The sequence below is a fragment of the Lolium rigidum genome, chromosome 4 (genome assembly GCF_022539505.1).
Source record: "Lolium rigidum isolate FL_2022 chromosome 4, APGP_CSIRO_Lrig_0.1, whole genome shotgun sequence".
NCBI classification, from domain to species: Eukaryota; Viridiplantae; Streptophyta; class Magnoliopsida; order Poales; family Poaceae; genus Lolium; species Lolium rigidum.
The window spans coordinates 7,969,990-8,042,078 of NC_061511.1; the positions used below are offsets into that span (position 1 = coordinate 7,969,990).

Genomic DNA, 72,089 nt, shown 5'->3' on the forward strand with positions numbered 1-72,089 from the left:
TCAAGATTGCCTATAATCCGGTGCAACATTCAAGAACGAAGCACATTGAGATCCGGAATCATTTCATTAGGGATCATGTTGCTCATGGTGATATTGAGCTTATCTATGTTCCTACCAAAGATCAACTTGCCGATATATTCACGAAGCCTCTTGATGAAGCAAGGTTCACTTATTTGAGGAATGAGTTAAATATCATTGATTCAAGGAGTATAGCTTGACCATCTTGCAAACACACCTTTGTCTCAAAACTTTATTTGGTTTAGGTGTGGGCATGGAAATAGGGGAGTGCGGTTTAAATTATTGAGCTATCCCTCCCCCCATAATGCCAACATTAAGAAATCATTCTCTTTATATCATATGTTGATATGTGAGCTTCAATGATGAGTAGTGGCTTGGACCCAAGATATATATCTTCGCGGTGCCATGCCACAACACTCATATATGGTGGCCTAGGCCACCACACTCTTCTTTGTGAAGAGTTGGAGTTATTTGGATCTTATCGCCTTTTATTTGACAACTCCTTGTTCTTATGGGAAATCACTCATGTTTGGTCTTTATTTGCAATATTTTGCAAATATGAGTGATATCGTACCATCTACAGTGTGCTCTCTCCATACTAAGCCATTCTCTCATCTCTAAAAACTTTCTATCTCTAGCACAAGCTCGTCTAAAAAATTGCATACCAAAACTCATGTTTATCCTTGACCAATTTGTGTTTAAAAAAAAGGGGGGTGTTTTTTTTTAAAAAAAAAAAGGGGAGGCTGGCCGACCCGGGCCTGACCAGGCCGGTAGTACCGCCGGCCTCGGGACGGTACCTCCAAGAGGGGTCGAGCCCCAGGCTCCCCTCCTCTCTCTTCCCTTACGCATCCTCTCCTCCAAACCGTCCAGGCGCCCAGCCGCCGCCCTGCCCGCGCTCCTCCCCCGCTCCCCCGGCCATCCTCCGGCCAGCTCTGGCCGGATCAACTCCGTGGGAGCCTTCCCCCACCTCTCCTCCTCCATGGCTCCCGGTATTAGCTCCTCTCTCCACGTATTTTGGTCGTATTTTTGGCTCACATACGTGTTGGTGTTCGGTTCTACATGCTTAGATTTTTGGCTAAATCTTACACTAAGAGGTTGTATCTTTTGCTGATCTAAGTCCTCTAGTATGTAGTACCGTTCATCTCCACTATGTAGCATTTTTACCTATAGTGTGTGGCCAAGTTTATTTTATCATGCATGTGTATTTTTGGGTCAAATTTTTGTTCTTTAGAGATGAGCTTGTGCCCTTATCCCATATATCCCTCGGCTCTGTTCGTCTATTTCACAGGTGCTAGTCGGAAGAGGCGAGGGGATCCGACCCTTGAGGATGAGATTGTTGAACAAGATGAAGTGTTACCCCGTGCCACTACTGCTCGTGGTGCTTCTTTGGCAAATAAAAAGAAAGGGAAACCGGCTATTGAGTCCTATGGCAGCGTCCGCCTTCATGCATACATGGCCATTCGCACCGCTAACCCCTATTTGGGGCCTCGGTCTTCTCGCACCCACAACCGCCATTTCTACACCGAGGTTCAAGAGCGCATATTCAACGAAGTCTATCCTCCCAAGGTGAAGGTTGTTGATCAACGGTATATCAACATTGACCATTTGAAGAAGAATGCCTACTTTCATGAAGCTTTTGGAATTTGTGAGGAGTTTGGTTTGCTTCCCATTATGACTTTCCAATGCAACTATGATCCGTACCTTGTGACTCAGTTCTTTGCCACAGTCTATTTTCATGAGGATAAAGCTCGCTCCATTACTTGGATGACTCGTGATGTGGTACTCACTACCACTTGGAGCACCTTTGGACAGATTCTTGGCTATCCTATTCCGGAAAATTGTGAAGACGACCGTTCTAGTGGTTGGAGGTTTCACGAGGAGTCTAATGCAAGCACCAAAGATGTTCTTGAGCCGCTCTATATGCCCGGTCGATGCAAGCTTGGATTCACTTCCGGTCTCCAACCCGTATATGATATTATGCTTCGCATCTACCGTGAGACCGTTGCCGTCAGAGTTGGTAATGTTGATGAGATCCATTCGTTTGTCATTGACTTGATGCTTCAAACTCATCTCCGGAAGGGCAAAGGTAAGAAGATGGATGTCATGGATTGCCTGTGGAACCAGATCTTCGGGCGTATGGTGGAGAAGAGGTCTCCTTCCTTTGCTCCCTTCATCATGAAGCTTATTTCTGAGGTGTGGTGTCAGAAATTTGAGGGAGCTATTCTGGAACCATACTCACCCCTCACTGAGCATCGTCGCAAGAACATTCTTATCAAAGATCGTGGGCTCCCAGCTTCTACCTCAGCCTCTGCAGCTCCTTCTGCCTCAGCAGCTCCTTCTGCCTCAGCGGCTCCTTCGAGCGAGTCCCGCAGATCCTTCCACTGCTCCTGCTCGCCGGTTTGATGGTTTTATTGCTCATATGGCCCTTGGGGGGCCTCCGGCTGACTCCGCATATGATCCCATGCTCGAGCCCTCTTGGTACACCAAGCTCAAGATCAAGGTAAAGAAGACTTTCTGCCTCCAGCTGGATATTCAGGAGCGTATGTATGACGCCTATGTGGCAGAGAAGAAAGTCTGACGCCGTCAGAAGAGCATCATGACAAAGCTTGGTGTGGAAGTGTCTCCTCCGGGATCTGAAGAGAATATCTTTCCGAAGCCTCAGTGGATTTCTGCTTATAGCCAGTGGTCTGATGGCGAGGATGGACCCTCCTATGATGTCGACTCCGATGTTGCCGGGGACTTCCTTGATGCCTAGGGACGATAGCATCGATCTTCAACCTTTTTGGCATCTTGATGTCAAAGGGGGAGAAGAGATCTATTAGGTTCGGGATTTGCATGGGAAGTCACAAGTTTGCGTTTTCTTTGACTCTTTTTGCTTGTGACTTATGGTTATCTATGCTTTATGAACCCTATATTTGTGTGTGAGACATAGGGGCTATCTATTTATGTATGAGACATTATCTATCTACCTATCTATGGTAAAGACTAAGTGAACTACATGTGGTATGATCTCTAAACTCAACACTTGTCTTTACTCACATATGCTTGTCTCTTCTCAAATGCAAGTGATGAATTTATTTGCTTACTATGTATCTTTGCATTTGTTGGTGAATCTTATTTGCTTGAGTATATTGTTCCTAGATTATGTGCTTCTTATTCAAATATTAATTCTACTGGGAGCACATGTCTAGGGGGAGCTTATTACATCATCTTATAATTTTATTGCTCATATACTCATTTCATATGCAAATCTTATGTTGTCATCAAGAAACCAAAAAGGGGGAGATTGAAAGGACATATATCTTTTATTTGTGATTTTGGTGTTGATGACAATAATTTTATATGATCATTTTGTTATATAAGATTTGTATGTTGTAGCGTTGATCGGTATGCCCAAAAGTTGAAGAGATTTTGAAGATATGCTATGCTATCCTTTTGAGAATCCTTTTTGAAGAAAGAATAGAAGAGCAAAGAAGAAAAGAGAAGAAATGAAGAAAGAAAAGAAAAGAAGAAGAAAGGAGAGGAGGGGTGGTCGCCGGCGGTGGTGCGGGCGGTACCACCGGCCACGCAGCGGCCGGAGCCTCCGGGCTAGGTACCACCCGGGGTACCGGTTATAGCCCGAGTGGCTCAGTACATGTCCATGGTGGTTGGAGCCCCGGCGGTACCTTGGCCGGTACCCCGGCCGGTGGCTCCGGCCTCCCCTCCCGGCCCGCGCGCTCCAGGCCCCTCTCGGCCACGTGGCTCGCTCCGGTTGGCCGTGCCGCTCGCCTAGGAGCGGTAGTACCGGCCCAGCCGGTACTACCGGCCACCTCTCCCCAACGGCAGGATCGGCAGGATCTCCACCATCTCCACCGACTACTTATAGTCTTCTTCTCCAAATGGCTCAGCTGCTCACTCCTTCCCCAAAAAGCAAAACACCATTGTTGAGCCACCAAGAACACCAAATCCATCGGATCTCCTCCCTCGACCACCCAAATTCCTTGTGCTTTGGAGAATCGAAGGAGAAGACCCCGATCTACATCTTCACCCAAGCAATTTTCATTTCCCCCTCATTTTGTTGAGGGCCCCCTTGCTAGTGTTCCTCTTTGGATCCCTAGTTGATTTGTGTTGATGAGTTGTTGTTGATTGTTGTGTTGTAACAGATTTGGGAGCCTCCAATTCGGTTGTGGATGTGTGCCCCAAGAACCTTGTAAAGGCCCGGTTACCGCCTCGAGGAAATCCCTTAGTTGAAGTGGGCTAGGCCTTCGTGGCGTTGCTCACAGGAGATCTGAGTGAAGCCTTCATGGCTGTTGGTTTGGCTTTCGTAGCAACCACACTCCTCCAAACGTAGACGTACCTTCTTGCAAAGGAAGGAAACTACGGGAATCATCTCCGTGTCATCGCGTGCTCCACTCTCGGTTACCTCTATCCTATTCTATCTCTTATATTGTGTAGCTATATCTTGTGTAGTTGTTTACCTTGTCATATAGGTAAATTCACTTAGTTACATATCTATAGAATTTACCTTTGTATCAAGCCTAAATTGAAAAAGAACTAAAAATTGGGTAGCACCTATTCACCCCCCCCCCCCTCTAGGTGCGGCATACGATCCTTTCAGAAACCCTAGGCAAGATCTGAATACTCCGAACCTAGATCTAAACATCACCGCGGTACGGGGATAAGGGATGGCTTACAGTCATGGCCGGAGGTGAAGATGTGCTGGATCAGGAAGTAGCCCAGATGTACTCACCGCCACCGCCGCTACAACCGTCGCCGACCGGAGATGCGTGCGCCTCTTATCTGCTTGCCGACGGGAGGAGGACCTCGAAATTTGGGGGGACAGTGGAGGAGGGGGTAGAAACAGGCCATGGCGAGCGGCGGGAGGTGACGGAATCCTTCCTGCCCCCCTTTTCGCTTTTCGCTGATGCGCGTCGCAGCTCCCGCCATCTCCATTCTCATCTCCGCCCGTGCGCCGAAGATTCCACTTTGCATCAGCGGGTGTGGAGGTTTGCCTGCACCGCTGGAAACTGCCGAACCAGGCGTTCCTCCGGGACCTGGCCCGACACTTCTTTAAGAAGCGGTTCCTGCAACAACACGGCTCGGCCCAAGCAACTAAACGGGCCAAAAATTACTGGGCCGATGCGAGCCAAGGGAGCTAGAAGTCTTCGTCTGTCTAACGATCTCCTAGCTACTCCTCTAAAGGCCACAACACATGAAACATCACCACCCGTAATCCAACGAATCCATGGCCCAGCCCGTCACGCGCCACTAGCCTCATTGTAGGTCGAGCCGATGGAATCGGATTAAGGACGTGTTTGGTAGCCTGCATCCTTTTTTGCATGAGCGGAGAAGAAAAATGGATTGTTTGATTACCTGCGCGTTCTTGCATGACATGGGTTTTAAATCAGTGCTGGGACAAGCCCCGGAGGAACGCCCAGTTTAAAAGTTTCTCCAGGGCCAGACCTGGCGAGACGAATCCTTGAGTTCACTGATGCAAACTTTAGCCCCGCGATGCAAAAGCTGAGAACGTGTGTTTCTAGGAGCCTCTTTAATCTCTCTCCTTAATCCTCTTCATGGCTCAGCGGGGAGAGCTCCTCGACGATGGCCACGGACTCCCCGACGGCCACACCACGGAGGAGCTTCGCCACGGCTAGGCCAGCTCTGCCATGGACGCGAACTCGGCCACAGAGGAGCTCCGCCACGGCGCCGCGCCGCCGTTGCCGCCCCGCCCCCGGCTGTACGGGAAGATCTCCTCGACGACGGTCATGGACTCCGCGATGACCACGAGCTCCGCCACGCCACGGAGGAGCTTCGCCATGGACACAGTCTCGACCACGGAGGAGCTCCGCCACGGCCCCCTCGCCGTCCCGCGCCCTTGCCGGCCTCACCGCGTGCATCGCTTGGGCATGCACGGCTGCACCCGCCCTGCGCTGCCCCGTGCCTCGCCTGGGCATGCACGGCCGCGCCCGTCCCGCGCTCGGTTGCTTCCGCCCCGCCACGCCCCGCGCTTGGCCGCAACGTCCGCTCCCGTGCCGCCACCGGCCGCTCCCGCCCCAAACCATCGCGCCCCGCCTCTCGCCTGGCCGCGCCCAGCCGCTCCCCCCCACGCCCGCGCACGGCCGCTCCCGCACTGCGCCCGGCAGCGCCGGCCTCGCCCTGGCCGCTCCCGTCCCGCACCTGGCCGCGCCCGGCCGCCCCCCGCCTTGCCCCGGCCACGCCCACCTTGCGCCTGGCTGCTCGCACCCCGCCTCGGGCCTGGCCTCACCACCCCGCGCCGCACTCGGCCATGGCCGCGCGCTCGGCCTCGCCGCACCGCAGGATCGCCCGCGCTCGTGCACTGTCGGCCTCGCCGCGCCCTCGCTGGCCGCGCTCGGCTGGCCCATGGCGGCCGCGCTCAGCCTCACCCTCGCCGGCCTCGTCGCGTGCCCAGCCTCACCTTTGTTGGGTTTGTGGAGTTGATGAGAAATTTATTTAATTTTGACTTTAATAGGCTGGTAAGTACATGATTAATAGATACAAGACAATACTACGCACACTAATACTGATGAACCAAACATGTGTAAATTATATCCGCTCATATTTACAGGCTAATACAGAGCAACCAAACGAAATGTCAGTGCCATGCATGCTAATAAACGAAGCATATTTTTTGCACCACAGTTCGGCTGTAACGAGATGAAGATTTCTTACCACTAGCGCAGGCCTACCAAACGTGTCCCACACCGACCGGTGTCATCCACATGCGGGAGTCAGTCGCGTATGCATACATGATGTCGCATAACAGCATATCTAGTCGCGGCGAATCACGTCAGATTTGCTGTCCAGTCGCGTCCCTAAACAGAAATTTAGATATTTTAAATTTAATCAAAACAGTTAAATTTATTCAAACTTGCTATATACTGTATTACTTGAATTTGAACGAAATTAGATGAAATTTAAACCTAAACCCTAATCTAGTAGTACTTACGGCGCCCAGAGGGCGGGGTTGTAGTAATGGTGGAAGTTGTACATGTTATCGCCGACAGCGTCCTTCTTGCCGCGCTCGTCGGGCTTGTCGGCGGGCTTGTCCTTCACCGCGCCGCTGGGCCCAACTCAACTTCGCCATTGTTGGTGAGGTCGATGAGTGGCAGCGTGGCAGATGAACATGGCGATCGTTGCATCGATGTCGCTCCTCCAGGCGTCCTTGTCGTTCAATGACTCCATGAACGCTGCGTGCAACCCTGGGCAGTCCTCGGGGTCGTCGCTGTTGATGATGAGGCGTTGCCGCTGCTCGTACTCCGCCATCTCGCGGCCTTCACGGCCTCCTCATCGTCCTGCTCCTCCTTTACCTCCGGTTTCGGAACGAGGAGGGCGCCGCCGCGCCTCTGCTCCTGCCACGCTGGTTCGTGGATGGTGATTCCGCCGCCGCCACTGCCGCTGCCGCGCCTCCGAATCGCGGGAGGCGTCGCATATTCGGGTTCCTCCTTCACCTCGCGCTCTGGCACGTTGTACGGTGTGGCGCGGTGCGAGGAAGGCGCCGACTGCGCCGGCCCCGAAGAAGAAGAGTGCGAGGAGGATGAGTTCGTCCTCCTCGGCTGCCAGCGAGCCCGAGGAGATGGTGGCGGAGAAGGTGGCATCTCTAACCTTGGGGCACTGTTGTGGATGCCGTCGACGACGTCCGGGAGGGTGCGCCCGAAAACGCCCCAGAAACGGAGGCGGCCCTCCTTGTTCCACGTGTTCCTCCTGCCGATGAGGCCATCGGTGCTGGCCATGTGGGCGTCGTACTGCGCCTGGAAGAAGTCTGCCCACCAGTCATCGTTGCCGGTGGGGGGCCAGGTGGGATCGGCGCGCGTGCTGTGCTCTGATCGCGTCCCTCGAACGCTCCGTGCCTGGCGGCGGCAGGACGCCGATCCCGTTGACGGCTATTCTCCAACCACCGCTGCTTGGCAGGCGCATGTCCGACGGGATAGGGTACCTCGCGTGGTACAGCGCCCATGCCTCCGTCACCATGAGGCTGTCGCGCCCGAAGCCGTTGGCGGCAAGGATGTTCTTAGGGGAGGACGACAACATCGAGAAGGTGGGAGGAATGAAGCAGGCGACGGCTGCCGAGAACGGCGCGACGAGATTGGAATGTGAAAGCGACCAGAAGGAAGGAGGGGCGCTCTTATACAGCGGTGGCAGGCGAAGCGACAGCAGGAAACGCTGGCGCGGATGGCCACGTGACCATACACGACAAGACGCTTCACTGCGCCACCTAGGAAACCCGCCATGCCATTAACGTTGATTGACCAGAGGATTGACCAGAGGTAGGCGACGGGTTTTGGACTTCCGTGTCAATGATGTGTCGAGCCTATCACTCGGGACGCGGTTTCGCGCTTTGTCCGACGCGTCAGAAGCGTCCCATGTGAAGCGGGGATAGGCTCAGGACATCGGACAACATATTAAGCTGCACCGGACGGATAAAATATGGGACGTGACAACCGCTTTGGAGGACGCGGCTGCTCTAACGGCCATGCGAACCTCCTAACCGCGGGTCGCGAGCACTTCCTAGTAGAGAACTATGGGCCGCTTCCTCAGGAGCAGGAGGAGACAACAGCCGTCCAAAGAGCAGCGGAGCATCTTTCAAAAAAAAAAAAAAAAAAAAGAGCAGCGGAGCCCAGGCAAGATGTGTCGCCTAAGGCTGGTGCCAATGCATCACAGGTTATAGCCTCGTCACATGAGCTTTTATCCTCACTCTCACCCACTGTTCAAAAAATCGGCCGAGATACCGATTTATCGGTCGATTTATCGTGAATCGGGTGGTCACCGATAAGATTTCAGCATATCGGCCAATTTATCGCGCCACCGATATTTCGGCCGATTTTCTGCGTGAGAGCCGATATTTCGTCCGATTTTCACTCCCATGGCCAATATTTCGGCTGATTGTCAGTGAAATTTCAATGTAATTTTGTACGGCAGTCGATATTTTTGTCCTATGGTTGTGTAGAATTGTGCATTAGCTCAAAATTTCTATTATTACTGATTCAAGTGCAAGGAATCAAGGTAATACTTATGTGCAATGCTCAAATATTACTTTTTGCATAACATATTATAGAAAAATTAGCGTGAAAATTAGGATTTACAAAAAAATAAGCCGATAAATGGCTGACCGATAAAATCGATTAATCGGTCGATAAGAGATTAATCTTCATTTTAAGGCCGACCGATAAGTTAAGATAAACGATTTCTTGAACATTGCTCTCACCCCATTCTCATCTCACGGTGCCAATGCACGGGCTATAGTCCCAGCTCTCACTTCTCTCTCCTCCACATCACCCAACGGCTAGCTGACGTGGACGAATCAGATCGCGCCACCCGCTCTCGCCCCGACCCGCCAGCGCACCGCCTCGCTCTCGCCCCCCTCTCGGCGCCAGCGCGAGCGGCAGCCGGGCGGTAGCGGGCGCTACCGCCGGGCGGTGGATCCGTCGCCCCGCGCTGCCGTCTCGCCGCCCTCTCGCCCCGCTCTCGCCTCCCAGCGGGCGATACCGCCCGCGCTGCCGCCAGCCTAAGGGAGCGCGACGAAGTCGGTGATTAAGAACATATACATATCTCACAAATGCACACATATGCATGAAGAGAATATATACGATTTGTAAACTATTTGAACTCGTATAATGTTCATCGTCTTTACTGTTTAAACTTGCATCCAAAATTAATATAAAACCTTATAGAGATACACATGTCACTAAATGCCACAAATACGATTTGAATTTTATTTATTTATTTTATTCCCAGCCAAAAAAGAGAGAAAAAATTAAATAGGAAAAAAGATGGCACATAGAAATAGATGGACTTGATTAAGTGCTTGCATCATAAGCTTTAGTGGTGCCGCCATCCTCACATGAAAAATTTCCACCCGTACATAATGAGAGAATTGCTGGTGCTGCAAACCTCACGATGCCGCTTACAACAAAGGCGGGCCCAGCTACATCTGTCACACTAATGGCAACAACAATCACCATTTCCCTCAGTCCAATACAATAAATATAATTATACTAAATTTAATAACTTTTAACATTTTAACAATTAATATTGATCATATCGTGGTATTACCAAATAAATATTGCATATCATTTAGTTATCTTTATTAGCCACACAAATGTTTGGTAAAGGTTAATTGTTGTTTTCTTTGTTATATAGTTCCAATATATAGCATTGGGACTGTAAACGAGTAGCGCCAAAAGTTTTCCTTCCTGAGACATTGCCACTTAACAAGAGAGTGAAATTAAACAACTTAAATGTAGAAAAAGGTCAGAAAGCTTGCAAGCCTCTATGAATATTTTTACAGTTTATGAATTGCGTTTTGCACATGTATATTTTGGTGGAAATATTCTTCTCTATTTGAACATGGAAACGCAGCCTAAAAATATCTTAAACAGAGATTCGTAGCGCCTGGTTTGGTAAATAAATTTGTTGTAACTTCTAGAGTATAAAGTGAACGGTTGTCATAGACTCCCTACACCATGGTGGTCTCTCCTTCTAGAGCCTACTAGCATCCATCGAAACCATTGCTCTAGAACTCAGGGCATCTCCAGCGGGGCGACGCATATTTATGTCCGTTTGCGTCGGGCACGGACAGAAACAATGTCCGCAGGTCCGCATGCGTCTGCCCCTTCTCCAGCGGCAGGGACGCATTTATTTGACCGCATGCGTGATTAGAGAGGAGAGAGAGGGAAAGATTATGTTTATATGGCTAGGAATAAGCACATGCGTGATTAAAGGAGGAGAGAGAGGGCTGCATGCAGACCAACCGGACACAAACGGACGCGCGGACGCGTCCGCAGAGACGCATTCCTGGCGCATATTTGGTCCACGTTTACGTCAGGACGAACGTTTTGCGTCGCCCCGCTGGAGGGTGTTTTTTGTCCGCGCAGACGCAAACGGACGAAAAACGTCCATTTACGTCGCCCCGCTGGAGATGCCCTCACTCGTTGATTCTTGGGATTTATCGATGGTCTGACCTACGTTACCTGTGCGACGTATGGTGGAGTATATGTATTTGTGTGGCAGTCTTCTTTAGCACCCTTATCGGTGACTTTGCAGTTGTGGTTGGGGCGGTAGTTTTTTTTTTTGAAAGAGTTGGGGCGGTAGTTGTGCACCTTAACTTGTCGAATGGTAGTAATGTGAAGCGACCAAACTCGATAACAGTACGGTCTTTGTGCTTACAGTGTTAGTCTCTGGATCGACTCACTAGCAAAAAGTTAAAAGATGTAAAATGAAACGAATATCGTAAACTATTACACCGATAATCTAGTAACTTAAATATGAGAATACAACTTCCGTATCCTAAAGGCTAACTTAACACAAATCAAATTCAGCAGCTGAAAGTAAATAAACATATGGAGTCTCATTCAGGGCTATAGGAGAAACATATTGAGTACCGTACAATAAGAGCATCTCCAGTCGCGTTCCCCAAACCGTCCCCCAAAGGGATTCGCGCCGGACAAAAAAACCGTTCCAGCCGCGTCCCCTAAAGCCCATTTTTGTCCAGCGCGTCCCCATACGGTGTCCGGCGCCCCGAGCCCGTCCCCGTCCCACAGGGGACACACCGGGCACGCCGGACACAACGAAAAGCGAGGCGGGGAGTGGCGGGGCCGACCCGTCAGCGGCACGGAAGGCTAAAACCCCGTCGCCTACCTTTGGTCAAGCGACGTTAATGGCGTCCCTGTTTTCCCAGGCGACGCAGGGACGCGTCTCGTCGTGCATGGCCGCGTGGCCGTCCGCGCCGGAGTTATTGCGTGCAACCACCCGCTGCCGCTGCTGTTTTAAGACGCCCTGCAGTTCTCGCCGCTCATCACAATCCTTATCGTCGCCGCCGCCTCCCCCCTCCCAGATCTTCTCCTCGCCGCTCCAAAAAAAGCTCGTCCTCCCGCAAGATCGCCGCGGCGAACGGCTTTGGGCGCGGCAGCCTCACCGTGGCGGAGGCGTGGGCGCTGTACCACGCCCGGTATCCAGTCCCGCCGGACATGCGGCTGCCAAGCAGCGGCGGTCGGAAGATGGCCGTGAACGGCATTGGCATCCCGCCGCCGCCGAAGCCGGACACGGATCAATGGAGGGACGCCATCAAGGCCCGGCGGGCTCAACTCACCCCCGCAGAGCGGTTGGATCCAACGTGGGCGGTCACCAACAACGACGCCTGGTGGACGACGTACTTCAAGGCGAAGTACGACGTCGAGATGCACAACACCGAGAACCTCGTCGGCGGCCCGAACAGCTGGAACAAGGACGGCCGCGCCCTGTTCTGGGGCGTTCCGGGGTGCACCCTCGACAACGTCATCCGCGGCATCCGCAACGGCGCTCCAAGGCTGGAGATGCCATCGTCGCCACCGCCGTCTCCTCAATGGCAGCCGAGGAGGACGACGTACTCCTCCTCCTCGCACTCTTCTTCCTCGGGACCGGCGCGATCGACGCCGTCCTCGTCGTACCGGTCGGCGCCCTACACCGTCCCCAAACGGGAGGTCAAGGACGAGCCGGTGACGCCTGTCAACACGAGGCGTGGCGGCAGCGGCAGCAGAAGGCAGCAAGGGAGGCGCGGCGGCGCCCACCTCATCCCGAAGCCGGAGGTGAAGGAGGAGCCGGAGGAAGCGTCGCAGGCGGCGCTGCTGGCGAAGTACGAGCGGCAGCAGCGACGACCCCGAGGACTGCCCAGGGCTGCGGGCGGCGTTCTTGGCGTCCATGAACGACAAGGACTCCTGGAGGGGCGACCTGGACGCGGCGATCGCCATGTCCATCCGCGACTCCGGCAAGCCGCTGGTGGACCTCACCGACGACGGCGAGGCGAGGACCAAGCGGCTTGGTGAAGGACGAGCCCGTCGAGGAGCGCGTCAAGCGAGGAGGTCGTCACCGAGGAGATGTACAACTTCCAGCAGTACTACGACGCCTCCGGCCGCCGCAAGTGGTTCTAGATTAGGTTTAGTTTAAATTTAGTCAAATTTCGTTCGAATCTATGTAAGTTTGGACGAATCTAATCGAATCTCGTTAAGTTTAAAATTTCCGAATTTTTGTTTGGGGGACGCGACTGGGGAGCGACGTCCCCCAAAGGCGGCACGAACGAAACACGTCCCCCAAACGCTCAATCCGGCGCGGTTTGGGGGACGGTTTGGGGGACGCGACTCGAGATGCTCTAAACTCACTTGTTGTCGGTGCTAACAATATTACATGTTCTTGGCAATACTTTGAATGTATTGGGAAGTATCAGTACCAAAGTATAAAAGACCCATTTTGTACATGCATATTTGGCTAAGGGGAGTTTAGGATTTTTTTTGTTTTTTTTTTTTTTGCAAAAAGCAATTATAGTTTCCTTCTACCATCTTCCAAAGTTGTTTAGCTTTCAAACTCCACTACTATACACCCATATTAGTAAGTCAGGTCCAAGGCTCCTACCATCCCACTCATCAATCAACTATTCTCCATGGTTTCACATGTGCACATGTTAGTAAGAGCATCTCCACTCGTCTCCCCGACGAGGCCCCCGAGCGACGGTTTTTCCATTCGGACGGCGTAAATCGGCCCAGTAGCGCCCCCGGTTCCTCGTTTTCGTCCGGATTTGGCCCTTAATCCATCCGGCGAGCCCACGCCATCCCCGGTCCCCCGGGGCGCGCTCGGGGACTCCGGATGAAAGATTTTGGCGCGAAACGCCATGTGGACCCGCGTAGTCGGCGATAGGAAAACCAAATCATGTCGATTTTCCCTCCATTCCCTCCAATTTGCTTGCATATCCCCATTCTCTCCCACCGAATTTGTCCATTCTCCTCGTCTTCCAGTTCCAGTTCCCGGCGGCGTCCCCTCGTCCACCACTGCTCTCCTCCTCGTCTTCTCGTCCACCACAATGCCGCCGAAGGGGACGACGAGGAAGCCGCGGGCGAAGAAGGAGCGGCCGCCGGGCATGACGAACGCAGAGTGGGCGGCGGACGAGAAACGGCGCGAGGTGGAAACAAGCGGCAGGGCGGAGAGGGTGAAAAAAGCCGCCGCCAAGAGGTCGGCGGCGGCGGCCCAGGAGGAACAAGCGAGGAAGATCAACATGGCCTTCAGCGGCGGCGGCGGCTCCATGTTCCCCGGCCAATGGCCGGCGCAAGGTACAAGCAGTTCCCCATCGTCCTTCTCCCCTACGATGTACTCGCCGTCGCCGACTGCCATGTTCCAAGAGGGCGCCTACGTCCAACCTTCCGAGGTTCACGCCGTCGCCGCCCGAGCTTGACGTCGGCGGCAGCGGCGGCCGGTTCGAGGGCACCTCGCCGGTCATGCGACGAGGGCCGCTCCCGTTCGGTGCGATGGCGGCGCCGAACGAAGAGGAGATCCACGAGATGATCACCTCCGGCTCCATGGCCGCCGCTGCGAGCCCGGGGTTCTTCATGGCCGCCGCCGCCGCGAGCCCGGGGTTCTTCACGCAAGAGGAGGCGAGGGCGACGGCAGCTGTGGCGGCGCGCAAGGACCATGTGGAGGATGTTGCCGACGGAAGCCAAGCCGTCGAAGAAGAAGACGAAGAAGAAGAAGAGCCAACTCAAGCCGCCGCCAACCTGTCGAAGGGAAAGAAGAAGAGGAAGAAGGAGTCGCCGCCTGTCGAACCGCGTATCAAATGGACGCCGAAGGAAGAGGAGTGCCTCGCCGAAGCTTGGATGACCGTGTCTATGAACGGCATAATCGGGGCCAATCAGTCGTTCGACACATATTGGCTTCGATTGAAGCAGGCGTACGAGGAACGCAAACTCGTCGATCCCTACTTCAACAAGACGAACATGAACGTGTTCCGGGGAGACAAGGCAATGGCCACCCATTGGGGGATCATGCAGACGGCATGCAGCAAATGGCACGGCATACAGGAGGAGGTCGAATAACGGCCGATCAGCGGCCACGACTTGGAGCAAAAGGTACGCTCCGTCGACTCTGCATCACCGAGGTACATCGTCGTGAGCTGACCCTTATCGCCGTACTCTTTTTCCCCAGATGCGCCGTGCTTTGGACATGTACACGGACGACACCGGCATGCAGTTCAAGTTCCTGAACGTCTACGCCCGCCTCGAGAACTGCGAGAAGTGGAAGGAAACCCGCACGACCCTCTCGAAGAGCAAGACCGAGCCGTACAACCCCGACGCTCCGGCGGGCTGGCGCGGCGGAAGGGCGCCCTGAACTCGGCCAGAAGAAGCTCAAAGAGATCAAAAAGACGGGCAATCCCGCCGACAGGATGCAGGCGTCGATCGACAAGTGTTGGGCCGACTTGAGGTCGCACGCCGACGGGAGGAACGACAAGTTCGACGGCAGGTGGCGGGAGATGCTCGCCAACCAAGGCGCCCGGATCGCCTCGCTCGAAGACGACGGCGGCGGCGAAGAAGAGAAACACGGACTTGGCGTTCCCGATGGGCGGCGGCAACATGGAACCGATGGACGAGGAGACGAGGAATTGGTACCAGGGCCACCGCAGCGACATCCTCCGAGCCACTCCGGCCAGTCCTTCGTCGTCTCCGCCGGCTCCTACCTCGTCTTCCTCACCGTCTACCTCGTCGACTACCGCTGCTTCGACGTCCACTGCCGCTGCTGCAACGTCGACTGCCGCAGCCGCTTCGGCCACGGCGTGTGAGGAAACTGGTCCGTCGGACATCGCCGTGCCGGCCGGGACTGCCGATGAGCCTGTTTCCGTGTAATTTCCCTCCGATCGCCGATCTGTGGCTGATCCTTTTGCTCCTTTTGCCGATCAACTGGCCGTACTTGCAGCGCGGGACGACGCTTTGTTTGAATTTAAACTATGTCCGCCGAACTCCGGATGGACGACTGGAAATACGGTACTCCCCACGACTTAATTTCGTCCAATTCGGCGGTTGTTTCGTCCGGATTTCGCCGTGGGGAGCGCCAACGAGTGGAGATGCTCTAAGTTAGGCTCAGTGCCCTTACCATGTTACTCGTCAATCAACTGATCTAAGCTCCACCTTCCACATGTCACTCATCAACCAACTAAGCTATATTGCCGACTAGCGCACATGAATGTTGTCGGGCCCAAGGCCCCGTGCCATGCCACTAAACCTAAAATCTTCGCTACGAATCCACCCAAGAGTTCATTAATTCAAGTAGCTTCGGTCAAATAAAAATATACGTTTCCACCAACGTATAATCATGACCTGATTTCCACCCACTTCTCTAATTACTATATCTAAGCAAACATAAAGTACATTGGCCACAAAGGAATCATGTCATGGAAGCATACAACTATCTTAATTAGGTTGCATACACTACAAAAAAAGCCATCCTTGTTTTGGACGACACAAGTCGTAGTTGCCTACAAAAAAAAATTGGCTGGCGAATAAGCATTCCTGGTGGCAAGCAAGGCCAACATATAGAATTTTTCCGTGCTTGATACCACGCTGGCGAACATATCGCCATGCAAGGTGGCATGCAAGCCCGGCACCCGGTAATGCCATGTTACATTAAGGGATGCATTTAGCAAAAACAACGTCCATTGTAAGCATTGTTAAAAGTTGTCCAAAAACTGGATAATGGTCAAGCACGTTCCACTAGCTTGTCAACAATGTATCGCTGACAAATGCGGCCCACTACTGCCGGGTCATGCATTTTCTTTATATGGGCCCTCTGTGCATACACGGCCCAAATATCTGGTCGCACTTATTCTGAAGCCTGTAAACAAACCCTAACCCCCGCTTATCAGCTCCTTTTGCTATATAATACAACAAACACTTAACCCCCACCGCCAACTCTCCACTCTCCTCTCTGTACGCTATCACATTCACAGTTATCAACTCCCATGAACTCAAGATCGAGTTAGAGATCTCACCAACTCACCAACTCCCATCTCTGTTACTAAGTGTCCTTCCCACTCTTGTCGTGGCAAGGATATGAAGCCCAAGTTGGAGAGCTGAAGGCTGTCATGTCGGATCCTATGTTCCGGTCTGGCACAACCTCTGTGTCGCAGTCCTATATCTTCGTTTCCGTTTCTAAAGTATGGTCTTCATCTCTTGTATAAACCGTGTTGCATCTCATTATTTCACTTCCATCTCCGTCCCGAGTCTAATCTATCTTTTGCACCTTTCAGATCCAAGCGTGCGCGTGGGATGGTGGGCATCTGGACGTCATCGTCCGTGTTCAGTGCACAGAGGATGGTCGGCATCTGGCGTGCATGAGGAAGCCGTCCATGTCGGTCATAGTACTGTGTGCGGATGAAGCCAAACATTTCGCTGCCGTTGTCATAGTACTGTGTGGGCAAGATGTTGTCCATGTCTCCACCGCCGTCATAGTACTGTGCGTGTAGAATCTCACAGAATAGCGAGGTGCTCATGATTAGATAAGAAATCTAGAAGGATAAGTGGAGAAATCTATTAGATTTGTTTGCATTGTAATCTTGGAACATTATGAAATTGGCATCTTGATGAAATCAAAATTACAAAATCAAAACTGATGTCTCGATGTCGAAATTGACCACTTGATTATAAATGATTGATTATGATTAATTTAGGTGTCGTAAAAGATATACCAAACGACGGAATAATTTTGCGCTACACTTTCTCCCTTGCCACGACATTAAACGATATGTTGTATATTCATGTACCAAGATGTTTCAGTCGTGGTGTCGCGTACGATAGAGCGTGTGTAAGGGTACATTGCCCCTATGTGTGTTTTTGGTAAATAATGATAATCCTTACAGACTAATGTTTTCATTGAGTTTATATTAAGGAATATTCCATAGGTAATTTTTGTAGTCCGTGTGTTGAATTCAAGTGTAGATGCCATGAAGATAAAGATACACCTTACCGTATTGGCATCATGATTATCGATTTAAAGAGAATAATATTATATAATCAAAATCTTGAGATATTGATTTCAAGAGAAGAATTTAAGATATGGCTCTAAGCCGGTGTCATGATAGTCTCATGAGTGAAGCTACTAAGGTTTAGCGCATGCAATCAAATGAAGAGTTCTTTGTGTACCTCAAAATATTATGATAGAGTATGAGGAGATACAAGGTTGACCAAGGCTTAAAGTGAATATTGAACTTAAGTTGGTCAACACATCAAGCATAAAGATTATACCACTTTGAATCATCTGACCGTGTGGTTTGGTAAGCTTTGTAAATTATGCTTTGTGAACTAACCCATTATATATGTGTGTGTTTGTATTGTCTATGTGGTTATAGGTATCCCGAGCACTAGTGGAAAACAGGGCTTCCGTGGGAGCCTTTTGTCGCGGGCGCGCCTGCACCCGCGACAAATGGCCTGGCCACGTCGCCCCGAAACCATGTGGAGCGGGCAGGGCCTTTTGTTGCGCCCTTTTGTCGCGGGCCGTATTACGACCCGCGACAAAAGGGGTCTGAGGGCTGGCGCCTCCTGTCGGCACCCCTTTTGTCGAGGGTCGTAATACGGCCCGCGACAAAAGGGCCATGCCTATATATATAGAAGCAGCCACCCCCCCCCCCCCAACTCATATTTTCCTTGGTGGTGAAGGTGGAGGTGTATGCTAGCTCATTTTTTCTACATGTGCACAAGAGGTGTTTGATGGAATGCTTGTGAGAGGGATGCCACTTGGTTTTATTTGATAAGATTTCTCCTCTTTTTGATCCTAAAAGGTTAGCAACTATTTTCTCGACTATATATATATGCATAGTCCGTACAATACTAATTTTAGCAAGGTGATTGCATCCGATACATATATAATTGTACTTATGATGCGGATGAGTCATCCATGGATGTACGGTAACCGATGTGCTCCCGCTTTCGGAGAGGTCGTGAATTCTTTCCCGCTTGTGGCCGAGGCCAACAAGTCGAAGCAAGGTTTTATGTGCTGTCCATGTCTAAAATGTAAGAACGAGAAGGATTACTCTTGCTCAAGAGACATTAAGAGCCACCTGCTTCGGTTTGGATTCATGTCTAGCTATAATGTTTGGACCAAGCACGGAGAAGAAGGGGTTATGATGGAAGACGGCGATGAGGAAGAAGATAATAATGATGACCAGTACCGATCTATGTTCTCTGAATGCTTTGATACCGCAATGGACGACAATGAAGAAGAAGGAGGTGAAGAACAGGCATCAGATGATCCTGTTGATGATGATCTTCGTCGGGCCATTTCTGATGCAAGAAGAGACTGTGGCACGGATAAGGAGAGGTTGCAGTTCGACAAGATGTTAGAGGACCACAACAAATTGTTGTACCCAGGTTGTGAAGATGGGCATAGAAAGCTGGGTAGCATATTGGAATTGCTGAAATGGAAGGCAGAGGTCGGTGTGACTGACTCGGGATTTGAGAAATTGATGATAATATTAAAGAAGTTGTTTCCAAGAAATAGTGAGTTGCCCGTCAGTACATATGAAGCAAAGAAGCTTGTCCGCCCTCTAGGATTAGATGTGCGGAAGATACATGCATGCATTAATGACTGTATCCTCTACCGCGGTGAGAAGTACGAGAATTTGAATAAATGTCCGATATGTGGTGCATTGCGGTATAAGATCGAAAAGATGACCCTGGTGATGTTGAGGGCGAGCCACCCGGGAAGAGGGTTCTGCGAAGGTGATGTGGTATGCTCCAATAATACCACGGTTGAAACGTTTGTTCAGAAACAAAGAGCATGCCAAGTTGTTGCGATGGCACATGGAAGAACGTAAGAAAGACGCGATGTTGAGGCACCCCGCCGATGGTCGGCGGTGGAGAAACATCGGGAGAGAGTTCCCGGATTTTGCGGGTGAGGCAAGGAACTTATACTTTGGTCTAAGTACGGATGGCATGAATCCTTTTGGGGAGCAGAGCTGCAGTCACGGCACCCGGCCCGTGACTCTATGTATCTACAACCTTCCTCCTTGGTTGTGCATGAAGCGGAAGTTCATTATGATGCCGGTGCTTATCCAAGGCCCAAAGCAACCGGGCAACGACATTGATGTGTACCTAAGGCCATTAGTCGATGAACTTTTGGAGTTGTGGGCCAAACCAGGTGTACGTGTGTGGGATGAGCACACGGAGCAAGAATTTGACCTACGAGCGTTGCTATTCGTAACCATCAATGATTGGCACTGCTCTCGGTAACATTTCGGGACGGACGAACAAAGGATACAATGCATGCACACACCTGTTTAGATGAGACTGAAAGTAAATATTTGGGAAAAAGCGAGAAAAGTTGTGTACCCGTTCAATCGTCGTTTCCTTCCGCGCAAGCATCCCTTAAGGAAAAAAGGCAAGCATTTCGATGGCGAGGCGGACCGCCGTCCGAGCTCTGTCCCCGTAGTGGTGCTGATATATTTGACATGGTCAAGGATTTAAATGTTATCTTTGGAAAGGGTCCAGGCAGTCGACCTGTTCCGAAAGACGATGACGGACACGCGCCCATGTGGAAGAAGAAATCTATTATTTGGGAGCTAGAATATTGGAAAGTCCTAGAAGTCCGCTCTGCAATCGACGTGATGCACCTGACCAAAAATCTTTGTGTGAATATTCTAGGTTTTCTCGGCGTGTATGGAAAGACAAAAGATACACCAGAAGCACGGGAGGACCAGGAACTTCATAAAGGACGAAACGGCACTCATCCAGGGAAGTTTGTAGGGCCTGCCAGCTACGCTCTTACCAAACATGAGAAGGAGATCTTTTTTGAAGCCCTATTCAGTATCAAGGTTCCGTCTGGTTTCTCGTCGAATATAAAGGGGATAGTAAATCTGAAGGAGAAAAAATTCCAGAACACTGAAGTCCCATGAGCTGTCACGTGCTTATGACACAATTGCTTCCGATTGCATTGAGGGGACTTCTACCGAGAAAATGTTCGACTAGCCATTGTGAAGATATGTGCATTCCTCAACGCAATTTCTCGAAGGTAATGGATCCGAAACTTTGTCGGGATTACGGGAAGATGTGGTCCAATGTCTTGTCGGCTTCGAGTTGTTGTTCCCACCATCCTTCTTCAATATTATGACGCACCTCCTCGTTCACCTAGTTGAAGAGATTAGAATTCTCGGTCCTGTATTTCTACACAATATGTTCCCCTTCGAGAGGTTCATGGGAGTCTTAAAGAAATATGTTCATAACCGAGCTAGGCCGGAAGGAAGTATCTCAAACGGCTACGGAACTGAGGAGGTCATTGAGTTTTGTGTTGACTTTCTTCACGACCTTAAGCCGATTGGTGTTCCTGAATCTCGGTATGAGGGGAGGCTGAGCTGGAAAAGGCACACTAGGAAGGAAAGCAACGGTGTGGAGGGACAAGATTTCTTTCAATCAAGCACACTACACGGTTCTATACAATTCCATCTTGGTGGCTCCGTACATCGAGAAACATAAGAATGCTTTACGAGAAATAAACCCGGGCCAGCCCGAGTCCTTGATTACACGTCAACACATGAATACCTTCGGCAGGTTGGTTGCAAAGACATCTCATTAATGACCCATCTGTTGTGGAGCAGCTGTTCTTGTTGGCCAGGTTACCATCTTCAAACATATGTACATTCCAAGGGTACGAGATAAATGGGAATACATTTTACACGATCGACCAAGATAAAAAGAGCACCAACCAAAACAGCGGTGTCCGCTTCGATGCAAAAGACGAGAATGGGCAGACCACCACATATTATGGATACATAGAGGAGATATGGGAACTTGACTATGGTCCCACTTTTAAGGTCCCTTTGTTTCGGTGCAAATGGGTGAAGCTCGGCGCTATACATATTGACGATAAGTACGGTATGATAACGAGTGGATCCCAACAATCTTGCGTACTCGGACGAGCCTTTTGTCCTAGCCAGCGAGGTGGCTCAAGTTTTCTACGTGAAGGACATGTCTAGCAAATCAAGAAAAAGAAATCAACAAAAGAATACATCAACCGAGGAGCCAAAGCGCCACATAGTTCTTTCGGGGAAAAGAAACATCGTGGGAGTGGATGACAAGACAGACATGTCAGAAGATTATAATAAGTTTAAAGAAATTCCTCCCTTCACGGTGAAAATTGATCCAAGCATCTTGCTAAATGATGAAGATTCTCCATGGCTACGGCGTAGAAGATCACAACACTAGATGGCGATGTAATAATGTATTCTTCATATATAGTTCCCAAGACAATCTCTACATTTATGTAATAATGAGAACCCTTTCCCCAACACTGTTAGAGGAGACGGAGTATTCTTTCATATAATGTATTCTTTCACGGGCTTGCAGGGAAATTTTTCCGAGGAGCAGCTTCCGAAGATGCCGTAGGGCGTCCACCCACGCTTCCTTATCCCGCCGACAGCTTTAGTCCCGGTTGCAGCCACCAACCGTGACAAAAGGTTACCGACACATCCTTATCCTGCCGACAGCTTTAGTCCCGGTTGCAGCCACCAACCGTGACAAAAGGTTACCCGCACATCATCCCCCCAGATAAGGCCCTCCTAGATAAGCCTCCCCAGTCTTTTGTCCCGGTTTGAGCCTCCACCCGGGATGAAAGTTTCGCGCGCCACTTCGTTCCCGCCTATTTTCTTCCCGCATTCCCGCCATTTTTCCACTATATATATGTAGGCTTGGACTCATATCTGCAAACCTCATCACTCTCTCCCATGGCTTCCATCTGAAGGAGATATGCCCTAGAGGCAATAATAAAGTGGTTATTATTTATATCTTTATGTTTATGATAAATGTTTATATATCATGCTAGAATTGTATTAACCGAAACATTAGTACATGTGTGATATGTAGACAACAAGAAGTCCCTAGTATGCCTCTTAAACTAGCTTGTTGATTAATGGATGATTAGTTTCATAATCATGAACATTGGATGTTATTAATAACAAGGTTATATCATTATATGAATGATGTAATGGACACACCCAATTAAGCGTAGCATAAGATCTCGTCATTAAGTTATTTGCTATAAGCTTTCGATTCATAGTTACCTAGTCCTTATGACCATGAGATCATGTAAATCACTTATCTTTGGAAAGGTACTTTGATTACACCAAACACCACTTGCGTAAATGGGTGGCTATAAAGGTGGGATTAAGTATCCGGAAAGTATGAGTTGAGGCATATGGATCAATAGTGGGATTTGTCCATCCCGATGACGGATAGATATACTCTGGGCCCTCTCGGTGGAATGTCGTCTAATGTCTTGCAAGCATATGAATGAGTTCATAAGAGACCACATACCACGGTACGAGTAAAGAGTACTTGTCTGGAGACGAGGTTGAACAAGGTATAGAGTGATACCGAAGATCAAACCTCGGACAAGTAAAATATCGCGAGACAAAGGGAATTGGTAATGTATGTGAATGGTTCATTCGATCACTAAAGTCATCGTTGAATATGTGGGAGCCATTATGGATCTCCGGATCCCGCTATTGGTTATTGGTCGAGTGAGTACTCAACCATGTCCGCATAGTTCTCGAACCGTAGGGTGACACACTTAAAGTTGGATGTTGAAATGGTAGTTCTTGAATATGGAATGAAGATTGGAATATTTGTTCGGAGTCCCGGATGTGATCCCGGACATCACGAGGAGTTCCGGAATGGTCCGGAGAATAAGATTCATATATAGGATGTCATTTTATGTGAATAAAATGTCGCGGAAGGTTCTATGGACGGTTCTAGAAGGTTCTAGAAAAGTCCGGAAGAAACCACCAAGGAAGGTGGAGTCCACAAGGGACTCCACCTCCATGGCCGGCCAGCCCTAGTGGGGGTGGAGTCCCAAGTGGACTCCACCATAGGGGGCCGGCCACCCCCACATGGGAGGTGGGAATCCCACCTTTGGGTGGGAGTCCTAGTTGGGCTAGGTTTGCCCCCTCCTATGGAAGGTTTTGGTTTCGGGTCTTATTCGAAGACTTGGACACCAACACTTGGGATCCACCTATATAATGAGGGGCCAAGGGAGGGGGCCGGCCACCCCAAAGACCATAGCTTGGCCGCCCCCTTGAGTGGCCGGCCACCCCCTCCCAAACCCTAGCTTTGCTCCTCCACTTCATATTGCCCGGTTTGCTTAGCGAAGCTCCGCCGGACTTCTACATCGCCACCGAGCACCACGCCGTCGTCGTCGTCGGATTCAAGAGGAGCTACTACTTCCGCTGCCCGCCGGAACGGGAGGTGGACGTCGTCTTCATCAACAACCGAACGTGTGACCGAGTACGGAGGTGCTGCCCGTTCGTGGCGCCGGAACCGATCGTGATCAAGATCTTCTACGCGCTTTTGCAAGCGGCAAGTGAACGTCTACCGCAGCAACAAGAGCCTCATCTTGTAGGCTTTGGAATCTCTTCAAGGGTGAGACTCGATACCCCCTCGTTGCTACCGTCTTCTAGATTGCATCTTGGCTTGGATTGCGTGTTCGCGGTAGGAAAATTTTTGTTTTCTATGCAACGTTATCCTACGGTGGTATCGAGCCAGGTTTATGCATAGATGGTTGCACGAGTAGAACACAATGGTTTTGTGGGCGTTGATGCTCTTGTTATCTTTAGTTGAGTACTTTGCATCTTTATGGCATAGTGGGATGAAGCGGCTCGGACTAACTTTACATGACCGCGTTCATGAGACTTGTTCCTCGTTCGACATGCAACTTGTATTGCATAAGAGGCTTTGCGGGTGTCTGTCTCTCCTACTATAGTAAAGATTCAATTTACTCTTCTATTGACAACATTAGTATCAACGTTGTGGTTCATGTTCGTAGGTAGATTAGATCTATATCGAAAAACCCTAAACCACGTAAAATATGCAAACCAAATTAGAGAGCGTCTAACTTGTTTTTGCGGGGTTTGGTGATGTGATATGGCCATAATGTGATGATGAATATGTATGAGATGATCATTATTGTATTGTGGCAACCGGCAGGAGCCTTATGGTTGTCTTTAAATTTCATGTTGAGTAGTATTTCAAAGTAGTTGTAATAGTTGCTACATGGAGGACAATCATGAAGACGGCGCCATTGACCTTGGTGCTTCGCCAGACGATGATGGAGATCATGCCCGAAGATGATGGAGATCATGTCCGTGCTTTGGAGATGAAGATCAAAGGCGCAAAGACAAAAGGGCCATATCATATCACATATGAGCTGCATGTGATGTTAATCCTTTTATGCATCTTATTTTGCTTAGATCGCGACGGTAGCATTATAAGATGATCCCTCACTAAAATCTCAAGATAATAAAGTGTTCATCCTTAGTAGCACCGTTATCAAGTCTTGTCGTTTCGAAGCATCTCGTGATGATCGGGTGTGATAGATTCAATAAGTACATACAACGGGTGCAAGACAGTTTTGCACATGCGGATACTAAGGTGGCCTTGACGAGCCTAGCATGTACAGACATGGTCTCGGAACACATGATACCGAAAGGTAGAGCATGAATCATATGGTTGATATGATGAACACTTTGAGTGTTCGCCAATGAAATCACACCTTTTCTCGTGATGATCGGGTTTAGGTGCGGTGGATTTGGTTCGTGTGATCACTAAGACAATGCGAGGGATATTGTTTTGAGTGGGAGTTCATCTAGATTTTTAATTATGTAGAATTAAAATTTGAACTCAATTTGTCATAAACTTAGTCTAAACTATTGCAAATATATGTTGTAGAGATGGCGTCCCCAATCAATTTTAACCGAGTTCCTAGAGAAAGAAAAGCTTAAGAGCAACGGTAGCAACTTCACCGACTGGTTCCGTCATGTGAGGATCTTCCTCTCCGGCGGAAATCCGCAATATGTGCTTGATGCACCGCTAGGTGACCCTCCTGCGAGCCTGAAACCGATGAAGTAAAAGCTGTTTACGCAACTCGGAAAACTCGGTACTCTCAAGTTCGGTGTGCCATCTTATGCGATCCGGAATCCGATCTTCAAAAACGTTTTGAGCACCACGATCCTCATGAGTTGATGAAAGAATTGAAGACTATTTTTGAGACTCATGCGGCCGTGGAATGCTATGAAGCATCGAAACAATTTTTCAGTCTGTATGATGGAAGAAGGCAGCTCCGTTAGTGAGCACATGCTCGCCATGACCGGGCATGCGAAGAAACTCGGTGACTTGGGAATAGTGATTCCTAACGAGTCGGGGATTAATCGTGTCCTTCAATCACTGCCACCAAGTTACAAGAACTTTGTGATGAACTACAATATGCGAGAACATGAACAAGGAGTTACTCGAACTCTTTGGCATGCTAAAAGCTGCTGAGATTGAGATCAAGAAAGAGCACCAAGTGTTGATGGTCAACAAGACCACCGGTTTCAAGAAACGAGGGCAAGTCTAAGGGAAAATTCAAGAAGGGTGGCAAGAAAGCTGCCACGCCTCTCGTGAAACCTAAGAACGGCCCTAAGCACGATGCTTGAGTGCTATTATCGCAAGGAGAAGGGACACTGGAAGCGTAATTGCTCCAAGTATCCGGCTGATCGAAGAGCGGCCTTGTCAAGAAGAAGAAAGAAGGTATATATGATATACATGTTATAGATGTTCATTTCACTGGTTCTCGTTCTAGTACACGGGTATTTGATACTTGGTTCGGTTGCTCATATTTGTAACTCGAAACAGGAACTAAAGAATAAACGACAACTGCTGAAGGATGAAGTGACGATGCGCGTTGGAAACGGATCCAAGGTCAATGTGATCGCGGTCGGCACACTTCCTCTACATCTACCTTCGGGATTAGTTTTAAGCCTAAATAATTGTTATTATGTACTGCGTTGAGCATGAACATTATATCCGGATCTTGTTTAATGCAAGACGGTTATTCATTCAAGTCCGAGAATAATGGTTGTTCTATTTTTATGAATAATATCTTTTATGGTCGAGCACCACAAAAGAATGGCTTATTTACGTTAGATCTCGATAGTAGTGATACGCATATACATAACATTGATGCTAAGCGAATTAAATTGAATGATAATTCTACTTATATGTGGCATCGTCGTCTTGGTCATATTGGAGTGAAACGCATGAAGAAACTCCATACTTGATGGATTACTAGAATCACTTGACTTTGAGTCACTTGATAGATGCGAAGCATGTCCGATGGGAAAAATGACTAAGACTCCATTTTACGGTATGATGGAGCGAGCTCGCGACTTATTGGAAATCATACATACCGATGTGTGCGGACCAATGAGCGTAGCATCGCGCGGTGGTTATCGTTATGTTCTAACCTTCACGGATGATCGCGAGTAGATATGGGTATATCTATTTCATGAAACATAAATCCGAAACTTTCGAGAAGTTTAAGGAATTCCAAAGTGAAGTAGAAAATCAACGTAACAAGAAGATTAAATTTCTACGATCCGATCGTGGAGGTGAATATCCGAGTTATGAGTTTGGCATGCATTTAAAGAAATGCGGAATACTTTCACAATTGACACCGCCGGGAACACCACAACGAAACGGTGTGTCCGAACGTCGTAATCGAACTCTCTTAGATATGGTTCGTTCTATGATGTCTCTTACTGATTTGCCGTTATCTTTTTGGAGTTATGCATTAGAGACAGCCGCATTCACTTTAAATAGAGCACCATCAAAATCCGTAGAAACGACACCGTATGAATTATGGTTTAATAAGAAACCTAAGTCTGTCGTTCCTGAAAGTTTGGGGTTGCGAAGCCTATGTAAAAAAGTTACAACCGGACAAGCTAGAACCCAAAGCGGAGAAATGCGTCTTCATAGGATACCCTAAGGAAACTATAGGGTACACTTTCTATCACGGATCCGAAGGCAAAATCTTTGTTGCTAAGAACGGAACCTTTCTTGAGAAAGAATTTCTCACTAAAGAAGTGACTTGGAAGAAAAGTAGAACTCGATGAGATTGATGAATCTATACTCGTTGATCGAGTAGCGCGATGCGGAAGTTGTACACTGCACGCCTACACGGCAACGAGAGGAAGCAAATGATAATGATCATGAAACTTCGAACGAGGAAACTACTCGAACCTCGCGGATCGACAAGGGAACGTACCACTCCTGATTGGTTTGATCCTTGTCTAAATGTCATGATTGTGGATAACAATGATGAGGACCACTGCGACGTATGAAGAAGCGATGATGAGCCCAGATTCCAACAAATGGCAAGAAGCCATGAAATCCGAAATGGGATCCATGTATGATAACAAAGTATGGACTTTGGTAGACTTACACGAGAGCCGAAAGGCTGTCGAGAATAAATGGATCTTCAAGAGAAAAACAGATGCTGATGGTAATATTATTGTCTATAAAGCTCGACTTGTCGCAAAGGGTTTCCGACAAATTCAAGGAGTTGACTACGATGAGACTTTCTCACCGGTAGCGAAGCTAAAATCCGTGAGGATTTTGTTAGCAATAGCTGCATTTTTCGATTATGAGATTTGGCGGATGGATGTCAAAACGGCGTTCCTTAATGGAGACATTGAGGAAGAGTTGTATATGGTACAACCCAAAGGTTTTGTCGATCCTAAAAATGCTTGACAAAGTATGCAAACTTCAGCGTTCAATCTATGGACTGAAGCAAGCATCAAGAAGTTGGAACCGACGCTTTGATAAGGTGATCAAAGACTTCGGGTTTATACAGTGTCATGGAGAGGCCTGTATTTACAAGAAAGTGAGTGGGAGCTCTGTAGCATTCTTGATATTATATGTAGATGACATATTATTGATCGGGAATGATATAGAACTATTAAGCAATGTTAAGGGTTATTTGAATAATAGTTTTTCAATGAAAGACCTTGGTGAAGCATCATATATATTAGGCATCAAGATTTATAGAGATAGATCAAGACGCCTAATAGGGCTATCACAGAGTACATATCCGGACAAGATTCTAAAGAAATTTAGAATGGACGAAAGTAAGAAAGGGTTCTTACCTATGTTACCGGGCAAGGTATTGAGTAAGACTCAAGGACCGGCTACGACGAGAAGAAAGAGAAAGGATGAATAATATCCCCTATGCCTCGGCGATAGGATCTATCATGTATGCCATGCTATGTACTAGACCGGATATAGCACATGCTTGTTAGTTTGACTAGCGAGATATCAAAGTGATCCGGGAATGCAACACTGGACAGCGGTCAAGAATATCCTGAAGTACTTGAAAAGAACTAAGGATATGTTTCTTTGTTATGGAGGTGACCAAGAGCTCGTTGTAAACGGTTACACCGATGCAAGTTGGAACACCGATCCTGATGACTCTAAGTCACAATCTGGGTACGTGTTTATATTGAATGGTGCTTTGCGGTAGGTCTGGGCAAGCTCGAAGCGGTGCACGGTGGCGAAGTCTTCAACGGAATCGAGTACATAGCGGCTTCGGAGGCTTCATCGGAAGCGGTATGGATGAAGAGGTTCATTGTAGAGCTCGGTGTGGTTCCTAGTGCATTGGACCCATTAATCATTTCTCGTGATAACATGGGTGCCATCGCCAATGCACAAGAACCAAGGTCACACAAGAGGCTGAAGCATATCAAGCTGCGTTACCACTCGATTCGCGAGTACATCGAAGATGGAGAAGTAAAGATTTGCAAAGTACACAGCGATCCGAATGTAGCAGATCCGTTGACTAAAGCTCTCCCTAGGGCAAAGCATGACCAACACCAGAATGCCATGGGTGTTAGGTATATTACTATGTAATCTAGATTATTGACTCTAGTGCAAGTGGGAGGCTGAAGGAGATATGCCCTAGAGGCAATAATAAAGTGGTTATTATTTATATCTTTATGTTTATGATAAATGTTTATATATCATGCTAGAATTGTATTAACAGAAACATTAGTACATGTGTGATATGTAGACAACAAGAAGTCCCTAGTATGCCTCTTAAACTAGCTTGTTGATTAATGGATGATTAGTTTCATAATCATGAACATTGGATGTTATTAATAACAAGGTTATATCATTATATGAATGATGTAATGGACACACCCAATTAAGCGTAGCATAAGATCTCGTCATTAAGTTATTTGCTATAAGCTTTCGATTCATAGTTACCTAGTCCTTATGACCATGAGATCATGTAAATCACTTATACTTGGAAAGGTACTTTGATTACACCAAACACCACTGCGTAAATGGGTGGCTATAAAGGTGGGATTAAGTATCCGGAAAGTATGAGTTGAGGCATATGGATCAATAGTGGGATTTGTCCATCCCGATGACGGATAGATATACTCCGGGCCCTCTCGGTGGAATGTCGTCTAATGTCTTGCAAGCATATGAATGAGTTCATAAGAGACCACATACCACGGTACGAGTAAAGAGTACTTGTCGGGAGACGAGGTTGAACAAGGTATAGAGTGATACCGAAGATCAAACCTCGGACAAGTAAAATATCGCGAGACAAAGGGAATTGGTAATGTATGTGAATGGTTCATTCGATCACTAAAGTCATCGTTGAATATGTGGGAGCCATTATGGATCTCCAGATCCCGCTATTGGTTATTGGTCAGAGTGAGTACTCAACCATGTCCGCATAGTTCTCGAACCGTAGGGTGACACACTTAAAGTTGGATGTTGAAATGGTAGTTCTTGAATATGGAATGAAGATTGGAATATTTGTTCGGAGTCCCGGATGTGATCCCGGACATCACGAGGAGTTCGGAATGGTCCGGAGAATAAGATTCATATATAGGATGTCATTTTATGTGAATAAAATGTCGCGGAAGGTTCTATGGAAGGTTCTAGAAGGTTCTAGAAAAGTCCGGAAGAAACCACCAAGGAAGGTGGAGTCCACAAGGGACTCCACCTCCATGGCCGGCCAGCCTAGTGGGGGTGGAGTCCCAAGTGGACTCCACCATAGGGGCCGGCCACCCCACATGGGAGGTGGGAATCCCACCTTTGGGTGGGAGTCCTAGTTGGGCTAGGTTTGCCCCTCCTATGGAAGGTTTTGGTTTCGGGTCTTATTCGAAGACTTGGACACCAACACTTGGGATCCACCTATATAATGAGGGGCCAAGGGAGGGGGCCGGCCACCCCAAAGACCATAGCTTGGCCGCCCCCTTGAGTGGCCGGCCACCCCCTCCCAAACCCTAGCTTTGCTCCTCCACTTCATATTGCCCGGTTTGCTTAGCGAAGCTCCGCCGGACTTCTACATCGCCACCGACACCACGCCGTCGTGCTGTCGGATTCAAGAGGAGCTACTACTTCCGCTGCCCGCTGGAACGGGAGGTGGACGTCGTCTTCATCAACAACCGAACGTGTGACCGAGTACGGAGGTGCTGCCCGTTCGTGGCGCCGGAACCGATCGTGATCAAGATCTTCTACGCGCTTTTGCAAGCGGCAAGTGAACGTCTACCGCAGCAACAAGAGCCTCATCTTGTAGGCTTTGGAATCTCTTCAAGGGTGAGACTCGATACCCCCTCGTTGCTACCGTCTTCTAGATTGCATCTTGGCTTGGATTGCGTGTTCGCGGTAGGAAAATTTTGTTTTCTATGCAACGTTATCCTACACCATCGTATGTCTAACACCCCGGGAGGCGGAGGCGCTTTGCGCCTCGAACTACCCCTGCCCGCCCGGCTACCGCGTCCCGACCGGCTGGTTGCTGAGCGTCGGAGGCGTACCGGTCCCTCCTATCCCTGTAGGTGTGCCACGCGAGATGGCCATCACGAACCACTACTATTTCGAGCTCACGCACGAGCGGCGGAGGAATCCCCGGTGGCATCCCGACTACAGCCCGACTTGGGACAGCTTCTTCATCAATCGACGTGAGAGGGCGGTTGCCAGGTACGAGGAGGACGGCCCGCCTCCTTCGAACTTCAACGAGTCCGGCCGTCGGATGTGGTGGCGCGGCCGGACTCTCCGGAGCGTCATGGCCTATCGTGGCCCCCGCCTGCGCTACCCTCAATCCCAGCCCACGCGTGGTCATCCGCCGAGGTTCGACAACCGCGACCCCGATGCTAGCGACGATGACGTCGGCGACTTTGATGACTACAGTGGCGACTATTATAGGACTAGGCACGACTATGATTGAATGGCTCCAACATTCGAATCTGGCCATGTATCTTAGTTTTCAGTTGAGCTCTGTACTTTAATTTCAGTTCAATCGTAATAAATTTCGTGTCAACCACTTTATTGAACAAAAACAACCGACAACGACTTTATAAACTAAATTTAAACAAATAGAACCGACAACGACTTTATTGAAATTACAATAAAATAGATAAATTACTAGTCTAGTCTCTACTCGTCGTCGGAGGTTGTCTCCGTCCAAAGGTCATCCCACCGAGGGTCGTTTTCGGTCCAAGTTGTATTCGGGTTCTCGAGCTCGAAGGTGGCAACGGCCCGACGGTGGCGCCTGTTGGACCTGCGTTGTGCCCTAAGGTTAGCAAAGAACGCGTCGGGGGACCGCGCCCTCCACTGGCGCATCAGCGCTCGTCGCGCTCGGCGATGGCGATCCTGCGCTGCACACAGCGATGCCGGCGACGGTCCTCGTCGTCGACGAGGCACGGCGGTGGCGCGAGGAACTCCGCCTCCTCTAGCGATTCAACATCCGGGAAGTTCATGTCGTGCCACGGCCGCCGAAGCGCCACGCCGCCGCGTCGTAGCGCGCGCCGCCTCCTCCGGCGTGTTGTACGTGCCGAGGGTGAGGCGGAAGCCACCGGCGCGTATCTCGGCGGTGAACCTACCGCTTGGACGCACTCGAACGCCACGGAAACCGGACGCCCCTCGACGACGTGGAGGCATGCTGGAGATGAATGAGCGGAGGCGGTGGCGACGTGTGGTTGCGCCCGCACTCGTCGCTCTATATAGCGCACGCGGGCAGCGACGGGGCGAGGCACGTGGAAGCGGCGGCGACATGTGGCGAGGCACGTGTAAGCCACGACTACACACGTCGCACGCCGGCAGCGACGGGGCGAGGCGCGTGGAAGAGGCGACGACACGTGGAAGAGGCGGCGACGCGTGGAAGATGCAACTAGTTATATGGATGTCATATTCATGTTCATTGTATTTTTCTGACAAATTTTCATATATAACACTTTTCTATTTGATTTACCATTTAAAAGTTATTGAAATAAGAAAAAAAGAAAAAAGGAAAAAAGAAAAAAGAAAAAAAAACAGAGCTGATCCGTGTCCAACGGCTCCAGGCCGTTGGATTCAAACGGCCGGAGCCGTTGGATGCGGAGTGCCACGGATCGGCCAAAAGGGCCTTTAGTCGCGGGCGGTGGCTCAACCCGCGACAAAAGACCCCCTTTGTCGCGGGTGGTAGCTCCACCCGCGATTAAGGGTGCCTTTTGTCGCGGGTTGAGCCACCACCGCGACAAAAGGGGTGAGGTATAAGCCGGCGCGTCGCGGGCGGGCCGCCCACCCGCAACACCCGGAGGCCAACCCTAGCGACTTAGCGCGCCGCCGGCTGCCAAATTCTCGCGCCGCGCCTCCGCCGCCGCCGCCGGCCGTCTTCCCGCCTCGCGCGCCGCGCCTCGCCCTCGGCCGCCGCCGCGCCTCGCGTCGCGCCGCGCCTCGGGCCGCGCCGCGCCTCCGCCGCGCGCCGCCGGCCATCTCCTCTGCTGCCTCCGCCGCCGCCGGGCACCGTCTCCCTGTGCCTGCGCGCCGCGCCTCGCCCTCGGCCTCCGCCGCCGCCGCGCCTCGGGCCGCCGCCGCGCCAGCTGCAGGTAGCGCCCGCCGGCCGCAAGGAACACCTTTTTTTTCTTTTTTTTAATTACTGTAATTGTTTTTAATTTAGTTTTTACATTTCTGTAATTGTTTTAGTTTTTAGGTTTTTGTAATTTAGTTTTTAATTTTCTGTAATTGTTTTAGTTTTTAGGTTTAATTAGTTAATTAGTTAATGTATTTAGTAGTTAGTTTTTAGGTTTAGTTTGTTAGTTTTTAGGTTTAGTTTGTTAGTTGTTTTAGTTAATTTGTTAGTTGTTTTAGTTAATTTGTTAGTTGTTTTAGTTTTTATGTAATTAGTACTTAGTTTAATAGTTAATTTGTTAGTTTTTATGTAATGTGTGATAGTGCAACTTTAAAATGATGAGGAACATTGTTATTCGATGGTATCACTTAACCGCGAACGATTAGTCACTCCCTTCTAGAATCGATTTAGCCGCAACTCCCTCTCTCTCCTCGCAATCACTCGACGCCGCAACTCCCTCTCTCTCCCTCTCCTCTACCTCTCACAAACACCCCGACGCCGACACCGGCCCTCTCCTCTCCCTCTCGCGCAATCGCCCTCGTCCCGTGCTCCCTCTCCCTCTCGCGATCACTCGACGCCGCAACTCCCCTCTCTCCCTCTCCTCTACCTCTCGCGAACATCCAGAGCCTCTCGCAAACACGCGTCGCCGACACCCTCTCCCTCTCGCAAACAAGCGTCGCCGACACCCTCTCCCTCTCGCAAACACGCGTCGCCGACACCCTCTCCCTCTCGCAAACACGTGTCGCCAATTAGGGTTAGGGTTTGGTTTGTGTTTGATTAGGGTTAGGGTTTGGTTTGTGTTTGAACATGTACTTATCGATTTAATTCTTTTGCAGAAACAAATGGATCAATTCGAACGGGACTTGGAACAGGAAGACATATTCGCGGACATAATCTGCGATGGTACGAGAGCCGACCGAGCCGACTCCGGTGATGGAGAAGCCCGTGGCTCCGGTCATGGAGAAGCCGACGGCTCCGGTCATGGAGAAGCCGACGGCTCGCGTGACGGAGAAGCCGACGGCTCCGGTGACGGAGAAGCCGACGGCTCCGGTCATGACGAGGTATTAATGGAATTCTATATGTACATATGTATTGAGGCATTAGTATAGAGGCATTAACGCAATTCTATATGTATTCTCTTAGGCCTCCAAAGATAAGATAGAGAAACGAGGCCCGGCAAAGAAGTTGAGCAAAAAAGACCACTTCACAATTGAAGCTATATCACCGGAAGGCCAACCGGTGGTACCCGCGAGTGTCGGAGTGACATTCAAAAATCGGTGCGGAGTTGTGGTTAGAGATCGTATCCCGATCACTCGTCGAGAGAATGGAACAAGACCAAGAATGTGACCGAAAATCAGGTTGCCGATAGGTACAAAGACACACTTTTCGGCGACCTCATGGCACATTTCACTTTGCCGGATTTGGGATCGGAGTACGAGAATGCTAAGCGGCGGGCGCTAGTGAAGAAATGGGCTCTTAAGAAGATGGGGGAACTTTTCCGGGCGTATAAGAACCGGTTATGGAAAAATTATAAGAAAGACAAGAAGCCTCCATTATTCGAGAACTACCTAGCGAAGCAGGAGCATAACTGGGAAGAATTTGTGAGGTACAAAGAATCAGAGGAGGCTGTGAACCTGTCAACGAAAAACAAGAAGAATGCAAGCTTAAAGGAATATCACCATCATACGGGGCGAGGGGGCTACGTAGGGGCCATGCCTAAGTGGGATGCACAAGAGGCTGAGATGGAGCTGAAGGGGATCACTCCAGAACCCACGCGAGAAGGATGGGACACTAGGGCTCGAAATTGGTTCCTCGCGCATGGGCTGTGAGTATGACATGAAGACAGGGAACATTGTTGAAAGTGACACCGGGGTTAGGGTACCCAAGCAAAAATGGATTGAAGTGACGGCGAGATATAAAGGCGGGAAAACTTAAGTTTGCTCCCGATAGAGAGAAAGATTTGCTGACGCTTGTCCTCGGTAATCCTGAGAAGGGAGGACGAACAAGAGGCTTCGGCCCTAGTGTTCCATGGTCGCTTGGGTTTCCGGCCGACGCGGAGACTTATAGAAGCCGAGCGAGAGCTAAACAACGCCAGCTGGAGGTGCGAGAATGACCGGATGGCCGAGTTCCAACGCCGACTTGACCAGCAGCAGCGGGAGCTTCGGCGGCGGCGGCGGGAGATAAATGAACTAAAAGGACAGCGCCCGCCGGATAATACCGCCGACATATCTCGGCGACGAGACAGCGAGCGTGGCCGACTCGGAGGCCCCTTCTACACGGATGATGATAGATGCCGGTCCTGGCGACCCCTTGGATGGAATCAAGGAGCAAACACCTTGTGATCTCCATGAGGTGTTCGGGAAGGTTTCGTTAAGGTGGCGGTCGGCTATGTCTTACCGGCATTTGGACCTGAAGGTGAGCCGGCAACATGGCATGGCAATCCGATTCCAGCTGGCTATGCTCGTGTCGGGGTGGATTCAGTTGTCCCTTCGTGGGGGACATTGGAGCTCGATATCCCTGGAGGTGATGGGGGGCTTACACTCAGAGAGGTGCTGGGAGAAGTCATTCTCTGGGAAAAGAAGAACATCAAGCTGCCAAGCTGGGTAGCCCCTAGTACCAGTCGTCCGAGCAGGTCACCATCACCTCCTCCAGATGATCGCAGGCCACCATCACCTCCTCCTACCGATCACATGTCGCCACCATCACCCCATGGGTACGACGTCGACCACGACATCGGTAGTCCATCTCCATCTCCGGCGCCGCCGCCTCCGCCCAAAAAGACTCGGAATGCACCCAGCCGGAAGCGTTTCAAGAGTCCTGTCCGCAAGATGTCGCCCCTCCCAAAAGTACCAAAGGTTTCTCCCCCCGTCCTTACGATCGTACCCGGAGGAAAATGATGCCATTGTTAAGAAAATCAATTATGATTTTTTTCATAAGCCAAAACCTCCTGCGCCGAGCCATACACCGAGAAGCAAATAGCATATGCTACTAGTTTTCTGAACACACCATCGCAGTATGACTTACACGAGAAGAAGGATGACTATACACGCACTCTTGCGAAGGTAATTGACCAAAAGAAGGCTGAAAAGGCTAAGGAGAAGGACATTGCTGGCACGAGCAAATCATCGACTAGAAGTGCAAGCGAGAATAAGTCAACTTCAACAAGTGCACCCCTCAAGGCCAAGCCAACGACAAAAGGCAAAAAGAGAAAGGAAGTTCCCCTCCTCGGTGCTCAGCCCAAACAATCGATCCCAGCACTCAAAGTGCTTAATGTTCCCAAGGCTGTACCGGGAACGGGGTGGTTTCGATATGGAAGAAGCTGCAAAGCTAGCGGCTGCCTGTGACGTTACCGTGGAGGAATTGCTTGTCTGCGGCGGATGTTGCACTACCCACTGCTGATATAGCTCCTAAATTTGTCTACGGGGCCGACTTGGTCAGCACAGAGCAGCTGCATAAACTGCCAACACATATGCGGAATTTGCATCAGTGGTACCTTGATGCATGCAAGGAGAACATAATGTACATCGTGGCGAGTATACCATGGGAATATTACTACCGAAAGGAGGAGATCCATATTGAGATGAATGAACTCCGGCGGTTATTCAATCTAGATGCCCTCGACAAATCTCTCATGAGTTGCTATTGCTTGTAAGTTGTTAACTACATATAAGTTCATTTTCATTCAGTTCATGTTCGTTTTCATTGCATATATATACTCATTATATCTTATGTGTTCTCTTATGCGGACTGAAGATCGGTGAATGCGAAGTAATAATATTATTAATGTTGGGTTTATTGACCCGGATAAAATACATGTTGAAACGGTGAAGCATAAACGCGAAGAAACGGGGGAAACCTACTAAGGTTTTTGGGGGAGCAATATTTCTGTGATTCAATATTGTTTCCTTACAACTACGAGTGAGAGTCTTAATGATCTTTTATGCACATTCAATTTTTCTTACTCGATGTTAAGTGTAATTCCTGACGTATATGCATAACATGTGCAACTTCCACTGGATTCTACTAGACATTCAACCTCGATAAGGGAATAGTTGAAGTAAAAGACCCACCGAGTAGAGGCGTGGACGGGTTCAAGGACTTGCGAAGTTGCTCCAAGTGTAATTTCCTTCATCGCCGCGCTTTATCATTCGTGAGATATCAATTAATTATCCACTCATTCAATCATTCTTTTGCCCGGCAGGGCTTGGACCGCTTTCAAGAGACATCGTAAGGACGGCACCAGGCGGAGAAGCTAACATTTACTCTGTACCGTGCCCCCGACAGCCACAAGGGACGAATCTATGTGGATACTACGTTTGCGAGTCCATTCGCATGTTAACCACCGAGAAGCAGAACAATAATAAATTCGACGTAAGCAATAACATTCACAACTTTATTTATTATCATCAATATTTCGTTATCAAGACTGATATAGTCATACTCATCTCATTTTCGTATATAGGTCGACTTCATGCGGGACGAGACTCCAACCAAAGGAACACGCACTAGGAATCGCGGAGGAACTGGCGGGACTTTTGATTAAAGAAGTACTAAACAACAAAGGCTTGTTTAGTCCAAATAGATGCTCTACCTCCAAATAGACGGTCGTTAGTACCGCTTGTCGATCGTGAGCTAAATGTATATATGTAGGGAATCTACGAATATGTGTAAGGGGAATCGACTTTTGCTTGCAATATTTGTTTGATCGATCTATATATATATATATTGAATGAACGTGTACAACTTTTAGTAGCGTACAAATATATGCAACTTCTATTTTCGAACGAAAAAAAATGAAATAACAGGCGGTCGGTGGCGGGGGGGGGGGGGGGGGGGTGCTGCACCCCTCAAACCCTAAAGCAGTAGCGTTGTGCGCGCGCCACGTAGAGGGCCTTTTGTCGTGGGTGGTAATACCGCCCGCGATAAAAGGGCCTGTGCCGTGCGCGCCCCGCGGCTGCCACGTGGTGGACCTTATGTCGCGGGTCGTAAGTGACCCGCGACAAAAGGTGGACCCTTTTGTCGCGCCTCCGTTGTCGCGGCTGGCCGCCCGCGACAAAAGGCCCTTACCACCCGGAACAAAAGGCCTGTTATCTACTAGTGGAGAACTTGTACTTGAAACGTTGTTAAGCTGAAAAAGTGGAGGCAGCAGCGTGCATTGAGAGCTCATCTTTACGGGTGATAGCCGGTTTATTCTCGAAATAGATAATTCCGGACTAGCTGCTGTTATAAACTCTGATCAAGATATCAATCGGCTTTGTGGTATCTGTTCGGTTAGGCCAGAGTTAGAAGAAGCTGCGCATGTTTGCAGGGTTACCTACAGTTGTAGAAGTTGTAACCAAGAATCTGCGCATGATTTTCGTCAACTCCTTCCTTCGTGTTGGAGGTAGCCTTGCAAGACTGTAATGAGATTTTTCAGCTATCAACATATCTCCCCTATTCAAACGATTCGGAAATTGAACAGCTGCTATATACGTTGCAGGTTGCAGTATTTCAGTGTCATAATTTCTGACAATTTAGGGTACTCTGTGATAATGTAGGGTTTTTGCATCGGAGGCGGTTTAGGCAGACCGTATACATCTCACTCCAGAGCTGGGAACGACTGAACGAGCAATCTCATACTTCCACAGCTAGATTCGAGTTAAAATAACAGAGTCGTCAAGATCCCAAACCAGATAAAACGAGTCCCGCTCAAAGCAAAACCAACCCAGACACACATTTTACATTTTTTTTTTTGCTTTACCAGATGATCATGACCCAGATGCGTAGCCTTTCCACAGGTATAGTCCCCATGCATTCAGGCTTTCAGGAGTGCGACCTGCGCCACCTGGCCACCGTCGGCGTGCCCGTCACCGGCACCGACCCCGCGGCGGCAGCGGCGGCGCGGGCCTTCTTGGTCCCGCTGAGCGGCGTCCTCTCCATGCCGCTGTCGGAGTCGTCCACCCTCGCCGCGTCCGCGCCTATGCCGCCGCCGAACAGGAAGGCGCCCCACTTGAACAGCCCCCGCCGCCGCCTCTCGGAGCCCAGCCGCTCCACCTGCGCCTGCAGCGCGTGGCACTGCACCTGCACGCGCGTACGCATCAACATGTCAGCAGTCAGCACAGCAACGTCGATCCTAGATCGATCACTGATTTAGTGCTGCAGTCTGCAGAAGATTATTATGGTCACGGACCTGGAGCCTGGCGACGTCCTCGCGGAGGCGGCGCATTTCCTGGTGCTGCGAGACGACCTCTCGCTTGGAGGGGCACCGGGCGGCGGCGGCGGCCGCGGAAGAGAGGTCGAGGGCGGCGGGGCTCCTGCTCTGCAGGGACCGAAAGGAGCCGCTCCAGTCTGCGAGGCGGCTGAGCTTGCTGCCGTGCTCCGAGAAGAGCACCTGGACCACGCAACGCACCGGCAGGCGGTCGTTCTGCACGGCGTGCGCCGCCGCCTCCGCCGACAGCTTGCGCGCGTCGATCACCCGGCACAGCGACCGCCGCTCCTCCTTGCTCGCCTGCGGGTGCGCCTGCATGCACGCCGTACGTGTCACAAACGTTAACGGTCGCTCCCGTAGGTGCCCAAATGTTAGCGATCAGAATCGACGTGCAGCATGTCCACAATGTACGTGTACCACCAACAACATAATCAGGTCCGATCTCCATGTTCGTTCAAGGACAGGACATGTAAGTTTTTTTTTTGGTGGAGGGAAACAAGGACAGGTAAGTTTTTGTTGTATTGCGCCTGTAGATCATGCAACAGGTAGCTCACGTGAGCACTGTTCTCCGTTTCTAGATGCAAATATACCTACACCTTTCAGAAAAAAACCACACATATTCAAATGTGGCTACTAAACATAGTCACTTGCAGGCAAAAGAACAAGGCTCACTTTTCAGTTTATTTAATTTCTGATGTGACTACACTACGTGAATTTGGGAAGGATCCAAATACATTTTTAGTTTATTTACTATCTGATGTGACTAGAGTATGTGAATTTGGAATGGATCCAAGTATGTAGGTGTAGAGTTGGGCTTGTGGACCTTTCTCCCATCGTGCAAAGGACAAACGAAGAGAATGATCCCGCGGGAACGGGTCGGTGTTGTTGCTATCTCATTTATTCTCTTACTTTGATGATTAATATGGAGCTGCCTCCCTAAATGAATCGCAAGAATGATCAAATTCAGGCCTTGCTTGGTTGATTCTTAGAACAGAGGGAGATAAAAACTCTAGATTTAGAATGTCATATTTAATTGAATTTTATCGGATTTTGGACCTACAAGATATTTGTTTACGTAGTGTTTGAATCATAGGAAAAATTATAAAAAATATAACATGAGGTTTGAGTGGATGAAAATTTTACTTGAAAACATAGTGCAATGCGATCTTATAGGAAAATGCCTATGCATTTCTAAGAATGCAATCCTAACCGACTCAAATGGTACATATAGAAAAAAAAATCTGAGTATAATTCTCTATGAAGTTCACATGCTTCTAAGCACATATATACAATGGGAGGTGCATTAAGAAGTGTTTAGAAAAATAAACCAACTTTATCTAAGCATTGGTGCTTATTTTGTATATGAGAGGTGTCTAATTAGGGCATGTACAATGAAAGGTGCTTAGGGGATGCTTAAAAAATAAAACGGTTTTGTCTAATCACCGATGCTTATTTAACAAATGCTTAGCAAAAGGCTTAGTTTATTTTTCTAAGCGCCTTTCTAAGCATTTTCCATTGTATATGGCCTGGCATCAGCCTAGTCATCTCAAATAAGCATCCATGCTTGGCTAAAAAAACCTTATTTTTGTAAGCATCCCATTGTACATGGTCTAATAGCCACTGAATGGTCAATTAGCTAGCTATGTAGTAAGGCCAAAAGCGCGCGAATTCTACTGCTCCTATGCAAATGATTCGGTCCAAGCTGAATTACCATGGTCAAACGCACAGAAACATGTGTGTACTGCCTCTCTTACTTCGATGGATTGTTTACCTGCAGCGTCGCAATGCGTCCAACACAATCACATCGGCCAACGTACACAGTTCCTATGCATGAAACCACGTGCGCTCAGAAAAGCTGCCTTGCTCTTTTTGGCCTATCGCATCGACAAAGCCAACGGTGAGTGGAAAGGGGCATTACAAACTTGCACGTACGCTGTATGATTGCCACGCTCGAATGATATGTAACGTTTTGCCAAAGAGAATGATTTGTATCTCGATCAGCGACACATTTCCCGTTACCAAATTTTAACCTGTCGGTCTCAATCTTTCTGAGACATTGACAATCACAAAAACTAAATGTGTATGAAACAAGAAAGAGTTTGAAGATCTTGAAGATTTTTTTTCATATTTTATTTTATAATAGTTGAAAGTAAGCTAGTATCTCATTACCATATACAATTTGTTATTATAAATATAGCAATGATGAGTAGAGGTGGGCAAAACTCAAACAATCAAAACCGTCCAAATCGGTAAATGAGGAGCTAGTTCATTTTGCTTCACAAACTAAATCGAAACTTCCTATCTAATGTAAAAAATGAACTAGATGAAACCTGCTAAACCAGTCAAACCGTGTTCCCCCCACCCTTAACGATGAGCATGCGAGTTAGACTAAGGCCAGGCAGGTGTAGATCTGGCAGCTGATTTGCAGGCTCGTTCTAGCCTCAGTTCTAACTCTAAGGTCGTTGCGCCGGCGTGATCACCCTCCTATTACGACCGGTTCGTCCATCACCTATGTGCAGCAGCCTCACGAGCTTATTGGCCAATGGCTAGGGATCTTTTGGGTTGTGTAGTAGGGGCGCATGAGAAATCCATGCCGGCATGTACAAGGCAGTTGTGGAGGAGCCCGCAGGCATCTCCATTCCTCATTCAAGGGCGTGAATGTTACCTCCCTCTACGCTCTGTTGTTAGTGTCACCGAAAACCCTAGGACTAGCTTGCTTATCTGAGAAATAGCAGCGTGGATGTCGCATCCCTTCTTGAAAATGCTGCCTTGATACTCTTTTTTCGCGAAAACGCAAAAGCCTTGCGTTTCGATGCATTGATAGAAAAAGAGAGTTTATATACAAGTCCGAGGGACGGACACACCACGCCGTACAACTCGACCCAAGAAAAAGGAAAAACCTAGACTAGGGGAGTAGCTGGCGCACACCCCGGGCTCCCGCGTCCGCCCAAAGCCTCGCGTCGGCAGCGATGTCGTTGAACACGGATGCCACCGAAGGTCGCGCATTGTCAAAGACCGCAGCGTTCCGGTGTTTCCAAATCCACCATGCCGTGAGCATGATAACCGACGACGTGCCCTTGCGCAGCTGGCGAGGGGCGGTCCGCACCACCAGCGACCACCACTCCGCGAAGTCACCCTCAGCCGTGGGTGGGCCTGAGGTGGATCGGATCCACGACAGGACTTCAAACCACACTGTCCTAGAGAAGGAACATCCCGTAAGAAGGTGCCTCATGGTCTCGGTAGACCGATCACACAACGGGCATCTCGGCGCGTGCGGCAGCCCCTCGCCGTGCCGCCTCTCACCCGTCCAACACCCGTCGAGGCAGGCCAACCGGATAAAGAATTTCACCCTTGGTGGCGCCCAGGATTTCCGGATGAGCTTCCAGGACCCCGAGATGATTGACCCCCGAAAAAGGGTATCATAGCAGGATCCGGCTGAATACTCGTCCATCCGTCGTTCAACGCCAAACCAACCTGTCCGCGTCCCCCAATAGTTGGATGTCCCCGAGTCTACCCCATAGCTGGACGTATTGCCACGGTGCTAGGGCGCTCGGTGCACCTACAATATCGGGGATCCAGGCTGCGGTTAAGCAGCGCTTCACGGACCGTGCGCGTCTTTCTTCGGCGCTTTGGAACCAAAGCATATACCTCCGGCGCCATCTCCTTGATGGACTTGCCATCCAGCCATCCGTCCTCCCGGAAGAGGGAGGATTCCCCGTTGCCTACTACCATGTAGGTAGAGGCCGCGAAGACATCCGAGTTCGTTTTGGAGAAATGCATGTCCAAACCGTGCCAAGGTCGCAGGGGGCGGTATGCATCCTCCGGATCCAGCGCACCCCGAGGCCGATGGCCGTTCGTGCGAGATCCGGGATACCTAGCCCCCCAACCGCAACGGCCTACACACCCTCGCCCAGTTGACGTGGCAATGTCCGCCATTGGCGTCAGCCCTACCAACCCAAAGGAATCCTCGCAAGATTTTATTGACCTGCTTGAGTGCTTTCTTATCAAGGCAGAGCACCATCAGCTGGTGCAACGGTATCGCTGCGAGAACCGCACGGATTAGCGCCAAGCGTCCTGCCCGAGGCATCATCGATGCCCTCCAGGTAGGTAGCTTGTCGGCTAGACGGTCTAAGAGGGGCTGGAATGCTTCAGCCGTCAGCCTCCTAATGGACAGCGGGATGCCAAGGTATCTCACCGGAAACGGCGCTAGCTGACACTCCATGAGCTCAGCAGCGCCCGCAGCCTCGTCCTCCGTACAGGCGATTGGGGAGACCGAGCACTTGGCGAAGTTGGTGCGCAACCCCGATACATGGCCAAAGAGCTCCAGGATCCCACGCACCGCGCGTAGTTCCGTCTCATCGGCGTGACAGAAGATCACCACATCATCCGCGTAGAGTGACACAGACGTCGCTAACTCTCGTCGTGCTAAGTGCCGCAGCACCCCAAGCTCGATCGCCTTAGCCAACAACCTGTTGAGGGTGTTCATCATTAGGACGAACAGCGCTGGCGACAGGGGGTCTCCCTGTCTGAGGCCCCGCCGGTGCCAAATCGGGGGGCCTGGCTCGCCATTGAGCATCACCCGGGTACTCGCCGTGAATAGGAGGATGGACACTAGTTCGCGGAACCTAGGCCCAAACCCTAACTTGCGAAGGATTTCCAGCAGAAACCCCAGGAAACGGAGTCGAAGGCGCGAGCAATGTCCAACTTGAGCATCACCCGCGGCTCCTTCTCCCGGTGTAAGAATCGAGCAGTCTGCTGGACCAACATGAAGTTGTCGTGGATACAACGCTTGCGAATGAACGCGCATTGGTTACGGTCTACCAGCGACTCCATCCTAGGGGCTAGACGAGTGGCGAGCACCTTCGCGACCAGCTTGGCAAAAATATGGATCAAGCTGATTGGGCGGTAGTCGCCAAGCGCAGCCGCATCCGGGCGCTTGGGCAGCAGGGTCAGCAAGGCCTGGTTGAGACCTTGAAACCCGCGCCCGCACAACGTGAACAGCTTGTCGAAGGCTGCCATGAAGTCACCCTTAATCACTCCCCAACACTTCTGAAGGAATTCAGTCGTGAACCCATCGGGCCCCGGCGCCTTGCTCGCCGGCGCCGCCGAATCACCTCCCAAATCTCATCCTCCGTGAACGCCGCCTCCAGCTCCGCGAGATCCTCGGAGTGGATATCCAGGAAGTCCAGGTCCGAGTGAGTGCCTGTCTCTCCACCGAGGTGCCGAGCAGGCCCTCAAAGTGCGTAAAGCGGCTTCAGCCATGGCTGCCCGGTCGGAAATGACCGCGCCACCCACCCGCGGATCGTGGATCACATTTTTCCGGCGACGGTATGCCGCGTGTTGATGGAAGAAGGCCGTGTTGGCGTCCCCCTCTTTCAGCCACGCGATCTTGGCCCGCTGCCTTGCCATAGTGCGTTCAAGCGAAGCCAAGCCCAGGTAAGCGTGTTTGAGGTGCGCCCTGAGTCGGCGCTCGTCCGGTGATAGCTGTCTAGACTCCATGGCCACATCCAGCCTAAACACAACCTCCCACGCTATCATCAGCTGCAGTTTGACAGATCCGTCCTTCTTGTCACTCCAACTCAGCAAGCTGCGCGCCGTGCGCTTCAGCTTTGCAGTGAGCCGCCGGAAGGGATCTGGGTCCCCCTCCACAACATCCCAGGTGCTCCGCACAGCGTCCTCGAAACCTTCCAACTTTAGCCAGAAGCGTTCGAACTGGAATCTCCTTCTCCCGGCCGATTTGGTGGTGCAATCCAGGAGGAGTGGGCAGTGGTCAGCCACCACCGTTGCCAAACAGCGCAGCGTGCAGCTGCTATGCAACTCCTCCCAGGCAACCGAAACAAACACCCGATCCAGTCGTACCAGAGTGGGGTTTTCCCGCTCGTTAGACCAAGTGTACCGTCGTCCATGTAGGTAGATCTCCTTTAGCTCGCAGTCATTCAGAAAGCGCCGGAATCTGCCCATCATCCTGCGGTTGAGGTTACCGTTGTTCTTGTCCTCATCCCGGTAGATCAAGTTAAAGTCCCCGCAGAGGGCCCAAGGACCGGGGTGACCCTCGCGGACATCGCGGAGCTCCTCCAAGAAGGCGACCTTGTCCGCCTCAGCCTCGTGGGCCATAAACACAAGTCGGCCACCACTCGGCGCCACCACCCACAGGGGAGACCTTGGCCGTGACACCGTTAGCACCGTAGTGTGCGCCGTCGAGCTGCACCACCCGGCTGACCCAAGCCACAATGATACCCCCCCGAGTGCCAGCCGCAGGCAAGCAGAAGTAAGCGTCAAACTCTGCGCCAAGCGCTTCTATTACGATAGCCTGAGTTACAACAGATAGCTTCGTCTCCTGGAGACATACAATGGATGCACCCGTACTGTTCACTACACTCCTAACACCCGAACGCCGCGCGCGATCATTGAGGCCTCGCACGTTGGCCACGAAAACTTTAGGTTCGTACAACATTGGAACATCGCAAAACACCCGAGGACCACCACCAGGGGTCAGGCCTCAATGAGGCGGCCACCCGACATCCCAAGCAGTGGTGGAGAGCAGCCTCTGATCGTCGAAAGTGACCACCCGTAGAACTCAGCAATCGCCTCAATCATGTAGCCTCAAGGGCAGCCTCTGACGGCGCCTCATCTCCCTGGAGAAGACCAAGCCTGCGCATCAGGTTGCGCACGGCCTTCATCTCGGCGTTGAGACCTCCCGGTTTTCCAGCGATCCTCGAGCTCCGACGAGGCTGGAAGTTGAGCTCGACGAGTCTGCGTCGAACAGCCGGGTCCGCAGGTAGAGCATCCGAGCGTGACTTCGCTGCCGTGAGGAATTCCCCAAGGGTCCGAGGCCTGGCCACCGCCGGCAGAGGGCATGGGGGAGGGGGCTGTCGAGCTCTCTGGAACACAAAAGGTGGCGAAGCAAAGCGGCATACCGCAGGAGAAGCGCCAGGTGGGGCCACGTCGCGTGTAACACGCGCCGGAGGCGAATCAATCACAATCTCTTCATCCACCGGATCATCATCGGCATCATCTTCGCCGGGATGGTGCGCCTCCATGGAGGCAACGAGCCGTGACGACCGTAACCAGTCCGCAAGCACGGGGGTGGCACCTGCGTCGTGGTGATCGTCCAAGGTGAAATTCGAGCCACCCAACGAAGCTGCATTCCCGCGCGTCCGAGTAGCCGGCCGTTCGCGTTCTCGGGCCCGGCCCAAGTCACCCTCGCCGGCCACCGCAGATCCAACCCGGGCCTGGCCCAACCGGCAAGCCGGCTCGGTCAAGAGCGAGAGGCCCCTCGGCTTGGCCCGGCCCAAGGCCGGGCGAGCCCAACATGGGCAAAGCAGGAGCAGCCGTCGTCTTCTCCAGCAAGCTGCCAGGCGCGTGCGTTGCAGGGCTTTGGACGGAAGTGAGCTCCTTTTGACTGGCTGACGCGGCAAGGATGACCACGACCGAGCCCACCCTCAGCTCAGTGCCCAGGTGCACCGCTCCTTCCAGCTCACGGCCAACCTCGCCCACGCTCCCAGCACGCTGCTCCTCCACGACCGCGGTCAAGGCGTCAGATTGGACTGGGCCGTGCGCTTCCAACGGCTCGCCGCGGTCGGCATCCAAGGTCGGGCGCTATCGGCCGGCCCCACCCATATCACCACGCCGGTCTTCCATGGCGGCGCTCCGAGCAGCCAAAGCAGCTTTGGCGCGCGGCGCCCGTACCTTGCGGCCCCCACGCCCCTTCTTTCGCTTGCGCCTTGTTGCGGAGCATCCCGGTCGAGCGCACCGACGACGACCCCCGACGCCGCCGTCCGGGAGCCACCACCTCCGCCACCGTGGCCCGCCGACGGAGCAGCGCCGCCGTCGTCGCCGCCAGAGCCTGGCAGCACATCCGGCACCCCGCGCGTGTATTGGTATTGCCGCACCGCCGGCCAGGCAGGCGCCCGACCATCATCGGCACCACCAACCGCGGCGTTGCTCGGCGTGGAGCGGCGGAAGTCCACCGTCCTGGTGACATGCACGAGCAGCGGGTAGACGAGGGTACTTATGTGTGGGGGAACGACGGCTTGGGACGGCGCGGCCATGTCTGTGAGCGACGGCGGGTCATCGGGTTCCACGACATGGAGGTCGACTTCCCTGGGAATGGCGGCAGGGTCAAGGCACCACGCGGTGAGGCGAAGAACGCCCATGTCAGCGCGGCTACGGGTGAGAGGGTGGAGCCTCTCGACCCACGCCGTCGGTGCGAGGACAGCCTCCGCCGTGGCCAAGCTCCACGCGTTGGCTGGCACGCCCTCGATCTCCAGCTCGGTGTGGACGCAGAGGCCTCCGGAGGCGGCGTGCGTGCGTCGCGACCACGGGCGGAGCAGGAGGCGGAAGTATGGCGACGCCAGGACACCGTCGCCGAGCACCCTGTCCCTGTCCACCTGCGACGGCTCTTTGATCCGTGATCTTTAAGTGTGGTGCTGGGAGAAGTTTGGAGGGCACAATGGAAGTTGGATTCTGCTGATCTGTGATTTTCTTTGTTGTTGGGCATGTTTGTGTTGTTGCCTCAATATTTTCTTTGCTTTTAAAATTTATGTACGGTCATGGTTGCCTTATTTGCAAAGCGGGGAGGAAAGCATATTTGAAGGTGAAAATTTTAGATGCGTAACTGTTGTTTTTAAAATCTCAAATGTCTGAATTGTACTATTCATCAAACAAATTGTTTGTGGCTCTAGTGGTTTGTTCTAATCTTTAGTAACGCTGTTGTTCTGCATGCTGGAATACTGCTTTTTATCAGCATGCCAATGATTCTCCAGTTTCCCTGATCATTCTAAAGATCAAAGGCACGCGTGAACAGTCTGCACGCATGCACAACCCACGGCATGATGGGATAGCACTACTGCCATGAGCCCATGACGATGTACGGTCGGGATTAACTAACCGATCACAGCGTAAACATCCGCCGGTCGGAATTAATTAACCGAACGCAGTTGCATTGCATTGTACTGACCTTGAGGTAGGTGTCGACGGCGCGGTACAGCCCGTCGTCGGCGGCGCGTGCGTGCGCCGGCACGGCGCGCGCGAGCTCCTCGAACTCCGCCGGCCGCAGCCCGGCCTCCAGCGCCGCCTCGGCGAGGTACGCGTCCACCAGCTTCGCCACCCTGGCGGCCGCCGCTCCGCCGCCGCCCGCCTTGGCGCCCTCCCGCAGGAACCCGCGCACCAGCCGGAGCACGAGGTGCACGTCCAGAAGCGTCGTCGTCGCCGCCCGGTGGTGGTGGTGGTCGCGGGCGGTGGTGCCTCCGTTGCCGAACGCCGGGATCATGACGGCGCCCAGCGACGCCTGGTCGAGCCGCCGCGCGGCGCGGGCCTCGAGGTCGCCCAGAAGCGCCGCGTCGGCGCCCACCATGCTCCCCGCGCGGAGCAGGCGGAGGAGGAAGTCGCACGCGATGCCGTCGTCCCTGTCGTCGCCGTCATCGGGCGGGAGCGCGGCGACGAGGGACTCGAGGAGGAGCCGCTTCTTGAGCCACGTGGCGGTGGGGCTCTCCGGTGGCGGCAGGAAGCGCCCTGAAGGGGACGACGCGACGACGTCCGGGAGCCACCTTGCCGCGTAGTGGGATAGCACGGACGCGAGGTGGTCAGAGGAGGACGGCGAACTGTCCGCCGGGGGCTTGGACCGGATGGCGGCGATGGTGCGCGCAAAGGCGTCGACGTCGTTGATGACGACGCACGCGTCGTCGCTGGCGCCACGCGAAGGCGTGCCGGCGGTGGCGGCGGAGGTGCGGCGTGGGTTCGGTGAGGAATAGTGGGCGCTCGTAGGATCGCCGGCAACGCGCGGGGGCGTGCCGGTGATGGCAGCGGATGAGCGCCGTGGGTCCGGCGAGCAATAATGAGCGCCGGCAGGTTCGGCGGTGGCGGACGGGGACGGAGAGCTGGGGCATTGGGCTGGCGACGGAGGCTTCATCACTTTGCTTGGCGTGCTCCGAGTCCGAGCTGAAGCTGAGCTCGAGCTCTTGTGTTGGAACTTGGAGCAAGTGTGCGATGTGCAACCACGCTGCCAAGGCGATGTGCCATAAAGCTTCTTGTAGTAGCAGCATGGTGTCATTGGTGTGGTACATGGAGGTACAGAGTGGAGAGGGGCGGCGACGGGCATGCCGATGGTCCAAAAGTTGCTCGCTGACAAACACACTACATGGAAGGGCGAAAAGTTCTCAGTAGATTCTACCTCAAAACAAATACGGAATAACGTGTATATTCATTTTCACCACATTACGCTACGGTTAAATTTCCAAATACAATGTGTTAGGGCATCTTCACCATCGACCCCAAACGATCGGGGCTATCCATTTTGGTTCGCATGGATAGAAGGACAAAAAAATCCGACCCATCCCAACCCAAATGGGCACCAGGGTGCGAATGTTTGCATTGTTTGTCTAAATTTAGGTTTTGAAATGCGGCAGCGTGGATGCACGGAGACTACCCGGCTATCCATGTCAGGCTCGTCGTAAGTTAGCGAAAAAAAGATAGGTAGATTTATATTTCAATAAACTCACATATAGTTTATTACACGGATTTTAAATCTCTACGTACTCGTCACCCTGCGCCCTATGACAACAAGTCTACTCCTCGCCATTACCAGCCCGGGCGTGCCCGGAGGGGCCGCCCTCGTCGACGCGCATCTCTACCACCCGACACACCGCTGCTACGGTGGCACGTCGACGCTCGATCTTGCACATCTTACAAGAACAATTCTCCTACGCACTCTCCTCCTTCTAGCGTTGCAACGCTGCCACCATGCATTTCGGCGTCCTAGCGTGCTTTATCCCTCATTGTTGCCGCCACCATGTCAGCGTCGAAGCGGGCTCTATCCCTTTCCGCCACCCCTCCATTTCTGGGTTATTCGTTCGACATCCTTATGTAGGCTCTGCCTCGACCTCCTCCTACTAGCCTTGCCTTGCCTTCACTTCCGCCTCGTATGCCTAATGGGGCTCTGCCGCTTGGGAGGCGATGTCGCACATGTCATGGTTGATAGCTAGCTAGGGTTTGTCGGGCCACGCCGCAACGTCGTCCTTCTTATGTCCCACACACATGGCTAGAAACGAGCTCTGGCCTATGTTCTTCACTTCATTTGGCAACCTGGCTTGCATCACTAGGGCAGTAGGGCCAAAAACGTCCCGGTGATTGGTTTGTTGCACACAAACCTAAATTGCCAAGGTGATGGAACCTTGGTTGTTTGGTAGCATTAGCATCCAATCAACGGTTGTGGTCACTTCTTCTTTCTACTAGTGGATCTTATCATACCACATCGCCATCATACACAAGCAAGCAAATAGCAGTTCATCAATTCCCCCATAGCTACTATGAGTACTTTATTAAATATGGTCTCTAACTAATAAGAATGAGTGTTCATCATTTTTGTTCCTAGCTACTGCGAATAGCAGTTTATCATCCGGAAATTCACTTTGTAGCTCGAGCTACATAGAGCTCGCTTTTTTTTTCAAAATTTGAAACCACAAATTTGAAGTTTCAAAAAAAAAAATCTAGAAAAAGATTGTAGGTGTAGACAATGATGTACTCTACAAACACACAAAATCTCAACCCAAAATGACTTATATTATGGGCGTAACAAATATGAAAAAACGGACATAATTCTTATATTATGGGCGTAACAAATATGAAAAAAAGGACATACTTTGGATTGAATTTTTTGCACTGTTCACAACTTTAGATGTCAGATTTTGGCATTTTTGTCCAACCCAAAATATGGGATATTTCGAGTTGAGACTTTTTCGAGTAGGTAGAATACATTGTTTTCTACAGCTAGATTTTTTCGTCGAATTTTTTTGAAACTTCAAAATGTCATTATTGAATGGTTCGGAAAAAGAGGCTATGCTTGGCTCGGGTTGTGAAAATATGCACCAGTATCTCTACTACTTATAAAGGCACGAAGTGCTGTTGGAAAATAAAATCTCCATCGTTCATATGCATCAATCGAACGATTCATATTCATTTGTTCTCCCCTCATCCCCGCGAAAATCACGCTCCTATCGACCACCGCCCGCACGCGCGTGATCGCCGCCATCGCATCTCCACTCCTGTCAGATTTACTTCCGAAATTTCCATCTCTCCCACACCATTGCCAGTTTCCCACGCCCACACGTCTCCAGGCCCCAAACCCTAGCCGCACGCCGCCACCTCCTATGCTCGCACGACGCGAAATAAATTATCGGCCTCGGGCGGCTAGGGGATACGAGAAGGTGAGACGCTTTACCCGCAGTTCCTGACTTCCCCGCGGCCGCTGACTAATCACTTGAGGATGCCGTCGGCCTCTGCTGAACAGCCACGTAGAGGAGGAAGGCTAATCCGGCCAAATACGCAGGGAAGGTGACGTCGGTCGGCAGCACTGCTGCTTCTGCCGGCTTACCATCGCCACTTCCCCGATCCCATCCTCTTCTCCACCTCGATACTCCTCCAGCTAGGGATGATTTCTGCATCAGATGTGTGAATCAGTTGCAGACCATGTGTACGTCCTCTTCGATTTAATAGCAGACGTTCTCTGATATTCTTAGCAGTTTATGTACCATGTGTGCATTTAGTATTATTGTTTTCTGAATTTTCGTGTGTTCAGATCAGTGCAGAAACACCAGATTATATACTTATGTAGAATACTAAAGTCCCTCTCCTCCTATCTTTGTTTCTAAATTCATTGGCTATTGCTCCGGTGTCCCCCCCTCTCTAAACTTTGTTCTATTTAGATGTACTCAGGATGCTGGCGATACCCCTTCGTGGCTGACTTAACATGTGTGTTTGGTTCATGGGCAAACATGTACGGGATGAGATGGGATAAAATATGTTTAATTAACGATTAATAGAAAAATATAAATATGCCATTAACACACCGGTTAATATGTAATTAACGGGTCATTTTCCCTTTGTGGTGGAGGCCGGACCTAGCGGGCGGCCGCCTACCCGTGCCTAGCAAGGTCACTACCCGCACATACTTAGCGAGGCCGTTTCTTCGACTGGGTGTGGCGCAGACGTAGCAAGCTCGTTGCTCGCCACGCCATGGAGGCCGCCGCCGTCGAGCTAGGGAGCCACGTTGAAAATCAAGCCCGCCGCTTACCGCGCCCTGGAGGCCGCCGATGTCGAGATGGGGAGCCACGCGGAAAAGCAAGCCCACCGCTCGCCGTGACATGGTGGCCGCCGCCGAGCCGGGGAGCCACACATACGACGGTGGCAGGTGTCGGAGTCGCGTCGACGGCCATGGATTCTCAGGCGGCTAGTGAGATTAGTCATGAAATTCACGGATCATATGGTTCAGCCTTTCTCAGAAATATTCGACTTTTGGGATGGGATCATCCATATTTTCTGGTCACGAACCAAACGCACGTTTACCACCTGAACATCGTTCGCCAAGGGGGGGACACCGGAGCACAGCCCAAATTCATTCTAAACTGTACAAGGGCAGGGAACTGCTTTGTATCCAAACAGCAATTTAGAAATGTAAGGTAAAACTGTTGTCTATAGTCGTTTTATTGGTGCTTTAACATACAAGAGTATTGGATTAACAGGGAGAATTTTACAATGCTCCCAAACATACCTTAATACGGCACCCATACACTCAATCACACCGTCCTCTGCTGTAGCTTTCTCTGATGCACAACATTGTGCATACTGTGGATTGTTAAGAATATGCTGTCAAATTTCGGATGCCATTTTTCAGTGAGGACAGTGTCAAAAATGAAGGATACATATTTATCGATTCTCTGCAATATGCTCTGCCAATCAGGGTATATCCATTATTTTAATCAGTTCTTGATGAATTGTTATATTTGATCGATATATACAGGAGTACGAGTATCAGTGTTTGATCAGTTGTTTGGTTCAGTGCTCAGTCAGTTGTTTGGTCAAAGTTTGGGCGTAAACTTATTTTCGGTTGGATTATTTGTATTTGAGAGGCCTACCACATGTGGCGGTGGCTTCAGCGGTCTAAGCACCGGCCAGGCCATGATCAGCAGTGGCTGCTCAACTGCATCAGTTTCGGTGTGGCGTAAGGATTATCTTCATCGTCACACTTGTACCAATAGGATTTTCTTAGGATTATCTAATTATCTTGCTCTTTCTTCTTAGCACAATTCTGTTAGAGCCATAAGAAAAAGAGGATCAGCAAGTGGGCTTTATCCCATGCTCACGAGTTATTGAGTGAATGTCAAAACATCCAATCGAGCAGTTCAGAATTTGCAGTGCTGCAACTAAAGGGCATCTCACAAGTAAGCTAAATCTTATGCTCCTTTTCCTTCACGTGAGATGCATATTGTTCATATTTTATCTAGCCTTAATCTCTTACTATGAATTTGTTTTATCAAAAGTACCCGTAAAATGTGATTACTGTAGCATACGTTTTTCATGTTCCCATGCACCGTGAAAACTTCCCACTAGTAGAAAAAGGGGCAGTAGGCCCGGTCCATTTGGGCCTTAAGACCCGGTTTCCGAACCGGGACCAATTAGGCGGGACTAAAGGGGGTACCCTTTAGTCCCGGTTCAAAGGCCTCGACACGTGGTGCGGCCAGGGAGCTCGCGGTGGAAGGCCTTTGGTCCCGGTTCGTGGTACAAACCGGGCCTAGGTTCCTCTGCCGCGGCAGAGAATTGCTATTTCTCTGCCGCGGCACAGGTTTAGGCTGTACCAGCAGTTTCTCGCCGCGGGCAGAGAAACAGGGCGTTTCTCTGCCACGGCAGAGTTTCAGCAATGCATATATATCATTCAAGAAACCACAAAAAATCGTCATGAATATATATAGACATCGTCAACAGTACACGTAATGCATGCATATTTACAATACAACAACATGTCCTCGACGGATTTCGTCCCCCGTCACGATCCGCCGATAGTGCTCTCCACCTGGGGTAAGGGCCTCGGTAATAAAGAATCCCGCGATTTCCTCTTGAATTGCTTTTATTTGATCCTCCGTTATGAGAGTGTTCCGCAGGCGTGTCATCTATATTTAAAAAGGGAGATCAATATATGAATGGAACTCAATACAATAGATGGTACTAATTAAGATTAATTGTGAAATTTTGTTATCGTACACGAGTGTGGTGTATACGGGCATCCCCACCCTTGGGACAGGCCATGTCACGCATGAAGGTGCGGACGTAGTATCCACATAAGTTATTCCCTTGTTCCTGCCTCATACACTTTACGAAAAAATAGTTCGATCAAACTAATAATCAAGCATCGTATTGAAAGTAAATATCATATATAAAGTTTCACGGACATAGCTATATATATAGTACTACTTACAGGGTAATCTTCAAATATAAGCTCCGGTTTCCATTTACCCGGAACAGTATTGATGAACCGTTTCCAAGCCCTACCCGGCAAAAAATAATGAGTAAATGAGTAATTGATTAGTTGATGATATCTTCGAATTAGAACAGATGAAGATGCCAATACGAAATTGATTGAAACTACCTCTGGAGGATGGCATCCATGTCCGCCCATTCCGCATATTCTTTACGTTTCGAGTCCATGACTTTTACGACTCCAAGGGGAAGATCAATGATTAGGAGAATAAAGTGGAATCTGCACAAGCATAGCTCAATGATTACGAGAATAAAGTGGAAGGTGCACAAGCATAATGTATGTTATATATAACACTCACTTGAAGTTGTAGGGAAAGAATATATCCTCCTTGTCTGCTTGCTTCTCTAAAAACATTACGATGTTGTCCTCTGTGTCCTTGGGGAAGTCTTGAACCGTAACTTCATGAACTGTGTTTGGGTCTATGAACCCCAGCGGTAGGAGCTTGCCTCTTTTGTATTCCAGACTTCTTCATTCTGCATAATTAAATGTATAGCGTACACAAAGAATATAATGAGGATAATTGTTAGTGCAAATGAATGAGCTACAAACTTAATTACACAAATAAATCACTTACGAGCAGTAGCAACCGATGACAGCTTTGTCGAGGGCGTCTTGATTGAATAACCGAAACGAGTTCATCTAACTCAATGTTTATCTCGTCTTCCCCCGGAAGTAATGCTCATCTCTAAGATACACCGTGAGGTAGCTTTCACTTCTTCGACGAGGCTTTCGGGTACCATTCATGCAACCTTCGCATCCGAGTCCCTAGACGCGCGAGCTCGCCGGGTTTGACGAGATCTTTTCCGTATCTATACGTGTTTACCACTTGAGCCGTTGGATAGTAATCTTCGTACTCAACTGATGCTCCCTGAGCTCTAGCCGCCCGTTCGATCATCGATGCCGTCTCTGGATCATGATATGGCGCCACGATGAAGTGGGATGCGGCCTGAATGTCCCTCGCTGTCCAAGGCTGGGCGACTTTTTTGCTTCTTTGCTCGCTCTAGAGGACTGTCCAAGAGAGCGGTCATAATCGGCTCTCAGCTCAGGTCTCTTCATTCTCGTCTCGGCAAAGTGCTTCACTGCTACGCGGTCGAATAAACACCTTCTTCGGCGCAAGAAACGCCTTTGCTCTTCGGTCTGCTCATGTGGTAACAACTCGGAGTCTCGTGCCCTCATTGGAGTTGATGATCTCTTCGGAGCTATAGGAGGTGCCGCGGACGAGCTTCCTCTTTTGCTTAAGTGGAGGCGGCGGAGTCTCCTGACGAGGAGGAGGAGGCGGCGGAGTCTCCTGACGAGGAGGAGGAGGCGGCGGAGTATTTTCACGCGGAGCAGATCGGTCATGGATAGGGGAATCATCATCGCGCACGGGAGAATCATCACGCGGAGGAGACTCGGGTGGCGAGAGGAGGCGGAGGTGGCATGCTTGTTGGCTTCTCACCTGGAAACACAATGTTCTCCTTCCGCCATTGCACGGTGGTTCTACGGGCTTCTCCCGGTTCTTTGATTTCCCCATCTTCACCGCAGGGTGCTCAAGCACCAACCCCTCATAATCTCTCATCACTTCATCCACCATCACAACGACAAAGTCGTCTTGGACCGAACGACAATGGTAAGACCTTGTAGGTAAGAGGATGCCGACCGCCGCCTTGAAGGATAGGTTGAAAACTTTAACATGCAGCTCACAAGGACGGCTCTCGGTGAGATCATGCACGGGGGGGGGTAGCGAGGAGGCTCGACCACTCGGTCATCATCATCATCATCATCGACCTGTCGAGAGGAAGCCACGCTGCTTTTCCGGTGTGGTTGAGATTGCGAGCGGGCGATGGCATTGAGCAATGCAGGATCTACGAGCCTGCCCCCGAGCCATCCGAGATGTAAGTACTTGGGTTACCATGGTTAATTGGGCTTTCATGGTGCTCATACCCTCCTCTAAGTTAGCCGGGCGGTCCGTTTCCCTTGCCTTCCTCCTCTCATGGCTTTTATCGGAAATCTCTTCCTTTCCGCGAGGAAAGCCATACTTCCACGGAACGGAGCCTTACGTGCCTCGTGTTCGTCCGCCGTGTTCTTTGTTCCCAAGGGCGCGTGTCAGCTCATCGTTCTCTCTTTCGGGCCGGAACAACCCCGCCTCCACGTCCCTATGTGCTCTTTCCAGGGCATCAATGGGAACCTTCGGATGAGCTTTCTTATAGATGCACTTCCCTGTTTACGGATGCAACGTTCCCCCAATCCCGTAGAACCACTCCTTGCACCGTTCGATCCAACCGTGTGTCCCTAATCTGATCCCTTTATCGGTCGGTTCCGCCTCGGCTGCTTGCCACTTAGGACGGTTAGCCCTGTATCCACCCGGACCCGGAATTTGGTGATATAGCTTCAACGCAGCATTTGCCTTATTTATTTCCGACCTTCTCTTAAATTCTTCGACTCCGTCGTTGTACTTCACGAATTCTTCCCGATGAGTTTTTACCTTCTCATTGTCCGGAGTCTTCTTTATCTTGATAAGGCGGCGCAATCTTTTCTTGTGGCTCTTGAATAGTTCGGCCATCTTCTTCTTGCCAAACTCGCGGAGGGCCTCGCTCCATCTTGGCCTTTTCAGCGTCACCCCCTCTTCGGGTACTATGTTGAAATGTGACATGAGCTTGTCCATAATGCTGTTTTTGGCTACATCATCGATATAAAGACCTTGACCTTATTCCTCTGCAGACAGCACTAGTCCCTTCGGCTTGTGCCATTCTCGAACGGTGATCGGGACGTGGTCCCTAACAAGCACTCCGCATTGAGCTATAAATGCCTTTGCACCTTTCTCTGGAGCAATCGGTTTACCATCCTTTTCGATGTGGGTGATGTCGTGCCTAACACCGTCATCCAACTTTTTGGCCGGGCCTCGCTTCCTCGACTTTACAGAAGAAGTGCTCGATCCGGAGGGCTAAAAAAGAAATAATTCATAGTCAGTACAATTTAATTAGTTAATGCATCTAGTCGATCAACAGCGGCTTAATTAGTTTATATACCTCGGTGATAACTACGAGTTCGGGAGCCATTATGATGATCTTGTTCCTCACCGGCGCCACTAGGATCTTCTTCCTCAATATTCTCCGCTCCCTCACCGGAGTCATTCAAATAAGTTGCGGTGACATCGTCACCGCCATCATACGGAATAACGTCGTCGTCGCGATCATCCGGAAGTACCGTTTGCTATGAGGTTCTCCATGAAATTTTCTTCAAATTCATCTCTCGTCCATGCTTTCTACAACGACCTGCAAGCTATACATATATAGGAACCATCATATGATCAAATTAAGGATAATGCAGAAAACTGAAAATGGAGTTACATATGTAGTTCTTAACTAAGGATCGATAATATAGTGCTGAAAGCGAGATAGTGCGATTACATGCATACATAGATCGGGTTCATGTTTATTTAACCCTAATACATCACTACTACAACCACTCAACCGCGCAGACCGGGTCCTAGAGGGCGCCGACCGGGTCCCGAGCCGCGCCGGGTGTACCCCCAAAGCCACGGAACAACAACGGGAGCATAGCTAACATGAGATCCCCGCATAACGCTCCATCCGGTCCTATACATGTTGTCTAACGCGTACATGTAACGGCGAACGTGCTGGTCCTCCGCTTCAATGCGCCGAGCTACCTCCTCCGACGGGGCCGGCTCCCTGCGAAACGACCGTGGCCCATAAGACCTCCACCAAAGAATATCCGGGTCGACAACGGGACCCGGATTCCGCACTGAGGTGCGCGACCCGGAAGCTAAGACCTCCCGAGTGCCACCCCGGCGGAGCCCGGTCCCGGACCTCCCCCATCTGCTCCATCTCCTCTAGAAGAGTCGGACCACGGCGCGGCGGGCGTCGCGGCATCGTAGCTACGAAAACAAATCATATATGTATACCGATATAAATAAAAAACATGATATTGTGCTAAATAAAAAACTTCACTACTTTTGTACTAACGCCGCGTTCCACGACCCCGGATCGATCGATCCGGATCGGGGAGTCGGGAACAACGGCGGGAGCGGTAGAGGGAATTGAACGACCGTATTTTGGGGGCGCCGGCACTACCGGCATCGCCACGGACTCGGCGCTCCTCCTCTCGCTATTCTCTCTATTTCACGACCCTAACTCTATGTCACGGCGGCGCCGGCAGGGGCACCGCCACGGACTCGGCACCGGCAGGGGCTCTGGCAGGGGCACCGCCACGGACTCGGCACCGGCAGGGGTGCCGACACTACCGGCGCGCGCGGAAGAGGTTGTCCGCGCGGGGGTAGGCGTCGACACAAATTGTAACTTTTTTTCTAACTATACTAATTTAAATCTAACTAAATATTTCTAACTTTTCTAACTAAACTAACTAATCTAACAATCTAACAATCTAACAAAACTAACAAAACTAACTAATCTAATAATCTAACAATCTAACAAAAAATACAAAAAAAAGAAGAACTTGCCGGCCGCCGGTCGGCCGGCGGAGGAGGGAGAGGAGAGGGGGAGCACCATACCTGCGGAGCGCGGTGGCGGGCAGCGGCGGAGGGCGACGAGCGCGGTGGAGGAGGCGATGTCGTCCGCGGCGGCGGCGGGCGCGCGCGCGCGCGGGCGCGCGTACGCGCGTGCGGGAGAGGGCCGGGGATGGAGGGGCGGCGGCGGAGGCGGCGGTGGACGACGGCGTCGGCAGCGGCGAGCGCGGGCGGCGGCGGCGTGGGCGCGCGGCGGAGCAGCCTGGCGGCGTGCGGCGGAGCAGCCTGGCGGCGTGCGTCTGTGCGTGCGGCTTCGTCTCCGCGGGATTGATCCCCGCGGAGACGAAGTGTTACCATTTATACCCGCCCACCCTTTGGTCCCGGTTTGTATTACAAACCGGGCCTAAAGGCCCCCCTTTGGACCCGGTTTGTAATACAAACCGGGACTAAAGGCCCTTTTTGCTGCGTTTTCGCTGCGCGCGCAAAAAAGGCCTTTAGTCCCGGTTTGTATTACAAACCGGGTCCAAAGGCCAATTTTTTTTAAAAATTTCATTCCCGCCTTATTTCAAATCAAAAAAAACACGTACTGGCCACCGCCATGCCACACGTGTCCACCGCCGCCTCCGCCATGTACTGGCCACCGCCGTGTACTGGCCACCGCCGCCACCGCCACCGCCGTGTACTGGCCACCGCCACCGCCGCCATGTACTGGCCACCGCCACCGCCGCCGCCGCCATGTACTGGCCACCGCCACCGCCGTGTACTGGCCACCGCCCGCCACCGCCACTGCCGTGTACTGGCCACCGTCACCGCCGTGTACTGGCCACCGCCACCGCCGTGTGCCGGCCACCACCGCCACCGCCACCGCCGTGTACGGCCACCACCGTCACCGCCATGTACTGGCCACCGCCGCCGTGCCACACGTGTCCCTTCCCGTGCCACGTGTCCCTCCGCCGTGCCACACGTGTCGCTTACCCGTCGACGCCGCCGTGCGACGTGTAGCCACCGCTTCCACGTGCCTCGCCCCCGCCGACGCCGGCGAGCGACGTGTGTAGCCGTGGCTTACACGTGCCATGCCCCGCGTGCGCTATATAGAGCGACGAGTGCGGGCGCAACCAGACGTCGCCACCGCCTCCGCTCATTCATCTCCGGGGATGCCTCCACATCGTCGAGGGCGTCCGGTTTCCGTGGCGTTCGAGTGCGTCCGAGCGGTAGGTTCACCGCCGAGATACGCGCGGTGGCTTCCGCCTCACCCTCGGCACGCACAACACGCCGGAGCCGGCGGCGCGCGCTCACGACGCGGCGGCGTGGCGCTCGGCGGCCGGGGCGAGACATGAACTTCCCGGATGTTGAATCGCTAGAGGAGGCGGAGTTCCTCGCGCCGCCGCCGTGCCTCGTCGACGACGAGGACCGTCGCCGGCACCGCCGGTGCAGCGCAGGATCGCCATCGCCGAACGCGACGAGCGGTTGATGCGCCGGTGGAGGGCGCAGTTCCCCAACGATGCCGACAACACCGACGCGTTCTTTGCTAACCTTAGGGCACAACGCAGGTCCGACGAGCGCCACCGTCGGGCCGTCGCCGCCTCGAGCTCGAGAACCCGAATACAACTTGGACCGAAAACGACCCTCGGTGGGAGGACATTTGGACGGAGACAACCTCCGACGACGAGTAGAGACTAGACTAGTAATTTATCTATTTTATTGTAATTTCAATAAAGTCGATGTCGGTTGGTTTTGTTCAATAAAGTGGTTGACACGAAATTTATTACGATTGAACTGAAATTAAAGTACAGAGCTCCTCGGAGAAAAGTTTCCCGCCACATACATGGAATTAAAGTACGAGCTCAACCGAAAATTAATTAAGATACATCACCGGATTCGATCGTTCTAGTCATTCGATCATACTCGTGCCTAGCCCTATAGTACTCGCCCATCGTAGTCGTCGTAGTCGCCGTCATCATCGTCGCCGGCATCGGGGTCGCGGTAGTCGAACCTCGACGGGAGAGCACGCGTGGGCTGGGACCGAGGGTAGCGCGAGCGGGGGCCACGGTAGGCCATGACGCCCCGGAGAGTCCGGCCGCACCACCACAGCCCGACGGCCGGCCTCGTTGAAGTCCGAAGGAGGCGGGCCGCCCTCCTCGTGCCCGGCAAGCGCCCTCTCACGCCGATTGATGAAGAAGCTTTCCCAAGTCGGGAAGTAGTCGGGATGCCACCGGGGATTCCTCCGCTGCTCTCGGCGTGAGCTCGAAGTAGTAGTGGTTCGTGATGGCCATCTCGCGCGCCACACCTAGAGGGACAAGGAGGGACCGGTACGCCTCCGACGCTCAGCAACCAGCCGGTCGGGACACGGTAGCCCGGCGGGCAGGGGTAGTTCGACGCGCAAAGCGCCTCCGCCTCCCGGAGGGTTAGAGATACGATGGAAGCCATGTGACAGAGTGATGAGGTTTGCAGATATGAGTCTAGATGTGATATGTAAATGGAGGCCAAGCGTACATATATATATAGTGAAAAAATTGGCGGCAGGACAGAGGCGGGAAGCAGTGGAAAGCGCAGGAAGAAAAATAGGCGGGAACGCAGTGGAAAGCGCGGGAAGAAAAATAGGCGGGAACGCAGTGGCACCGAAAACATTAGTCCTGACTGGTGGGTACAACCGGGAGTAAAGATCATTTTTTTGTCATATCTAACAAAAGTGTCGGTGGGATAAAGACGTGTGGGTAACCTTTAGTCTCGGCTGGTGGGTACAACCGGGACGAAAGATCCTTTTTTTGTCATCTAACAAAACTGTCGGTGGGATAAAGACGTGTGGGTAACCTTTAGTCCCGGCTGGTGGGTACAACCGGGACGAAAGATCCTTTTTTTGTCATCTAACAAAACTGCTCGGTGGGATAAGGACGTGTGGGTAACCTTTAGTCCCGGCTGGTGGGTACAACCGGGACTAAAGATGTCGGCAGGATAAGAACGCATGGGTGGACGCACTGCTCGATGAGATAAAGCATGTAGCGCACGACGCCTGTCGAGTAGAAGCGGTGTCGTGCCTATAAAAGGAGCATCGATACGGCTTGCCAAGCGGATCAACAAGCCAAGCGGAGATTCATTCCCATGGATTGGAAAATCTCCCGTGGCGCAGCCTTCTCGAAGATGTTGTTGGTGCACACGCCCTACGGCATCTTCGGAAGCCGCACCTCGGAATTTTTCCCTGCAAGCCCGTGAACGACTACATCTCCTCTAACAGGTGTTGGGGAAAGGGTTGGGAAATCTCCCGTGGCGCAACTTCTCGAAGATGTCGTTGGTGCACAAGCCTTACGGCATCTTCGGAAGTTGCTCCTCGGAATTTTTTCCTGCAAGCCCCCGAACGACGACATCTCCTCTAATAGTGTTGGGGAAAGGGTTGGGAAATCTCCCGTGGCGCGGTTTCTCGAAGATGTTGTTGGTGCACATGCCCCTACGGCATCTTCGGAAGCCGCGCCTCGAATTTTTCCCCGCAAACCCGTGAACGACTACATCTCCTCTATATATATGGTACAAAAAGCCAACCACATCTCCACTTTTCATATCTTACATACAGTTAAATGATTACACAAAAATAAATGGGAAATTGATTGCCATGTTGAGATACTCATTTGTGCCATGGAGCATCTTCATCATTTAATATTCTTCGGCCTTAACCATGGAGCATCTTCATCATTTAACTTGATGCTTGGATCAATGTTCACTCTGAAGGGTGGAATTTCATCAAACTTATTATAATCTTCTCGACATGTCCGTCTTGTCCTCCACTCCCACGATGTTTCTTTTTCCGTAAAGAACTATGTGGCGCTTTGGCTCATCGTTTGATGTATTTGTTTCCTTATGTTTCCTCTTTCTTGGTTTGCTAGACATATCCTTCACATAGAAAACCTGGGCCACATCCTTGACTAGGACGAATGGTTCGTCTCTATACCCAAGATTGTTGAGATCCACTGTTGTCATTCCATACAACTTGTCTACACCGAACCCCGCCTCCTGTTTTGTTGACCCATTTGCACCTAAACAAAGGGACCTTAAAAGAAGGTCCATACTCAAGTTCCCGAGATATCCTCTATGTAACCATAATATGTGTCATTTGGGCCTTCATTCATTATTGCATCAAAGCGGACACCACTGTTTTGGTTGGTGCTCTTTTTATCTTGGGCGATCGTGTAAAATGTATTCCCATTTATCTCGTACCCTTGGAAAGTCACTACGGCCGAAGATGGTGTCCGGGCCAGCAAGTACAGCTGATCTTCAATATCTTCGTTATTCGAGAGATGTTTTTGCAACCAACCGCCGAAAGTCGACATGTGTTCACGTCTAATCCAATCGTTCGAGTGCCCCGGGTTCCGGGAGCGTAGAAAGTTCTTGTGCTCACCGATATACTGGAGCCACCATGGTGGAACTTTGTAGAACTGTGTAGTGTGCTTGAGTCAAAGAAATCCCGTCCCTACATATCATTGATTTCCTTCCTAGCGTGCCTTTTCCACTTAGTCTCCCTTCATGCCGCGATTCAGGAACACCAATCGGCTTAAGGTCGGGAATAAAGTCAACACAGAATTCAATGACCTCCTCCTGTTCCATAGCCCTTGGAGATGCTTCCTTCGGCCTAGCACGGTTATGAACATATTTCTTCAAGACTCCCATGAACCTCTCGAAGGGGAACATATTGTGTAGAAACACAGGACCGAGAATGGAAATCTCATCGACCGGGTGAACGAGGAGATGTGTCATAATATTGAAGAAGGATGGTGGGAACACCAGCTCAAAACTAACGAGACATTGGACCACATCATTCCGCAACCTCGGTAGAATTTTTGGGTTTATTACCTTCCGAGAAATTGCATTGAGGAATGCACATAGCTTCACAAGTAGGCGTCGAACATTTTCCGGTAGAAGCCCCCTCAATGCAATCGGAAGCAACCGTGTCATTATCACGTGACGAGTCATGAGACTTCGGGTTACTGGAATGTTTTCTTCTCCATATTTATTATTCCCTTTATATTGGAGGAGAAGCCGGACGGGACCTTGATACCGCTAAGACATTCAAAAAATATTTTCTTCTCTCGCTTTTGTAAGAGCGTAGCTGGATAAATGACGTCCTTTAACTCTCTCATGCAGATTTTTGGGGTCTTTCCAACGTTGCTGGTCCTCCCGTGCTTCGGGTGTATCTTTTGTCTTCCCGTACACGCCCAGAAAGCCTAGCAGGTTCACGCAAAGATTCTTCATCACGTGCATCACATCGATTGAAGAGCGGACTTCTAAGACTTTCCAATATTCTAGCTCCCAAAAAATAGATTTCTTCTTCCACATGGGCGCGTGTCCGGCAGCGTCATTCGGAACGGACCGTCCGCCGGGACCCTTTCCAAATATTACATCTAGATCCTTGACCATACCAAATATATCAACACCATCACGATGGGGAGGCTTCCTCCGGTGATCAGCCTCACCGTCGTAATGCTTGCCTTTCTTTCTTACGGGATGGGTAATCCTAAGAAATCGACGATGCCCCGTGTACACGACCTTCCGACCTTTTTCCAAATAATCACCTTCGAGCTCATGTAAACAAGTGTGTGCATGCATTGTATCCCTTGTTTGACTGTCCCGAAATGTTACCAAGAGCAGGCCAGTCATTGATGGTTACGAAAAGCATCGCTCTTAGGTCAAATTCCTCCCGCTTGTGCTCGTCCCACACACGTACACCTGCTAGGGACCACAGCTGTAGAAGTTCTTCGACTAATGGCTTCAGGTACACATCAATGTCGTTCCCGGGTTGCTTCGGGCCTTGTATGAGCACTGGCATCATAATGAACTTCCGCTTCATGCACAACCAAGGAGGAAGGTTATATATACAAAGAGTCACAGGCCAGGTGCTATGGCTGCAGCTTCTGCTCTCCAAAAGGATTCATGCCATCTCGTACTTAGACCAAACCTTAAGTTCCTTGCATCCCGTGCAAAGTTTGGGAACTCTCTATCGATTTTTCTCCATTGGGATCCATCAGCAGGGTGCCTCAACATCACGTCTTTCTTACGGTCTTCTTTGTGCCATCGCAACAACCTAGCGTGCTCTTTATTCCCGAACAAGCGTTTCAGCCGTGGTATTATAGGAGCATACCACATAACCTTGGCAGGAACCCTCTTCTTGGGGCGCTCGCCCTCAACATCACCAGGGTCATCTCGTCCGATCTTATACCGCAATGCAAGTGCACACCGGACATGCATCCAAATTCTCGTACTCACCGCGGTAGAGGATGCGATCATTAATGCATGCATGTATCTTTTGCACATCTAATCCTAGAGGGCGGACAATCTTCTTCGCTTCGTACGTACCGGCGGGCAATTCGTTACCCCTTGGAAGCTTCCTCTTAATTATTGTCGACAACTTTCCAAATCCTGAGTCGGTGACACCGTTCTTCGCCTTCCATTGCAACAATTCCATTGTGCCGCCTAGCTTTTTATGGCCATCTTCGCAAGTTGGGTATAACAATTTGTTGTGATCTTCTATCATCTTGTCGAAGGCCAACCTTTCCTTTTCAGTTTCACATTCTCTCCTTGCATCAGGCAATGGCCCGGCCAAGATCATCATCAGCAGGCTCATCTGGTGCCTCTTGATCTTCTACTTCATTGTCTTCATTGCCTTCTGCAGTATCATCATATTCAGGGAAATTGGGATAACCGTCATCATCCTCTTCCTCTTCTTCATTGTCTTCCATCATAACCCCTCTTTCTCCGTGCTTGGTCCAACAATAGTAACTGGGCATGAAACCGGATCGCAGAAGGTGGCTGTGAATGAGACTCGAGTGAGCGTAATTTACGATATTCTTGCAGTCCACACATGGACAATACATGAAGCCACCATGTTTGTTTGCCTTCGCCACGGCCATAAAATTATCCAGGCCCGCAGTGAACTCGTCAAACCGTCGGTCAATGTACATCCATTGCCGATTCATCCGCATGATATAATTAAGCTGATCAAAACCATTACGGAACATCACGATGTATATATACACATGCATTTTATCAATTGCAGATGAAAAGGATAAAGTTGTTAACCTCGATGAAGAAGAAAAAAGCAAGTTAAGTGTGGTTTGATTTGTGTAAACTCAAGTGGCAAATCCTCTTAAGCATTTCATCGAACACCTCTTGTGCATGTGAAGAAGAGAGGAGAGCAATACACCCCTCTTGTGAAGAAAGTGAAAAAATGGCTAAGTGTGGCTCACACTTGGGCAGGGGCAAGGTTATGTAGCCGAGGCGGGGCTTTGGACCCGGTTTGTATTACAAACCGGGACTAAAGGGTTCCCCACGACTGACGCGGCCTGCCGCGCCCTGCGGTGGACCCTTTAGTCCCGGTTTGTAATACAAACCGGGTCCAAAGGCCACTACCGGACAAGCTCCAGCGGGTGGGGTCGTCCTGGGCAGAAACGAACCGGGACCAATGCCCCCATTGGACCCGGTTTGGTTCAGCACTGGGACATTTGCTTGGGACCAAAGGCCTCTTCTCCACTAGTGTCCTCTGAAGAAATACAAATAACCATCAAGCAGTTCACTAAAATATGTAATTACCTAGGGACATTGAACGAACTCGAATATCTGAAGTGGTGTGTTAACACCATACTGATTAGTGAAACAATAATTTCATTTGTTTCATGATCATAAAATTATGTATTGCTTTGCGTCCTGATTCTATCAAAATAAAATTGTGTTTACTATTTCTGGGGCCTTCAAGGAATAAATGTGAGTGCTTATTTCTTCTTCCATTCAACCATATATTTCATCAGCATCTACTCCATTGAACATCACTGTATTTATTGCCCTTGGTGAGTTTATTATTTCCCGTACTGAGTAAATTTGAGTTCTTAATTCCTTCCACTTGATCATATATTTTCATTTGCGTAATAATGCTTTGTGCGATTGACCGGGCCTGAGGAAGCCCACCGTTGCCTAGAACATATAATTGGATGTCCATCAACTGGGGTGAAAATTTCCCTCACGAAGCTAAGTTTCTTAATCGTACACTTTTTCTGCAACTAATTTTGTTACTTAGATAGACAGTCAAATGGGAGAGGCGAGATAATGTTACAAGCTCTGAACTCTGAGCATGTGCTAATGTGTATTTATTCCCAATGTTTTCATGTGTGTGTTCGGTTAAAAGTACTCAAAATGACCAGGAGTAACAAGTTAATAATCTGCTTGGACAAAATAATTTATTGATAAGTTTCTGCAGATAGCCTAGGCAATACATCTGTATACTTTGTAAAACATATGTACTACCTCCCAGAAAGGGCTAACTCTTTTGCCGGAGGTAAATGTCTGTAAAATTTCCTATATTGGGTCAACACTTGTTGAATTATAGGCTGGTACTAATGACCACTGATGTTGGAAATAAATGTATATGATGTGTTCTATACTTGGAATTTTATACAATATTTCTTATACATTTCCATGAGCAGATTTTTTGTAATTAAATGTCTCTATTTATAGATAGACGCATCACTTTTTTGTTTGGAAGAACTACCTAGCCACATATTTTGTATGTTCATTTATAGTACAGCAGCAAGTCGACTAGGTTGACTTTATGACTGTGGGTTAGCGACCATATTCAGAAATCGGCCTGGTTTTAGTGATGATTATTTATCCATGACAGGGTTGTGTGTGTTGACGTGTACAAGTAGATTGTCTAGCCCTTTTCATCAGTTCGGACTTTTGGTGCAAGTGGCTAGTGCATGAAGCTTAACATGGTATCAGAGTCCCAGGTCTCGAGTTCAAATCCTGTCTTTCCCAATTTATTCTAAATTCCCCCGCAGCCTCTTGCCGTGTGGCGTGTGGTCCCGGTGCTGCCTCTTTGCCTCTCTACACGTGTTGACTTATCTTCTCGTCTTCCCGTCAGCTTTATACTCTACAGCATAACACTCTAATTTGTAGCTACTGTGTTGTAGATATATAGTTTGCAACTTAGTTATAATGTAGTTGTTTCTTTGGTAGATTTATGCTTCTAGGTGGCCATATGATGTGATAGAAATTGGGCTTGAGTAATGGTTTGCTGAACATGACAATGAGGAGGGAATGCAAGTGTTGGAGTTAGGGTGGCATCGATCAGGCTGAGAGGGAAGAGAGTTGGAAGATGACAAACATGATGAGGAACATGTACATAGTGGCTGGTGTAATAGTCTTTTTTGTACTAAAGAATAACAAGTGTGGTCAGATGTTAATATATCCGGGATGCCAAACTGAGTATATGAATACATTAAATTACATATTTAAAAATATATTATGAGAAAATTTATAGTTTCTAAGTAATTTTTAGGGGATTTTATAATTATTTATTGATTGTAATATGTATTTGTTGAGACGTGCGTGCACGTGCATACTTACTAGTGATACTACTATAATCAAAGAGGCGTTCACCAAAGGGGGATCAAAGGGAGAGTACAACAAAGGGGGTTAAACGGAGATCAAAGGGGTAGTTGTTGATGTTCTTCTTCCAGGCTTCATTATGACCGTGTTCCATTGCATGAACAGTCTCAACTTCATGAGGCACAAAATAATTCGGTAAATACGGTTTCATACAAAAATACGGTATGATTTTGGTAATAACCATAAAATATCGGCTCGGTAATAACCAAACTAACCAAAGTGTTGACGCAAATTCTCGAATAACACATAAGTTTTATGTACATATATTTCATATATTTTATTTTTATGATTGAACTTAATATTTTGCAAGAGAAAGACACAAAAATACAAAAAACTGCAGCCAAAATAGAAATGTAGCCTAGGTTGGAAGTCGAACTCACGCCCAAACAAACACGGTGAGCTGTCTTCTTTGTACAAAGTGAGATTCAAAGCTTATATAAAGGTATACTGCGAAGTTGCTAGGCTATTCGGTTTTATTCGGTTCAACCGAATTATTTCAGTTTTAAATTGAATTAATTGTCTATCATATGGGTAGTTACGATCAGTTGTTTTTGTTCGATTTTCGGTTTCGGTTTGGTTATGCACGACTAGAGCGCATGCACAAACTCCTATTGTTTGTACGCTATTTATACAGCGTTAGAGTCAATAAACTATCTGATATGTTATTTTTTAATAACAAAACATACATAGATTCTAGAAAAAAGTATAAACTTGGCAATAATTTTGGACGACTAAGAGCATCTCCGGCCGGACGCAAGCAAACTTAAAGTGACCGCTGCCTCTAGCCCAGCGGCTTGTAGTAAACTAGCCGGATAACACTAACCGGGTTATTCGGTGAGACGCATTCCAGGTTCAAACTTGTACGGCGAATGCGTCGAAGCGAACACAGGCGGTCAACGCACGTGTCTGCGCTCGGCTCCCTCGGGTCCACCTAGCATAGACCTTCATCGCTTCGCCTTCCATGCGCCAGTGCTGGCGAATGCGGCGCGCCATGCATCGATGTGTTTGTGTCATTTTCAAAGTGAGGAGGCCACATCCATTTCCCCCACATTTAGCGCCCACCTCATTGCCACTTCTCCCCAAGCTTCCTCCCGATCTCAATCACACTGAAGACATGGGCAAGGGGTGGCTATTACGAAGGCGAACTACGACCATGAGGCCGGATCATCTCGCGATGGAAAGAAGGAGCGCCAACGCCACTACACGTGCTGGTCGACATCACGTGGCAGCTGGCCAAGGAGAAATGGACGGCGCCATGGCGGTATGTGAGCCTGACGTCCGGTTGGCTTCTCAACTCCCGTCGCATGCCAGTGCCTCCAGTGTCGCGTGAGGTCCGAGAGTGCCCTGACGAGGTGCGACACCGTAGGTTCATCCTGCCTTCGGATCTACGTGATGGTCCGGCTTTCTCCCTCCACCTCGAGAATTGGCTCACGTTCAGAGCTTGGGAGTTTGACCCGCATTGCAGAGCAGTGCCGAGCAGGCTACCTCATCGACGTGGGATTTTTCAACCATGAGCTTGGAGTCGGCCTGACCGACGATGAGGAGGACGAAGACGACGGCCACGGCGACGAAGAGGGCGGCGGCTAGGGAGATGCTCTCTTCATCAATGGTGTTTCTCTAGACGTGGCGGTGAACTCGGAGATCCAGCCACGGGACCTCATGAATGACGAGCCTTCGAGTTGTCCGTCGCCCAGAGCATGGATGGTGGAACGACCTCGCCGTCCAGCTGCACAAGTCCACTCTGGCTCAGGGTACACTGGTGACTCCTCCGGTCACGCCAACGCACGAGCATGCGCGCGCTACACCGCCTCCGCTCGTGCATACGCCGCCTCGCCCTCCGCCTGCACCAACGCCTCCGCCGCCCGCCCAACAGGGCGCACTCTGCTAACCATGGCCGTGGGTGCCTCAAGTTGTGGTCGTCACCGAGGATGACGACTAGCAGTAGGGGGCCGCAAAGGCTCGCTAGTAGACTAGGGTTCACGTTCTATCCCAACACAAACGGTCAATCATGCCCTAGCAGCCAAATTTATGTCCGCGGCCCACCACGTATGGCCGCAACAGTTAATTTTGGTGATCGAAATAGTGAAATACGTCGAAACCCTGAAAACACCATAAAAACAAGTACCGAGGCAAAAAAAAATACCCTAAAAACAAGTACTGATGCAAAAAAAAAAAAAACCCCGAATAGACTCCATGCTCTACAGTAGCGGAGGTACTGATCCGCTGGCGAAGTCGTCGCTGCTGGTACTTGGTACTACTGGAGTGCTAGTCACTGTTCCCATTTTTCGATTAAAGGTATCACTTGTCCTCTAGCTTGTTAACTAGCCAATCTATTTGAGCTGAACATCTGCTTCACGTGCCCTAGTTACCAGTTGAAAGGTCCTTCTTTTGCATGGTTGCGTCAATATGCAAAAGACGTTCTTTGATTAAAAGAGTGAGTTTGTAACTCTATGACCATTTACAACGTTGCAGAAAATCTGTCAAATGCTGGATTCAATACGTTGGACTAGGCAAGATCAATGGAAAGATCCCTTCAACCGAACCTCGTTCGATTCCATGGGATGCCCGTTGTTTCAGAAAGGAAGTAGTATTTGTTATATAAGTACCTGTTCCGTTCCCAATGTTGCTGGCACATGTTTTTCTCTGTTAATTTCGGGTGTAGTCGCGTAGATCCAAAACTGCATCTGCTGTAGAGATAATGTTTTTTTTTTTTGACAATCAATACCACATATATTCATAATAATAAATAGTACATGGTAGAGATACCTGCTGTAGAGATAATGTTGGATTTACATGGATGAATCATGGATGGATGGGCGTATGTGTGGCAGATAGAGTGGCACAGTGCTTACCTGGACCAGAGCCCAAGAGGAAATTGCGTTGCCAAAAGGCACTGACAGGTAACACGACGACGAAGAAGAGGGAACAAAAGTCGAGCGCCTCCCCGGTAAAATCTGGGCAGGTTCCTCCAAGATTTTGGCTCTTGTTGGCTCACCGCTCCTCTACTTTTGACACCAGATGCTGCGGCTTGCTCATGCGTAGAAAGACTGATTGCCATCGAAATAGTTAATCTTGCATCTTGGATCATAGTGCTTCAACCGTTTTACTATCCAACAATATAAGCATGCTCAGCTAAACGGCTCTGTTTGAGGGCCTGTTTGATTGAAATGAATACTATAAGAATTTTGTAGGATTTT

General features: G+C 50.3%; 1 protein-coding gene across 1 annotated transcript; it reads right to left on the reverse strand.

The window, feature by feature from the left end:
* Positions 1-39,309: 39,309 nt before the first annotated feature.
* LOC124646650 (coleoptile phototropism protein 1-like) lies at positions 39,310-49,604 on the reverse strand. Its single transcript, XM_047186743.1, has 3 exons — positions 48,654-49,604; positions 39,677-40,006; positions 39,310-39,567 (listed from the first exon to the last, which is right to left on the reverse strand). Exons 1-3 carry the CDS (start codon positions 49,602-49,604, stop codon positions 39,310-39,312), a joined length of 1,539 nt encoding a protein of 512 aa, XP_047042699.1.
* Positions 49,605-72,089: the final 22,485 nt, after the last annotated feature.

Coding starts and splice junctions, on each gene's coding strand:
- LOC124646650 (XM_047186743.1), bottom strand. CDS start 49,604: ATGAAGCCTCCGTCGCCAGCCCAATGCCCCAGCTCTCCGTCCCCGTCC. Junction 40,007..48,653: donor CCGTCGACACCTACCTCAAG/GTCAGTACAATG, acceptor GCGTGCATGCAG/GCGCACCCGCAGGCGAGCAA. Junction 39,568..39,676: donor AGGACGTCGCCAGGCTCCAG/GTCCGTGACCAT, acceptor ACGCGCGTGCAG/GTGCAGTGCCACGCGCTGCA.